This window comes from Condylura cristata, unplaced genomic scaffold (genome assembly GCF_000260355.1).
Source record: "Condylura cristata isolate star-nosed mole 26May11 unplaced genomic scaffold, ConCri1.0 scaffold00003, whole genome shotgun sequence".
NCBI classification, from domain to species: domain Eukaryota; kingdom Metazoa; phylum Chordata; class Mammalia; order Eulipotyphla; family Talpidae; genus Condylura; species Condylura cristata.
Genome location: NW_004567104.1, coordinates 40,323,426 through 40,394,781, shown reverse-complemented (window position 1 = coordinate 40,394,781; position 71,356 = coordinate 40,323,426). Strand labels below are relative to the sequence as shown.

At 41.5% G+C, this 71,356-nt stretch overlaps 3 protein-coding genes across 5 annotated transcripts in view; all 3 read left to right on the top strand.

Moving 5' to 3' along the window:
* ABHD10 (abhydrolase domain containing 10) overlaps window positions 1-4,631 on the top strand; it is an 11,891-nt gene extending 7,260 nt beyond the window's left edge. Inside the window, exon 5 of the mRNA XM_004675224.2 lies at window positions 3,929-4,631. Within this exon, the coding sequence (XP_004675281.1) occupies window positions 3,929-4,273 (345 nt within the window). The 3' untranslated portion in view covers window positions 4,274-4,631. The remainder of the gene's footprint in view (window positions 1-3,928) is intronic.
* Window positions 4,632-11,567: 6,936 nt separating this feature from the next.
* TAGLN3 (transgelin 3) lies at window positions 11,568-23,801 on the top strand. Of its 2 annotated transcripts, XM_004675222.2 has the most exons (5): window positions 11,568-11,940; window positions 12,258-12,439; window positions 13,592-13,766; window positions 21,795-21,897; window positions 23,331-23,801. In XM_004675222.2, exons 2-5 carry the CDS (start codon window positions 12,260-12,262, stop codon window positions 23,470-23,472), a joined length of 600 nt encoding a protein of 199 aa, XP_004675279.1. In that variant the 5' UTR covers window positions 11,568-11,940; window positions 12,258-12,259; the 3' UTR covers window positions 23,473-23,801. The 2 variants fall into 2 exon arrangements, with proteins under 2 accessions (XP_004675279.1, XP_004675278.1); XM_004675221.2 differs by lacking the exon at window positions 11,568-11,940 and having other exon boundaries at window positions 11,988-12,439.
* Window positions 23,802-36,039: 12,238 nt separating this feature from the next.
* Window positions 36,040-68,760, top strand: TMPRSS7 (transmembrane protease, serine 7). 2 transcript variants are annotated; one of them, XM_012729869.1, is made up of 19 exons: window positions 36,040-36,117; window positions 37,841-38,048; window positions 41,222-41,352; window positions 43,010-43,077; window positions 44,173-44,366; window positions 45,850-45,888; window positions 46,617-46,845; window positions 48,179-48,309; window positions 50,393-50,505; window positions 51,135-51,241; window positions 54,289-54,425; window positions 56,943-57,050; window positions 59,326-59,436; window positions 60,727-60,843; window positions 62,085-62,256; window positions 63,633-63,901; window positions 66,520-66,656; window positions 68,338-68,512; window positions 68,719-68,760. In XM_012729869.1, the coding sequence occupies exons 1-18, from the start codon at window positions 36,070-36,072 to the stop codon at window positions 68,506-68,508; spliced, it is 2,490 nt and encodes an 829-aa protein (XP_012585323.1). In that variant the 5' UTR covers window positions 36,040-36,069; the 3' UTR covers window positions 68,509-68,512; window positions 68,719-68,760. The 2 variants fall into 2 exon arrangements, with proteins under 2 accessions (XP_012585323.1, XP_012585317.1); XM_012729863.1 differs by lacking the exon at window positions 68,719-68,760 and having other exon boundaries at window positions 68,338-68,563.
* The last annotated feature ends 2,596 nt before the right edge of the window (window positions 68,761-71,356 follow it).

Genomic DNA, 71,356 nt, shown 5'->3' with positions numbered 1-71,356 from the left:
CTGTGTCCTCCCTTCTCCCTTCCTCTTTATTTGACTGTTCATCTACCCTTTGATACATGATGCTGACCCATCTTTTACCTCACCTGCCCATTGATATGCAATCTATGCCTCCCTTAACTATCTGGTCTCTTGTTTAAGTTCCCTTTTTTTCATAGTCCCTTAACATCACTTTGCTAAATATTTGAGCCACACTATGAAATCACACTTTGTTTTTCTTTTTTAAGCAGAATTTTCTTTGTTAACCATATTTACTTATTTGACTCATCATCATGATCTCTTTATGCTTCTTATTTTGTGGCTTATGAGAATATTATGTTATATGTTATGTTCTTATGACCATATTAGACTTTGGCTAATCAATTATGAAACATTTTTTAGCCTAAAAGCAATTTCAAATTCTGTCTCTGCAGAGCTCTGCAAGAGCTCCACACTCCTGTGAATCAGAATTAGCACACAGGAGATGAGAGTTACCATTCCTTGCTTGAAGATTTGGGTAGCATTCTTTTTTATGCCTAACTAAACCTTTTTTTTTTTTTTTAATTCATTACTAGCATGTTCTTTAGCAAAAGATGTTTACACAAGAGATTTCTGGAATAATTTAGAAGGTAACTAGTTTATTATATTTTATTACTGGATATATGTTTAAGCACTTCATCTCTCTGAAAAAAGTAAGTAATGGATAGTAGCTATTTTTGTGGGATTTTTTTTTGTTTGTTTCCCCAGTCAGTTGAGTTCTACTTGACTGTCTTTTCCCAGGAATCTGGATATCACCCATGAGACTAAGATCCAGACATACCTTAGGCACAGAATATTAAAAAAAAGAAAAGCAGTCTAGGGGAGTGGCTCAGAACAGGTATCCCAAGCCTCAGTGTTAGCATTTCCTGAGAACACGTTAGAAATGCATGTCGTTGAGCTTCACCCAAGAGCACCTGAATTGGAAACTGGGAGTTGGGTCCAGCAATCTATTTTAACACACACCAAATCCCTTCTCCTCCACAAGTGAAGTTGAGAACCACTATTGCAAAATGTGGAAGAGCAGAACAAAAAGGAGGAAAATAAAGTGAAGGAAAAAGCTTACGTGTTGAGTAGTAGAATGTTACTGAGTTTGATCTTTAGTTCTGCATTGATACCAGTGCAATATGTCATCTGTTGTAAGTGTATTCTTAGTTCACATTGTTCTCCCCAGCCTGGTAAGTAATGACATTGTCTGCATAGTCATTCCTTTTAGGATTTTCTCAGACTAAAATTACAAAGCTGGTCTTAGTTACACTTATCTGCTATTTGTTTTTCTTTTGTTTCATTTTCTTTTTCTTAGTTGTTGTTCATACATGGTTGTTCAGTGCCCTCACCTGTTACATTTTCAAACCATTGCATATTTCTGCATCTAAATCTTGGACTCGCCATTCCATCCTCTAGCTCCATAATAATTGCCAGTTTTCTTGGTAGGAAACATTTTCCGGGACATAGCAGATTAGAAAGGAGTCAGTTTTTGTTGGTGGCTGATAAAAGACAAGATCTCTATATATTTTTAAGTGTATAGGAATAGTAGGTATCTCTTAAGTAACAAAGATCCGGAGCCTATCTTGGCTAGTCTTGGATCAGGCCAGAAGTGGTTGTTAACAGAAGCGTCTTGTGCCCTTGTCATGTTGAAAGCACGGGCAAAGAGCCGGGACTCTCAGACCACTGTCTGTCCTTTCCCACACAAACATCTAGCCCTAAAAGTGTCAGGGGAGCTGAAGCCGCCCTCTGTTCAGCCCCAGAATGTGAAGACCCAGCATTTCTCATTGTCTAGGAACTTGACCCACCTCTTACTGACACTAATTATTGCATTCTCTGGACACCAGAGGGCGCCAGGCAGGATGCACAGCTGCTTAGTATCCAAGTTTCACAATCACATGGCTTTAACAGTTTTTCTTTTTGTATAAAACTTACATATATTGTATATTTTCTTTGGTTAATGCATTTTTTGTTATTCCTGAACTTTTTGTTTTGTTTTTGAGGGTTTGGGACATAAAATATGTTGCAAAGTCAAGGTTTTTTTTTTTGTTTTTTGTTTTTTCCCAAATGGACACTGTTCTATGCAAATAACAGCTAATTGGTGGGCCAGGCTTAAAAACTCAACATCCTCTGTAGCTCAATAACATAGCTTCATCTTATAACCAGTAAAACTAAGATGTAATTACTGAAATAATAGATTCGATAATGTTGTAATCTCAGCTTTAAATTTTTGGTTCACATGTTTTTATGCAGAGACCTCTAATAATATGGTCATATTTTACAGTTTTTTAGAATCTTAATAATTTCAAATCATTTGAAGACATTTAGAGGTATAGCTTTCAAGTGTGCAACCTACTCATTAAATAAATAATTAAATTGAAAATTTTAAAACTATGTTAAAGTGCCTAAAAACAGATTATATCATATATATGGTACAATTTAATTTTTTCATATTTTATATATGTAATAACAGCACTTTAAACATGGAAAAATAAGTGTCTTTATTGAAAATTTAAATACAAAAATTTTTAAATATATTCTATATTGCTTTTCTTTAATTCTATATTATTTTTCTTTAATTTTGATAACATGTCTACCAATTTTTTTCTAAGTCAAAAATGCCCTTCATGGTATATGTTGCAAGAGCCTTAAAACTGTTTACATTATTGGCACAGTTTAGCTTGCATTCTCTTATTACCCCAAATTATTACCTTTTTCAAACATGCCCCTCTCATTACTAGCATGTTAATTTATTTAGTTCAAATTCTGATAATGTTTCCAAAGAATGTACTATATACAGCTAAAGGTCTTATGTAAGTGTCCAGCAGAGTAGGAATTGCCAATTATATTGATTTTATTGGACCATCACGCAGCCTTTAAAAACCTCTATTAAAATTGTTTTAATCCCAGAAATATATAAAATATGTGTATTAAATTAACAGCTTGGGAAGCTGTATGTGTATGTATATTACATATTACATACATGTGTGTGGTTGTATGTGTAAACCAAATGCATACAGAAAAACAATGGAAGGAAATACACCAAAACTGGTGAGTATGACCACATGGTAGGATTATAGGTGATTTATTTCTTTTCATACTTTTCATATTTTCCAAGTTCTCTACATCAAGTATATGTTACTTTTATTAGAAAAATCACTTAATACCAAATATAATAGGAAATAGAAACACTTTAAGTATACAAAGTACATCCACTGTTAAATTTTAAAAGAATAAATTAGAAATCATATACCTACACAGTGTGCAGAAAGTATTTGGAAGACTTGTCATCCAAAACTACAGACAATATTTTTTCTCATTTCATATGACTCCAGAATGCAAAAACTATGTATTTGTGTACATTTAACCTAAAATTGCACATATATGATTATTCCAGAATAACTTCTGTCTTGTTTTTCATTTTCAGTTCTGTTTGATTCTTCTTTCCCTACCCACCCCCACTTGTTTCTCCTGTAAGTGCTTTTTATACTGCTAAAATCTAAATAATTTTTATTCATAAAAGTTGATTTCACATAATGTGACAAATACCTGGATGTTTGAAGGGATATTGTACTCCCCACCTTTATCCCTTTTGATTGGGGTGATACTCCCCCCACCTTTATTTACCCCTTTTGATTGGGGTGAGTGACACCTAATTTTTAAGTTGTTACATGATAGAATTAGATAAATTGAGAACATTGGACCAACAGGTAATACCTCTGAACAGCCTGCTTAACTGAAATAACAGCATTATTGCCAGGGTCTTAATGAAATACTGTGTTTAAAATACTGTTGCAGCACCTGTCACATAGTATGTAATTGTACATTTTTGTTATATTTTTTTAATTTCCTTTCCTCTTCCTCAAGTACTACTTTTCATAGATAAATAATGGTGCATGTTTAACATTGCATCCTTTTATTTTCCCAATAGGTGAAAATGGACATAGAAATGAAAGGTATGTGGACCTTTCCATCAAAATACAATGAAGGAGAAGATTACCAGATTCCGTACAGTTTCATTAAAGAAGCTGAACACCACTGCTTGTTACATAGCCCTATCCCCGTGAACTGCCCAATTAGATTGCTCCATGGCATGAAGGATGACATCATACCTTGGCATACATCCATGCAAGTTGCTAACCGAGTAGTCAGCAGAGATGTAGATGTCATCCTTAGAAAACACGGTGATCATCGAATGAAGGAAAAAGGCGACATTCATCTTCTTCTTTGCACAATTGATGACTTAATTGATACACTTTCAACTGTAGTAAATTAGAAATACATTCTTAGTTGGTATGTAAACTAATGAATGTAGGTGATTAAAAGAGGGATAACAGATGAAAGATCCCAATTCATAGAAATTTTTTTCCTCTTAGCTTTGATTTGTAAATATCACATGCGTATTTAATGATGTATTTGCACAATGATACAAATGGTAAGGAAAATACCAGCTACTGTTTGGGAAATCTCCTTTCGATCCCTGATTTTTTTTTATATATATATATCTAAATTCTTCCTATTTTTTTATTTAAGATATGTTTACCTTAGAAAGCTCGTGTTAATTGTTCCAGTTCATAATGGCATTCTCTTCTACTTAGAATTGCTAATAAAGCTTGAATTTGGTTTTTGTTTGGTATTAGTGTATATGGAGGTTTGTAAAATTACTTGTTTTTAAATACAATTCACAAAGTAAAGAAAAATGCTTTGTAATAAAATAATTAGTGAAATGTCTGAAACATAAGTAAGTTTAAAAATAAGGCTATTGCTATATATATTATATTCTGCATGTTCTATTTAGCTTGAAATTAAAGTTATCTTTTAAAGGCTTAAAACTTTAAAGTGATATAAAAGAGATAGGACATTTCTAAATTTTGTCTTATAATCATCTATTTCTTTTTTTTTTTTTAAAGATTGATTTATTTATGCATACAGAACTGGGGAAAAGCCAGAGGTGCAGGGCCAGTGAGAGGACCCACCAGAGTCAAGCTGGGGAGCAGAACAGGTAGACTGACGAAGTCTACTACTGAGGGGAGCAGCGAGTGAGACAGGAGAGGTCTGCCACACCATATGGGTCACCTCCCTGGCTGGGAATCAAACTTGTGCCACAGTAGCTGTGGATAGCTTCATAGTGCTGTGCTTTAACTCGTTGCACCACCAGGGAGGGCCCATAATCATCTATTTCAATAGAGTTTCATCTTATACAATAATGTAGCACTTTGATATTCTAAAGAGGAAATTTATTTTTATATATTTTGCCTACCTACAAAAACATTGCTTTTTAAATATGTATCTTAAATACAAAAGTCAATGGCATAAATCAAAATGAGTGTTAGTAAGAAAATGAAATGCAAATTTTAAAAAATATAACTAAAATGTACTTGTGCAGTAGTCAGCCTTGATATTACTGAGTTGGAACTCTTTGACTTTTAAATTTTCACAAGACTTCATTTGACCTTCTTAGATTATGTATGTCAAAGTAAAATTTGTACTAACTTTAGAATATGGCTATGTATGTATATAAATGTATGAGTATAGACAAGGAGCTTCTGTCAAAGATTTATTTAACTTTGGGAAGCAGCAGATTGTAAGCCTGGCTCAAATGACAATTCAAGAAACATGTATAGGTATTGAAGAGAGAATATTAAGATAATATTCCAGAACCTAAAAGAACTAGCATAGCAGGAATGATTGTTTATCCTCACAGAGACCTGCTTACAAGGTTAGCCAGATGGTAGCCAGAAACTTGGATCTTAGGAAAGTTCATTCGCACCTACAACTGATTAAAGTGACTTGTTCTACCTACTCTCAACAAACCAGGTAGTTTGTGCTGAACACTTGCTTTCTTTCTGGGAGTCTGGAATTTTCAAGGGTATTAGGCATACACATCCTAAGTGACCAGTCCCCAGTAAACCTCAGTCCTGAGTTGCAAGTTTCTCTGGTGGGCAGTCTTCCCCCGTGCTGTTACAACTTGTTGCTGGGGGAGTTAAGCACATCCTGTGTGACTACTGAGGGAAAATGCTTGGAAGTTTGTGCTTTCTGGTGTTAACCACACAGGTTGCTTTTTCTTTGCTGATTTTGCTCTGTAGCCAGTCCCAGTAGTAAATTACAACTGAGTAGTACAATGCTAGGTCCTGTGAGTCACAACAAATCATTGACTCCTGGATGGTCTTGAGAACCTTTGACTCAAAACAGTTAATGTCCTACAGGGCGATTAAACTACAATCTGAGTTACCTTCTATACTGGACAGAAATTTACAAATTTCATTTACAAATTTAAAAAATACAAATCATCTGTGTACACATGGTACCCAGTGGTAGGTTGGCTGGTGTGAGGTAATGGACCCTACTCTGTCCAAGTATGTTGGACACAAGGAGCAAAAAGATGAAAAGAAAGGGCTACTGCCATCAAGAGTTTTCTAAGGTGAAAAGTAATAAAAGTAACATTCTTAGAGATTTGCAATATACATGTAGAGATTCATAAAATACATGTCCTCATCATAGTGATTGAGGACAGAGACCAGAGCTTGGGCTTAAACCTGTCTCACCGTTTAGAAGAGAGTTTGAGCAGTTAAACTCTTAAATACATAAACCTAGACAAGGGGCAAGAAGTTAAATGAGCACAACACACCTAGGACAGTGACACCTAGAAGTCACTAGTGTTTCAGTTTTTATCTGTACTGTGTGCAGAGCCCAGTCCAGTGAGATGCTGGTGGACATGCTCTGTGGGAGCCAAGGAAATGAAGTGGCAGCAAGGGAGAAGTGGTGCTTCTCAAGCTGGACTGGCTGGACCTTCCAGGGCTCAGGATCCCACATTGCAATGTTAGTTGTATGGTATCCTTTAAACGCTCAATAATGAGGAGAAAGGTGAGGAGGAGGATCCTTCACTACCTAGAGGTAGGAAGTGCTGTTTTAAAATTTAATGTAGCTTTGAAGTAATTAACATTGCAAATTCCAAAGTATATTTTCAGTGAAGTTTAGTGTATTCTGGTACATTGTTAATTGGTGTTTTTTCCTATTTTTCCCAAAATCTTTTTTCTTCTAAAACCACCCCATGCCATGTATTCAGTGACATGGGAAATACTTGGAGAGCCAGCAGCCCCTGAAAGCTGTGCATTATTTTAAAAAGCAGAATGACCCCTCTGAACCACTCAGCACATACAGTGGAAAAGGAGAAGGCAATGCCAGTGGAGAGAAAGGCTGAGAGAGGTCACATAATAGATTTGCTTTTTCTGCATCTGTTCCGCTTGGAGGCATTTCCAGACAAATCTAAACTGTATGCTGTTTTCTGAGCCAGTAGAAGGTCTGTGTGGAGAGGAGGAAAGGAGCTTTGGGTGAAGCTGAGTTATATAAAGCAGGGAGATAGAGCAAGGAGGGCAGGACGTGCTACGTGACTACCCCTGGGCGGTGCCCAAAGGGAGTGTGTCCAGTTTTCATTAAATTGGAACCACACAGGGACAAAAGTAAACAACCAAGAACTCATTTTCTAGAGGAAGTAAAAAGGTGAGTGGAATTGGAGTCTACCTTTTTCGGATTCTCTTTAAATACAAATCTAAAGCAACTTTTTCAGCTTGAAACCTAGACATATGTTTTTTTTTCTTTGGACCAGGGGGTTGTTTGGTTCCTTTTGGGGATTTTCCTTGGAACCTTTCTTCCTTTTTTTTTTCCAACCAAATCTATCTTTTGAGGAAATGATCCTTTCTCATTTGGACTCTGGTTGACTTACAGATTTTTGCTGACAGATGAACTTCTATTTAAAAAGCTCTCAGCTTCTCAGTGAAGCCTTCCTTACTCATCTTCATCTGTTTCCAAGAAATTTGCTGCTGGGTCCTCAGTTCTCTTTCATGAATAGAATGTTTCCTCCTTTTTTGATAAAATTGGTATTTTAAAATATAAGTAGACTTTGAGAAATGTGTATACCCTCCTCAGAAGACCCCTGCAGCCAATAGTTTTGTTTGCACATGGTTTAATGCTGGCTCAGAGCATCTGTGGCCACGCCCATCAGCCCTTCCTGTGGCTCCCCACTCATGTACCTTAGGATGACAGTTTTTTCCTTGTGCTGACCCTGGCTCTTCTCACTATTTAATCACCTCACCTATGTGCCTGCTTTTTCTGTTTTGCTCTTTTTTGACTTTGTGAATACAATGCAATGTGCACATGAGTTATCTATTCCTCTGTGCTGTGCTGCTTGGTGTTGGGATGGGTGATTCTGATGGTCACCTGTACTGCTCTCTGTGGGGGCTTTGCACAGACCCAGAGAGCAGTGGCCACACCATGAGATGTATGGCACGTCGGCAGAACTTTAAACTCCTTGGCACAATGGACTAGGAACTGGACAGCACATACTTGTTTCCTTGCTGCTCGCACTAGCAAAGTTGGGTATCAAATCTAACCCTTGAGCTTCCACTCTCCCTGTTGTCAATGCTCTGGATTTCTGCCAGTTACACTGAATTTAGACTTACTGGTCTGACTAGTGCTGGATGAACTTCTTGGCCCTTTTTGGTGATCTTGGGCATGCTGAGGGGTCTGAGGGTGGCCAAGATGCCTACCAAAAGATGGTGCTTATCTCCACAGGCAGTGCCAAGGAAGAGCCCCAAGTTCCTGGTGCAGATGATTCCAGTATATTTCTCCATCCCAGATGAACTCCAAACCCATAAAACAAACTTCCAAGTGAAATGGGATAGATCGTGAACCTCCCCAAGTGCAGAAAGTCCAAACTTTATAACCTTTCCACTTTATGTATTCCCGCCCAGGGTACAAGCCAAACTTGTGAACTATTTGGCCCACCCCCTTTTCCTTCACCCAATCAGACCTGATGGTTGTCTTTCCCTGTGAAAAATCTCAAGCTCTTTTGCATGTAAGTACAGTGGCAAAGTTGGTAAATATATAACAGCTAGTTTTTGAAGGATAAATTTAAAAAAAAAAAAACACCACCACCATTTGTAGTACATGCTATCACTCATGGCCTAGTTTTACCATCATGGGTGGTTTCAAGTTATGGCTGTGACGTCACTGAATCTGAGCTGGGAAACAATGATCAGTCACACCTGATATGTGGTATTTATACAAAACAGACACAATAATCCTAAAGAGCCTCAAAAACATAGTGGTAAAATGTAGCAGAATAAATTAGGAAGCATCCATTTTGAGTATTTAACCTTTGTAATATAATTTAAGTGTACACTTAGATCATGTAACTGCTTGTAATGGCTGAGTTTAACAAGTGGCTCTCAAAATTATAGAAAATTTAATCATGGTACTTGCAAGCTCACTATTTCGTAATATGAAGGCTTCCTGACATTACAGCCTTCTTAAATTGCTTTCGCTAGCAACATTCCAGATGCCCTGCTCTGCCCCATCTACCTGGCAAATACTTCACCCCTTTCACCTAACAAACATACTCATCTCTCAAGGCTTAAATTTATTTATTTTAAGAACTTCCCCTAACCACCCCCCCACCACCACCACCTTCATCTAGATGTAATTGTTCCTGAAGTCCTTGTTGTTGTATTTTTTATCACCACCGCTGGCTGGCATTTATTGTTTAGTTTCTCTTTGCTACTAGACAGTGTTGCAACATCTCATTTTTTTTTAAAGATTTATTTATTATGCATACAGAACTGGGGTACAGGCCAGAGGCTCGGGGCGGTGAGAGGCTTCACCAGAGACAGAGTGGGGAGCAGAACAGGCAGATCGACGAAGTACACTGCTGAGGGGAGCAGCGGGTGGGTCAGGAGAGGTCTGCCACACCATGTGGTCACCTCTGGGGCAGGCGGGAATCGAACTCATGCGGAAGTGGCTTTAGCTTCTCAGTGCAGTGCTTTAACCCGCTGCGCCACCAGGGAGGGCCGCAACATCTCATTTTTTAATTTCAGATATTGAGAACTTTATAAAAGAGATATTGAAAATAAACTATATAATCTTGTATAGGTACTCAGTAAATGTAGGGTGGAGCTGATTTCTATTGTCAGTCCCCAGGAGATCAAGCATTTTGTCGCTAAAACATCCTATGGATTTCTGGACACTTCTGTGTCTTGCTGTAACCTCTTCCTTTTTGCCACTGAATCCTCTACGGAACTGTGCGTTCAATTATTATACTCAGAGCACCCCAAATACTTTCTTACAATAGGAAGAAATCTTTGAGTTTGAGTACAAAGATTTATAACACAGTCTGGGAAAGAGAATTGGATAAGAGGGAGGGAGGGAGGGAGGAAGGACATACAGGATGGGAAGCAAAGAGGGAGGGTGAGAGAAAAAGGCAAATGTACACTTTTAAGAATTGCTTCCAGTTTTTTATATCTATACAAAAAACCCACCCTCTTCCTCACAGCAAATCCAACCATGGAGAAAATAACATGCTTTATGTTTGGGCCTCTGTTCCCTTAATCCTAGGTTGAAATGAATTTTATTGCTGCCACCCAAGATGCAACTCAGTCACTTCCAAATTGCTGCTGAAGAGATTCTTTGCTCTAAACTATTCCGCTAAGTTCCAAGTTCCTGAGGGTAGGTCTGTTGTGTTTAGAACTTTGGCTGAAGATCCCATGAGTGTAAAGACCTGCATTTGTTGGCCCATTTTGCCCCTTTTTCTAAACCCACTTCTCTCTCAGCAACTCCTGATTCTCTCACACTCCTTTGTTTTTCAGAATTTTCTCCCCAGCCTTCAACTACTGACCACCAGGCAAACCACCCTCATATCTGAACTAATTACATCTTCACTAGTTCAAGCTCCAACTGGCAAGAGATTTTTCTCAATGCATCTATTATATGAGGAGTCACTTCCTGCAAAGCTCCTAATCAGTTTCCCACAGGGACAAAGATCACCATCCCATGTACTAGAATTGCTTTCTCTTATGTGCCTAAGCTTATTAGTCAATCTGTTCTACAGGCCAAGAATTACACTTTATTCTTCCCCAGTACAGTACTTGGCATAAGCCCCCCAAAAGTATTTGTTGAATGAATCAATGGAAAAATTTGGGGGTGCCTGTCTTCATGAAAAGTATACAGAGATTTGCATAATGACAAGATTCACTCTTTACCCCCTAATGGCTCACAGTCTAGAAGACAAAATGCCAAGCTCTTTAGCAGTTGTAAAAATGTCTGTCCAACTTAGGTCTGATGACAGTTCCTGAGGTCTTGTTTGCTAATTACCAAATACTCAGTTAAAATACCACTGATAACATGCCAGCTATGCTTTCATGGTCCTTAATTAAAACAAGCAGATGAAATCTTTACATCAAAATCATTCACCCTAAGAGTTCTTAGTATATTGGTCTCTGCTTAATTTATAAAACTTGCTGTTAGTTGTTTCCATGAAAAATAGCATTAAAATGCTAAATTCCTTGAATAAGTCAAACTGAGGCACAACAATTTCCCACCAGAATGGCTGTTTCTCGTTGAAATCTGGCTGGCTGCTGAATCAATTAATGGTTACAGCTCTCAGTTCCTCCCCTCCAGTCCAGCCTGACAACTGTTACTGGGTAGGGGGAAAACGGTTTGGCAGCTCCTGACAGATGGACAGCTGACAGAATGGACTCTCCCACAGGCCCCACCCCCACTCCCACCCCCACCCCCTGGCAGCTGGATGCTGGCCTTGTAGACAATCAGCTGTCTCCCTGAGGAGAAGAATTGTGCAGTCCAGAAAGCTGGCAGGGGAGGGAGGCGCGCGGGCTTGACGGACAGCCGAGAAGTCTGGCTTTTTGGACGGCCCTTAGCAACGGCCCTGATTTGACCCTCCTCAGCGAGGAGAAAATCAAATCAGTGGACCGTTCTCCCGGCTGCGATGCAGCCTCAGCTGCTAAGCGTTAAGGCGGCCTTCTTCCCAGCCTGTTAATTACATGCTCGCTCCCATCTCGGCGTTCCTGCCTTGCTTGGCAAAGTGCTCCCGAGCTGGGGGAAGAAACGACTGCCACCTAGCCCCCCTCGCTGCTTGGGAGTTTGGTCGTGATTGTGAGTCTCTGTACAGCCCCTCATTTCATTGATAGGCGGGACTGAGAGGGGCGTTCCAGCCCCCCCCCCCTCCCCCCGGGCGGGCAGGGACTTTATCCTGGAGTGACTGGCGCGTGGCTACGCTTTTCTTTGCCGTTTGTAGGTGAAACCCATGGGCTTCATTGGCTCCTCGATTTAAACCACGCCCGGCTTTCTGGCCGCTTTGCTGCTGCTGGGCCAGGCCGCCCAGCCATATCCCAGGCGCGTTTGCAGGGCGCGGGGGCTGCTGCTGCTATTGTGTGGATGCCGCGCGGCGCGTGTCCGCTCTTCTCTTGCAGAGATGGCTAACAGGGGCCCGAGCTACGGCTTAAGCCGAGAGGTGCAGGAGAAGATCGAGCAGAAATACGACGCGGACCTGGAGAACAAGCTGGTGGACTGGATCATCCTGCAGTGCGCGGAGGACATAGAGCACCCGCCCCCCGGCAGGGCCCATTTTCAGAAATGGTTAATGGACGGGACGGTAAGGCCGGCTGGCAGCGATCCTGGTGTTGGGGCGTCAGGCAGGGAACCCTCTAGAGCCTTCTCTTTTCAAGCGAGGCTGCAGGAGGAGCTGCCTCTGCCAAGCTCTTAGTCTCATGGGGAGGGAAAGGGAACGTCGGATTTCTTCAGGGTGGGAAACTCAGGGCTCCCTGAACAATACCCTAGGTATCTTCGGGGATTCCCCACAGTCCTAGCCCTGGCAGTTCCTTCTGAGCAGGCAAATTCTTATCCCATTTGCTTTTCCCACTGAGAACAGAAATAAGTATTTCATTGAGTTGCTTCCAGCCTTTTGGTGTTTGAGCTCTTGGGGGCCATCCCTCCCCTGGAGAATGAGGTGGTAACATAGTAAAACAAAGGAATGTGGGGGGGGCAGCTAATCACCTGCCCAACCTTCTTAGCAGCCATGCTCCTTGGGGGTGCTCAATGCCTGGGCAGAATGGGTGGGTTCTTAGGAAGCCAAAGGGAATCCTTATGGGTAACAGTTAAAAGAAGGATGCTCTCTGGCTCTGGAGACTGAGGGCTCTGCGGATTCAAACAAGCCCATCTCTCCCTGCAGGCTGGGATTTACTGTTATGTAACTGCTATTCCACCCTCTGTTGGGCTCCCCCAGGATTTGGGTTATATGTGTCTGGGAGGAAGCTACCCAGTCAGTTCTTTGCTATATCATTAGCACATATGGGACCAGTTGTGGAAACCTGATTCTCATTCTGCCTTTGGATAGAAGAGAGATTAGACTGTCATCATTTGACCTCTCCTAGAGCTCCTAACTCTTTCCTCTATGGAAAGCCTGTAACCATGGCCTCTTCGCCAACCATCATTCCCTATCTGTCACATTCTTTCCCTCACCCAGAAAAAAAGACTAGAGGAGCATAGAGGAACAGAAAGAAAGGGAATCCCAGACCACTGGGTTTACTGCAGTCACTAGCAACCCTGGAAAGAGGAATGGGGTCCCTTGGTTTTTGGGGTTTGATATGGAAGCATGCTTGCCTGTGTCCAAACCTGTGAGCTGTGCGCCTCGGGGTCACCAGAGGGAGTATCTAGGGCCCGGGGGAGGAAGGATTCGTTTTTCATGAAGTGACTGGTAAGTACAAAGGGAAGCACTGATTTGTTTTCTCTGCCTTGCCGCCTTCAGGTCTTGTGTAAGCTGATAAACAGTTTATATCCACCAGGACAAGAGCCCATTCCCAAGATCTCAGAGTCAAAGATGGCTTTTAAGCAGATGGAGCAAATCTCCCAGTTCCTAAAAGCAGCAGAGATATACGGTGTCAGGACCACTGACATTTTTCAGACCGTGGATCTGTGGGAAGGTAAACAGCCTGGCATGCCCCCCTCGGCCTCCCCTTTGCCCACCGCTTTGTGAAACCTGCCCAGTGTTCTTCCCTGGCTCTGACTGTGTGCATATGGGGAGCGGGGGGCAGTGCATCAGCTGTCACAGGGGTGGCACTGCTAACCTTCCCCTTTGTGGTGTTCTATTAAAAGGGTTACCCTCTTTCAAGAGAGCACACATCCGCGGCACAGCAGGGCCCTCAACAAACTAACTCATAAACAGAAGCCTCCTCAGTGGAGAGGAAGCTAATGGTTGCATGGATGTCTTTCATTCCTGCTCCCCCTCCCACTACTCTCTCTCCAAACAAATGACAGCTCCTAAGAGCAGCAGGAGCTGCTCTGACTCATCAGTTGCGAGCTAATAGACAAAGGCGCCGAGTTCCATGTTGTCATCTACCCTGAGAAATAAATAGCACTCCAACCTTTCATTAAACTATTATCTGACAGCTTGTTGACGCTACCTTCCTCATAATGTATTCTGCTCAGAGCGTACATAGCTTGCTGGCTTTCACATTTGTGAACTGACTTGATTAAGAAATACTAGGAGGCATAAAATCAAATCACAATCCTGGCCATATTGAAGAAAAGACCACTTTGGGGTCTATTCAGAATAGACCCCAATAGAATAGTCGCATGAATGGAGACACTTCCAGAGAGTGTGGGGCCCAGAGCCCCTGTGCCCACAGGTGCACGGCTGCCCCTGCAGCTGCTCCACCCCCGGCTGCTGAGGCAGAGACCAGCCAAGCCCGGCTGCCAGGCTACTGCTCAGCTCACAGCCCCTGGCTGTCATCAGCAGCCAAGTGATAGGACAGCCAGGGCAGTGACCCAGATGGCTCTGTTGACAGTGACAATGGGGTAACTTTCCTATGATCCAGAGACAGTGATATTGTAAGAGCTCTTCAGATAATGGCTGAAATAGACTCCTGGCAGAGGACTTCTGTAAAACTTGTAAAGAAACAATTACCTCTTTATTCTTCTTACTTCCCCTGTGTCAGGCAGGGGGCTGGCATTTCTTTTCTCTTCCATAGATGACTTGTTAAAATCTTAAAACATTGATCTGTTTTTCTTATGTTTTGCCATTACGTAAAAATTCACACACCCTAACTCACAGGCCAGGCCATTGGCCTTCAGGGATCCTCGTCTCCAGATCTCCACGTACTATCTCAGTTGAGGCTTAGAGTGTCAAAACTGGGATGATGTCCCCCTAATACAGGTGGCTAATACAACTAAAAGACAGCTTCTCTTTATTAGTAATATCCTATCTGCTGGCACAGCACAGGTGTTTTACTGCCCAATGCCAGTTATTTCCCTTGACAATTCTATGATGGAGGTGTTACTACTTTCTCCATTGCATAAGTAATGACGCTGGCCCCAGATGACTTGTGTACGTCACATACCCAGTAATAACCAGGACTGGAACTCAAACCTAGTCTCTCTGATGTCAGAACACGGGCCCTTCCCAGACTGCCCTGTCAGACTTTGACGAGGAGGCTTAGATTCTCTTACTGACACAAGCATGTGCTCTTGAGTCCTAACAGTTACTGAGGAGGGACACCGATAGCCCCGAAACTAAGGGATCTTGTCAACACAGTGACTCTAGTGAGGATCCCCAGGACAAAAAATATATGCAGAAGGAAAAAGCAAAGATCTGTGAGAAGAGAGGGTCTCAATTGTGCTTCCCTGGCTCTACATTACTGATGATGCTTTAACTTGATATCATTTATTTCCCAAAACACACAGGTGAGGGCAGTAGCGGGGGAGCAGGGAGTGAGCAGTGGTCTTGGGTAAACATCTTCCCCAGCCCTGTGTGTTTTGTGCCTCTTAGGGAAGAGACATGAGTGTGACTGTGGCAGCCTGAGATGGGTGAGCAGCTGGGCTCCAGGGCAGGAATAATGCTCCTAGACCAATGGAACGGACACCAAGGGGCCTCCTCCCAGGGCCAAAGGATGGGTTTTATTGGAAAGGACGAGGGGACCCACTTCCTGGTGCAGTGCAGGCATAGATGGGCTGGCAAGAGGGAGGGTAGCTAGTAATAGGCAAGCAGGAGGCCTGGGCATTTCCAAATGGCCTCGGAAGCCCCAGGACCTGGTAGCTGCCTTGGTGGAGAAAACGCTCAAGACTGAGGTTCAGGGAGATTCTGGTAAACATTGGAGGGGATACTTGCTATCCCCCCAGAAACAGTCTGACGCTCAGGCCAAAACTGGTTACTGTGCTGTGGGGCAAGATGTGCTTTGAGCAGAGAAAGGGCAGAGGCAGAGCTGGTCTTGCAGGAGGCCAGGGGTGAGACCCACAGCGTGGCCACATGGGCAGATCGAGCATGCCTGGTCCAGGCCTTGTTGCAAGAGCTGGTTGTCAGTCAGGAGCTCTGGGGATGTTAAACTGCTGTCAGGGATGCCATGAGGCCAGGTGGGGGCATGTGTGTGTACACAGCTATTGGACTAGCCATTGGTGTAGCTTAGTACTGTATTCTCTACCATTCTGTACCCTGACAGTGGTGCTGATGCTTCCTCACATTTCTGTGTAGTCACAGTCCTTCCCCGTGGTGGTGGTGGCTGTAGTGCCGTCCAGCTCTCCAAGCCTGGGAGCTTCGCTTCCTCTTATGCCCAGTCCCGCCCCATCTCTTGTCAACTCTGCTTGACATCTTCCATCTTGCCACAGCTGCCTTGGCCACTCCATGCTGTGTTTGTCACAGACAGGTCAAGCTGCAGGAGCCACACTTGCCAAGTGCCTTCTCAGTAAGACTTTGTGATTCAGAAAATCAGTGGCCCCAGTAGTGCCCACTACCCTGAGACCCCTCTTTAAATGCGAGGTGGTATATATGGAAAGGACTTACGCAACAAGAATAAAAGTCAGGGTTTTAAAATGGAACCCAGTCCCGGGTTATATAGTCCAAAAAGCACAGCCATTGCAAACATACAGGCAAGGCTAGAGAAGCTGCCCTGAGAAGAAACTGAGGGTGACCTGTTCTTTTCACTGATGGGGAAGAGGTCAGGGCAGCTTGGAGCAGTGGAAGAGGCCTGGGGAGGTGAGAGAAGAGAAGAGAAGTGAATGCTTGGCAGCTTACTTTGGGATTTTTTTTTTATGGATTTCTGAAAAGGGCAAGGGTGGGGTGTCTCAGCTATGACTCAGAGCAGAATGTACTGGAGAGAGGAGAGGAAGGAAGAAGTGTGTGTGTGTTAGTGTGTGTGTTTTCTAAATGAGAGTGAGGTAAGAGGACCAGAAAGCTATTCCTGGAAGGTGAAAAGTCGGAGCGCCCAGTTCACATCTCTGTTCTACCACTTCCAAGTTAACTTTTCTAAGCTTTGATTTTTCTCAGCTGTAAAATGGGGTAAATCAGAACTATTCCACAGGTTTGGCACAGGAGTAAGCAAGATGGTGCATTAGCTGTTCTCAGTGTGTTGCTGGGCCTCAGCAGAGTACTGTAGATGTACTGTACTCTGTCATCTCTCTGTCCTTTCTGAGACTGATAGAAAATGAGGGTGGGGAAGAGGCAGGTGGGAAGGCATATTTTTTTTTCCTTTGGAACAAATGGAGTTCATTAATGGCGTTACACAGATGCTGGTAGGGTTGACCTTTGCCCTGTCATTAGTGGTGCCTTCTCATCAATCATTCAGTAGAGAGGAACTGGCTTTTCCAGCACTTTATTGACTTCTCCCATCTCTGGGTCTTACCATCTTGATACCTTTCCTCATAATACATTGCTGTTAATTCCAGACCCAAAATAATTTGGTAGAGTCAAAAGGGGAAGAGTTTTGGAGTTGGGTTGCTGTATCCTAGCTGTGTGACCTCAGTGCAGCTGCTTAGCAACGAGGAGCCCCAGTTCCCTTCAAGATAAATAGGTCCAGTGCCTCCCTTGGAGAGTTCTTGAAAGAACCAGTGTATAAATGCCTAGCCCAGTGCCTGGCTAATAGACACTGGACAAGTGTGAGCTACTTTCCCCAGCTGTAAGTCCACCAGCAACTTCCATTTCTGGTTCCTTTCCATAACCACATAGCCAGTGTTCTAGAATGTCAGGCAGGAAATTCTGGATCTGCCACCTCTGTTCTCAGTAACCCTACTGATGATGATCTGGGACAACTGTCTTTGTTGTGCATGCCCCCACTTCCCCTGCGTGATAACTGTGAATCAGGGAGGTGTGGAGTACCTAGAAGATGCAAATATATTCTCTGGGGAGGGATCACTGTATGTGTCGTTCCTCAACAGCAGGAGCCCAAGAGATAGTTCACCCAGTTTGAGGGATATTTTGGGATGCTGTGAGGTACCTGTGGTGGCATGAGTCATCACAAATGCGTGCTGCTTGGATCCTGCATTGCTGTCAGAACAGCCCTTAGACATTTATACCACATGCAGTTGTCTTTCATGGATTTTTTTTTTCCTTCAGCACTTGTTCTCAGACTCCAGTGTACCTGGGAATCATGCAGACTTGTTAAAATACAGGTTGCTGGACATCAGCCCCCAAGTTTCTGAAAGTAGAAAGTTTGGGGTAGCACAAATGATGCTGATTCTACAGGACGGGAAGCCCCACTGAGAACCTCAATTACAGTGTTGTTTCAGCGAAAGAAGCCACAGAATATCATAAATCCCTCAGAATGAGTCCCGCCTTTTCCTCTGACATTTCTCCCTTGACTCTAACAGTATTTCCTCTACTTTAAATGGAGAACTGGAGGGGTAGAGGGATGCCTGAGTTACTACACAGGAAAACAAGAAATGGTTTCTTCACTCACTGGCTGCCTTCCTGTAAGCCTCAGAAAGGTGGGAAAAGCCAGTATTCCAAGAGTCACAAGGATGAGGCAGAGCTGATAGAAGGTGGTGCAGCACTGAAGCAGAGTTTGGACTGTAGTCATAGGCTGACTGTTGGAATCAGGGTGTCCAGTCTGACTCTACTCACCCTGTGATTCTCCCTGGCCCTTTTCTTTCTCTTCACCTTTCTCATTATTTTTCTCTCTCCAAAGACCTGTAAAAGGCATCATGAGAATAATGAAAATTTTAGAACAAAATGCTACTTGAGTGTCACGGAGCTGTCCCACAGGGGAGCCCCTGGGCTGGCATGGGGGGCCCCTGTAATGCCAAGCTCAGGCTCCGCTCCCCAGACATGGTGGCAAGTAGTGTGGGTGTGAGGCTGGCTTGCAGACACCTTATGTTGGAATAATGGCCCCAGAATCTGACTTCTTAGACTCTCGGGTAATTCTCATGATCATTCTAGTTTGGGATGACTGGGTGAAAATCAGCTTTCTCAAACTTTCCTGATGGTGGCAATCACCTGGAGTTCTTGTTAAAAACAAACTCCCAGCCCCATCTCAGGTCTGCTGAGTCAGTTTAACAGGGCAATGACCTCAAGATTCATATTTTAAAATAGTCCTTAATTTAACCCCATAAACAGTCCAAGAAGCTCTACTCTTAGGCAAGCCAAGGTTACATTTGATGGTAGCTCAAGCATTTCAGCTTTTGTTGCTTTTATACCTAACATACCTCACAGATCTTCCTTCACCTCTCTATTCCTTTAGACATTTAGGAAGTATTTTTTGCCCCCAGAGGTATCAGCCTCTGTAAACGGCCCCCTTCCACCCAGAAGTGCTTAGTCATTTGGGATTGGTGCCCTTGACCCAGAGAGGCCCAAGAACTGTCATCCCCCAAGTGTATCTCCCTGGCCTGGTACAGATGTATCCACAGCCTGATGGACTCATCCCTGATCACTGAGGGATGTGCCTGCCCAGCCAGCCTACTGTGGGGCAGGAGGGGAGACGTAGAACATGGCAGTGTGGCCTCGTGGTGCTGGCGGGCTTTGCCTCAGACACCAGAGCTAGACTTGGGCTCTGGTTTACATACTAGATGACTCACAGTACGTTAGTTATCCTCCCTGAATAAACTTTCGTATTCACACATTGAGAGGAATAATATCAATTCCATGGAGTTGATGTCATGAATAATAAAAGTATGTAGACTATAGTTTATCTCTGGCCTTGGGAACCTTTCCTGAGGGAAATTTCTCCAACTAGCTTCTGTCAAATAATGCCCCCTTTCCTGGTTTCCTCAGCCCCCATCACGCACTTGTTATCTAGTTGGAGCTCCTGGGATGGGGTAGTTCTCAGTTACCAGATACCTAACTGTGCCCCAACTTATTTCCCTCTTTCTGGCTCATATAGGAAATTCATTGTGAAGGAAGGTGGGTGTGTGGTTTAACTTGCTTCAGTACTCATGGCTCAGGGTAGTTAATCTGTGGCTGAGTTGCTGGGTGGCTCAACAGTTCACTGGTTCCTGGAAATACCACGCCCATTCTTTTAACCAGACACCACTAGACACCAGAAACAGATTTCCTGTGTGTGCTCTTTGTACAGAAAAGAGTGTTAGACCCTCACCTTCCTCAGCATTCCTGCTTCGTCATGTCTCCGGGTTCTCTCTTTTTTAAAATATTTATGTAGGCATACAGAACTGGGGTACAAGCCAGGCTGTGGGGGGGTGAGACAATTCCTCACAGACAGAGTGGAGCCCCAGGACAGGCTGATGTACTGAAACACACTGCTGAGGGGAGCAGTGGGCGGGTAGGAGAGGTCTGCTGCGCCATGTGGGTCACCCCCTTGGCCGGGGATCAAAGTCATGCTGCAGTGGCTGTCAATATCTTCATAGTGCTTTTAACCCATTGTGCCGCGAGGGAGGGCCTCTAGTTTCTCTTTAATGACACAAGTACAAACTTCCCCGCCTCTTTCCAAGTGATCCTTCAGAATATCATCACTTGAATTCTATTGGAGAAAAAGAAAAAGGATCATGTTATTCAGTGACAATTGCAGAAATATTTTTCATCATCAGAAAATCATTCTAGCAACCACCTCTGTGTTTCCTTTCTTTTAATTCTCAGTATTCCTTGTGCTCTCCCATCTCCATCACCCCAGCTGTTCCTTGAATCTGAGGGGGTGGGGGGGCCTCTGCATGGAGCACATTTCATTCTGCAACCCATTCACCAACCCGTGTTCACTCAGAATCCATGAAATGACTCTGTGGTTAATATGGGAGGCAGGGCAGAAGAGAGAGGTGAGGGAAGAGGGCCTACCGTCTCTCCTCTGAATAAATGGACATCCTCTGTGGGCCTGAATTGCTTATTAGAGTCAGAGTCCATTCTCACTTTCCATCAACCTTCCCCTGTAGTTCCGTAGCCTCCAGGGACTGAGTATAGCAGCCAGGCTGCAGAAACCACAGATGGAACCCTTGGTTTAAAGAGGCCTTTTAAGGTTTACCCTTGACTTTCACAGTCTCCTGTAGGCTGAGTCCTGCCTTGCTTTGTGACATTGTGCCTTTAGCTTTTGCGCTCCGTGCTAGTGCTTTGCATGCACTAAATCCTAGGGCTAAATCCTTCCCCGCCCCTCCGCTACTCACATATGCCAGTTACTGATTGCCTCCATTTATCGCCTTTCAAGCTGCACTACATAAAGGGCCTATCATGTTTCATTTTGAGTGCTTTCTGTTTTGGTTCGCTTTTCTTCATTTGCCAGGCCTTCAACCCAGATAGCCAAGTGAGTACTCAATGCATGCACATGGTTGATTGTAGACCCTTTTAACCCAGGTCAATATAAGTTTGACATAGTTAATCCATCCAACCAGTTTTTCTCCAGTTTGTATTTCCTTTCCAGTCTTGAGGAAAGTCTACGAAAGTTCACTGCACCAGCCAGACCACAGGAGCCCCCTCACCATAGCTTATAGAACCTTCCAGACAGAGGCCTCTGCTCAGAGCAGGGAAATACCTATGTCTGAGCTGCTGTGTTTAGAAAGTTTTATACATACAGCAAGGAGAGAGTGAGAAATCGAGTGTCAGTGGTATGTAACAGCAGTGACTAGCCAGGTGATTGTTTGTTTCTTGCCAAGAAGTTAGGCAGCTTTGAGAAGTGTTTGCTGTACCCCCGACTTGAAGGTGCTCTCTGCAGTTTCCTATCAGAGCAACCTACCCGGAGGCCAGTCTCCTCCTTCCAGACAGCTTAGTGCTGACTCAGCTTAGCTTTGATCTCCTCTTTGGCTTCCAGGGAAGGACATGGCTGCAGTGCAGAGAACCCTGATGGCTCTGGGCAGCGTGGCCGTCACCAAGGATGACGGCTGCTACCGGGGAGAGCCGTCCTGGTTTCACAGGTAAAAAATCTTCTTTCTGGGCCCCAAGGTGCTGAGGGTGATTGTAACAAGAGGGTGGGTCGAAAGCCCCCTAGCTCCTCAGAGGTATTTGCCACTCAGTGCCCCTCGGAGCAAGCAAGCCTGGCCCCTAGCTCAAGTGCTCCAGAGCAAGGAAAGACTGATGCTTCTGGGCAGACCCATGGCCATCTGGGCTCTGCCTGTTCTGCCTTTGTCCATGGTGTTTCTCTTGAGACCCAACTGGATCGGTAGCTTTTCTCAGCACTGGCGTGATATCTGAATTTGGGTTTCTTATGCATCAACTAGCCTGAATCAACTAACTTTTTACTAATTTACTTATTTTTATACTTAATGCTTGAAAAATGTTCTGATTTGCTTATTAAGCTCTCTTTTTTCCTCTCAGAAGTAGCCTGACCTCCATTTAAATTAAATGGGCATGTCAGTAAATGGTCTTTTCTTTAAGTGATTTGCTTTTGGTTATTTTTCTTGGGGAAAGGTGGAGTAATAGCCAGGGAGCTTGAGTTCCACCCAGTAGCTCAGCGGGAGATGAAAAGAGTAACCTTGTGGTAGATAATTAATGATTAGTTTCTCTAATTCCCTATTCTTCTTCTTGACAGTTATAAAAAGGTACCAGCTGGTCTCATTTTAAGTGGACCTGGTCTGAAAATATCCTAGATACTTGAAACCCCAGTTTTAACTTTATTCATGACCAACTGTGATCTCTTTGACCCAAAGATTATTTACTATGTGGTTCCTTACTGGAGTTTGCTGACTTCTGACCTAGAGTAACACATTTCCTCTCCTTAACTCACGGGCCCTTCAATTCTAAAATGGAACATAGTCGTGGGTCTGTACTGGGAAGGGTAGGTTGGGATTGATGACATGCTTTGATTTTAATTTTCACAAGGGATTCAGGTAACTGTGGGAAAAAGAATGAGAAGGAAACTCTGGGAGTGAAATCCCCTGAGAAAGCTGCTACTGATTGCTGAAATTCTAGAAGGCTCTCTGGGGTGTTCTATGGTGTAAAGAGTTCATGTCTCATGGGCAGAGTCATCTCTCAGGGTAGAGTCACAGCTCAGGGTGTGGCCACAGCTCAGAATAGGATGATACCTCGTAGTGGAACTGCAGCTCAGGTAGGGACACATACCCACATACCCAGAGCTCATAGTAAGATCACAGCTTAGGGTGTGTCTATAGGCCATAGTAGGACCAAACTTATGGTAGGCCTATAACTCAGGGTGAAAACACAGTTCAGAGTGGGGCATTACCTCAAAGTAGGACCCAGTTCATGGTAAGCTTGTAGCTCTGGGGAGGAGCCCAGTCTGTGGGAGGGCCCAATCTCCCACTAGGTGCTCCCAGTAGAATCTGTCTGCATCTCATGGGAAATGTTGAGTGTGGTCAGAATGATACTATTTTAATTCACTCCCTCTTCTCAGGAAAGCACAGCAGAATCGGAGAGGATTTTCAGAGGAGCAGCTTCGCCAGGGACAGAACGTTATAGGTCTGCAGATGGGCAGTAACAAGGGTGCCTCCCAGGCAGGCATGACTGGGTATGGGATGCCCAGGCAGATCATGTGAAACGCCACCTCCTGGCCCCCAGTAGAGAGGATGAATGTTCCACACCACAGTCTCTATGATAAAGAAATAGTTAGTCACCTTCTGACCTTCTCTTTCTCGATGCCTCCTGTCCCTGGTTTTTGCGAGTGCTGCATTTCTGCTGAGAATCCGCGTTGCCTACTGCTGCCACCTTCGGTTCCTTAGAACTATGCAAAGACTCCGCTTCCTTCCTCTTCCTGAGCTCCTGGCCTAAAAGTCTCCGTTTGTCTGATTATTTATTTATTTATTTGCCAAAAAGTTCCCTCCTCAACGTATCGAACACACCGAATAAACAAATTAGTCTTGTGTCTTCCAAGTGTCACCTTCATTCACTGTGGTCAAGACTTGGCCGGCAGGGCTGGGCTCTGCTTTGTTTGTAAGACCAGGCAGTGGAATTAAGCCTCAGCTGTAATGTAGACACAGGTTAGCTTTGAAGAAGGTCTTCCAAGGCTGTATTGTTTATCTTGGTAACTGGATTCTTTACTAATGTATTATACTAATACAATTGGATTCATAGAAAGGTTTGGAAGAGTTTGTCCACTCAGAGCCCAAAGCTGTGAGCTCAAGAACAAAGTCTTTGACCCACCTTTATTTTTGAGCAGCTAATTTGTGCTTATTATTCTGGACTCTGAGGGGAGCTAAGGAATGAACAGGTCAGACCCCACATTTTTAAGAAGCTCTCTATAGATGTTCAGCTACTATCTAATGGATTGATGCTTTATTGAATGGGATGGGATGATAAATATTTCAAGGAATGAATAGAAAACATTATAATCAGCTGAGATACAGAAGGAAGTAACCCGCCAAATCTCAGGAGACACTGGGACCAGCCAGAGTGCGGGACAGGTAAAAAGAATGCTGGTAGATTTGCCAGCACTTGGCCGTCTCCCACCCCCACGCCCCCCCAACCCCCCACCCACTTAGGCTCCCACTTCTTCATTCCTTCGTGATTACAGTCTGGAGATGAAGCTGCTGAAAAATTCACAGGCGGAGGTTTCCCTGGAGTAGCCTGAACTGAGAGAAGCAGTGACAAGTAGAGAATGAGTCTAATTTGGAATCTGCCTCAGTAGAGTCCAGGTCCCCAGACTCATCAGAAGCCATCCAAGTTAAGGCCTGAGATGCTTTCCCCACTGTGCTTTTGCAGTCATGTAGCAGCTAATCTCAAGGAAAATCAGCTCATGACAAACTACTGGAAGATCTGATAAACCTGGGCTGGAGAACCTGGAGGTTAGTATGCTTAGACAGAAAGACAAACACCTGATGGTTTCACTTGTTATGTAGAAGACAAAACAAATGCACCAAATAAGGCAGAAATAAATGTTTAAACTGTAAAACCAAATTAGTGGTTATCAGAAAGGAAGAGAATAGGATAAAAAACATCAATAGTGAACAATAAAATTAGAATTTTAGAGGTGAGCATAGTGTTTTATATACAGACACTGAGTTATAACATGTATACCTGAAACCTATATATAATGCTACATAATATATAACCTATATAATACATTTTTTAAATTTCATTTAAAAAATGAAATGTAATTACCACTGAAAATGCACCAAGTGAAAAATTCTTAACATTTTAAAGAGAAAAAATGTATTGCATAAAGAAGAAAGAATCAGATTGACAATGGACTTCTCAACAGTTAGTTTAAGGTAATATTTTCAAGGTGCTAAAGGACAAAAATGAAGCAAAAATATTAACAAAGACCCTTTTCAAAAACACAATTGGATTAAATATTCCAGAAAGAAAAGTGTGTTTCCAGGAAAATGTTCATGTAATGTGAAGCAAAGGTAAGTAAATTAGAAATTTTCATTCTTGTTTAAATAAATAAAAAGTAAAGAAAACATAATTGTCCAAAACTAAAGTTCCAGACAACACCAGTGTGTGTGACATGACTAGAGAGATTCACAGAAAAGGGATAGTTGAGAAATTAATAAGTGCCTTATCTGGAAGTGACTTAGAAACGTCAATGAGTTTAAGAAATTAGAAAAAGATAAACATTAGGTTTAACTCACTTCATGAGGATGATTTGAAAAACCAGGTAGGGTAAGAAGAGAAAATTACAGATCAGTTTCACTTGGGAATACAGATGTGAGAAATTCTAAATATAATATCTAAGTAACTACAGCAGTGCATCTTAAAAGTCTTAAAATGTTCTATTTTTTTTTAGATTATTCTTTTTTTTTTTTTAACTGGATGGGCACTTTGAGGAACTCTTAAAGATCCAGTCAGGAATACAACTTAACCCATGCTCTATTCATTGCCTTTTTCTCTTCTGACGTCCTTGAAATTGGAAGTCATTTGTACTAATCTCTATTTTATGTAGAATAATTCTGGAGACCAGAGGTAATACAACATCTGCACCATCTTTAGATAATTGATTTGGGGAGGAGGATTTAAATCTTGTTTCTTACATTTCCCAAGCAGTACTCATTTTCTATTTTACTTCCTGCTAATTTTGTCTTACACATACTTCTTATTTAATAATGTCCTAGGATAGCATTGTGTTATTTCATTTATTTATTTATTCAAAAGCTGTCCTGATATTTTGTAAAAGCTATGAATGTGCTGAAGATGAGAAAATGGACTATAAAACATTCTTTCCTATCCAACAAGAATTTATAGATTCCCTAATATATTTAGGGAATTATATTGTGGTCTGGGAGATTCAAAGAAATATGAACATGGCCTTTAATTGAATGAATTTATAGTCTAGTTGAGCAAACAATATGCCGTATAGCTCCTAATATCATTAGTTACCTGTTAAGGTCAGGTGAGGGTGATGTTCGCTCAGATCTTCTGAAGAAACAGTTCTCTGGCCTGGCATATTAGGAGAATGTTAAAAGAGACAAGACTTAGGGGACTTTGAGTTGAGCCATTACGGGCAAGTATCTACTGCTTGTACCACATGACCCACATAACTCTACTGGACTAAAACAAGGAAGTTGCTTGGATTTCAAGGTAAGGCTTTTCTATTTTGAACTTGAGCAAAGGCTATAGTTATTTGAGAAATATCTGTGGTTCACATGCCTGGGAGTCTCACTCTATCTGGGACCACAAGAAGGTCAAATAAAATGTCAAGATCTTTTAAGAAGACCATATATTTCTTTGGTCATTTTCAAATGGCCAAATTAAGGTCATCGTTTGTGCCAAAGACTTAATTTGAATGCACAAAACTTTCCATGGCAATGGTTTCAGGTTCACTGGAGAATCACACTGCTCAGTTTTCTACTTCACATATCTATTGTCTCAACCAGGAACCAAGATCAATATTCCTGAAGATGACAGAAACAAAAGATCTGCTAGTGCTGATGGCACCTCCACACACCATTGGTAGGCATGTACTGGGTACCAGTACATGCACATCCTGTTCCTGGTATTCTGATAAATCCAAGGAAGAAAGGGAAAAAAATGAATTAAGAAAACCTGATGCCAGAGAGACAAACTAGGCCAGAGTTCTTCATTTTTTATATTATTCCTTCCACCAGCAACTGTGACTGAAGCTGGGCCTTATGTCAATGGAAACACAAAGCTCACTCTTCATAGTGTCTCATTTTTTATTCCCAGGCATGCTGCCACTGTAGTTATCATGCACAGAAAGTTTTAATGACATTATAGATTGCAGCACTATTGTTGATAGTAAATTTAATTGCCATGGCTTCAAATTAGCAAAACTGCTAATTTCAACAGTCATTGAAATGGAAATAATCTGTTGAGTATGAATCTTTCACTGCTATGGCAACTGTAAAGCACAAAGACAGAATTGTAAATCATGCTAGCCTTATTGGAAGCAATGAACTCATCCTTCTTACAACCCGCTTGTATGCCTAGTTCTTTGGGGCATTTTGAATGTCCAGTTTTCCCAATTAGCAGACTAAAGGGGCAGCTTGTTTAATGAAGTAGGCTCAAAGCCATCTCTGGTTTGGTAATACTCCACCAACGTTGTACCAACGATAAATTAGAGCTTATTACATCTCCTGAGTAAAATAAAATTCTCTATTCCCAAGCATTACTTACTTGAAGCCACTTCAAGAAGGTACCCATTCTTGATAGTTTATTTACCATTTCAGCTGCATGGAATCATCTAATGATTTGATTAGATCCAGAGTAACGTCAAGTCTATTTTTTTTTTTAAGAGCAGTCTTGGTTTCACTCAAATTACAGCTCTATTTAGCATGTTATATATTTATTCTAATTACAAACTGGTGATTGAGGTAAAGTTAACTCTAGCTAGTCATTAAGCAAACCTGTGTCTCCCTGGGGTGACTACTAAACCATTCAATTCACTGCTTAGGGACTAATTGAGTTGGATTTTTCTAAGTTTCTGGTGTTAGTGTTTATCCATGTGATGTTGACATGCTTCAAGTTGTAGAAATGGAAATTTCCATATCAGAACAATTCTTTGCCATTATGTGTAAGTACCTAACAAGAAACAAAAAATAATTAAAATATTGGGTTTTCTGCAGTATATGATTAATTCAAGGTTGCCTTGTAGGTCAAGAAGTACCTGTGACATAATCAATAGTGGATGAGTCTCTGAGGTAATACTCTTTGGGAGCACACAGTGATTCTGGATGTTGATGTGTAGCTATATTATTATTTTGCTACTGCTTTATTAATAATACAAATTAATGTTCCACATGCTCTAGTTGTAAGGTATTTGCATTGAACAAACAAGCAATTTATCCTTTATTTCAAAAATAGGTCCTTCCCCTTATAGAACTTTGTAAAATATTAAAATAATTCAGGGAATGTGAAAGACCCCTTTTAAGTCCCATCATCTGAGCAAGCCATTTTTCACAATATAGTGCATATCATAAAATATTCAAATACATGTCATCAGCACAGCACTCTTAGAAAGTCTCCATCTCTTCTGTCCCTTGGCAATGAGCTAATTTCTCTTAGTTACAGCCTGTTAATAGCACTACTAACTAGAGCTTCATAGAAACTGGGAGGATAGAAAGTTTTTTAGGAATCAGGAGGATGTGACTTAGGTGATGACTCAACAAGGAAGAGGAAGCTCTTCTAAATGGAAATGGCTGAATAATTTTTTCAATGGTGATCCACGGAGAGGATGTTTCATATCCATTAAATTCTACTGTTGAATTTAGACTATTTCTTAAAAATCACTACTATAAATCAATGTATTAAGCATCCTTTTGAGCTATCTGTAAAATTATTTCATAGATGCTATATGTTCCTTTTTGATTAGTATATTTAAATTAGCTTCCATAGTAAAAGTGTACAGTCTTACTTGCAAAGTGTGTGGCCTCTCCTCCACACCCTCAGCAGCATTATCACTTCAGAAACATATTTGTGAATATTTTGAAAGCCACCATCTGCATATTATCCTGTTAATGGAACTTGGTGTTCTTCCTGCACAGCTGTGAGGAATTTTATGATTGCTGGGTCCTTGTCCTAAATCCCAGCATTTTTCACCTCTACCAGAGAGAACGTTAAATCTGTGTGCTATTCATGCTTATTAATGACTATGAAGCACACAGAATTAGGAAAGACAAAAGGGAAAAAATGTAAAATATGGTAAGAGAACAGAAATTTTAGTATTTAGAATTCAACTCGAATGTCTTAAGCAAGAGAATGAAAGAGAAATGTGAATTAATTTGGCACCCTGAAATCAAAGCTCTTATGTGGCAAGAAGCCCGTTATATAGTCTTAAAATAAATATGTCCAATTTTATGACCCTGAGCTGAAAATGTGAAGCTATTTTAATGGGCAAGGTTAAATCTTTCTATAGTTCAAATGTGTTTAGATGAATGTTGCCCTACTAACCTTCATTTTAATGAAACAGATATTGAATGACCTCTGTACAATAAATTTGAAGATACACTTCGGTTCTACCTCTTGGATCAATACCTCTTTACAAGAACAATGCATCAGTCTTATGATGGGATGAGATTGGCTCCCATGGATTATATAATGAGCTAATCTTACCGCAGAAAAATTGAAGGGAGAGATAATGACCTAAGGGAGTTTCACTTGCAAATATTTATTAAGCACTAAGTGTCAGGCACTTCATACAACCTATTTCTCTATGTATATGATAGTTCTCTGAGATGAGCATCATGTACTTTTCCAAGTAAGTAAAGTAAGGGCTAGAGAAGTAGGTGTGTCCACATTTTCAGTTAGTAAGAGAGAGAACTGGAATTTGAACATTCCAGAGTTCTGCAAATTCCAGTATACTCACTACCACCCCTTAGACACAGTGCTGTGCCGTCGGTATCCACAGGTCAAGATGTGGCTCCCACATTCAGCTAGCACTCAATCATCCCCTGGTAGGAACTCAGGGAATAGTTCACTTTTTTACTGTTCAGGAAATCACGTACCTGTACGGTTTTCTGCACCCAGTTCAAGAGATGTGTTTAATTCCATCCTGAGTTTAGAGTACCCTTGTGTAAAGAAGTAAGCAATACTTAAGGTAGCTTGTGTCATATGTGAATGTTTAGCATATGATTTCTGATCAGAATTATTCCTGCAAAGCTATGCAATATTATGGAAATCCTTACTTTTCTCGGCAATCTTTTAATTAGCTTCAGGATTAAGGAATAAAGTGAATGAGGCATTGTTCTTGGGTACAAAGTTAACTTTAAGGCACAAGAAAATCTTTCATATTCCCCTCTGTGGCAAAGGGAACAAGCTGAGGGAAACAAAGGTTTTGGCAAAGACATATTCATTAATTCACAATAAGTAGTATATATTAATTAATAATACAGTAGTCAAGATTTCTGGAGGTTGTGCTGGATATCAGGCCCCACGCTACCATTAGAGATTCTTAAAGAATAATCAGCTGATTTGGGTTTATCACAAGGGGCTTCAGAAAGCAGAATTTTGATGGGAGTAACTGAGTCTGATGAAGTCCCATGGACAGATTCCACCCTTTGCGGTTTGCTAAGAGGCTAAGGCATTTTATCAGTGATGTCCAAGAGCATGTATCTTGAGAAAGGGACTTGGTAGCTGTGGGTAGCTGTCAGATTGAGATAGCGAGGATTTCTTGTGACATTCAACTTGCAGAAGAAGTGCAAAAATACCACTTAAGATAAAACTCTTTCCAGACCATTGGAGCAAACTGGTGCACTGAGTGATCACTTAGTAGAGACATTCACTTATACGCCCTTTATGCTAGATGAGAAATCAAGAGACCAGCAGCTTCACCCTTTGTAAGTCAGATTCGCTCTGCCTGCTGGGAAAACAATCCAGTCTGCTGGAGGCTTCTGCATCCTGAGGGGAGCCAATGGGCATGCCTGTCCATGGTTAACAGTTCTCAAGTGAGATCAATAATAAAGTATCAGCCAGGAGACCAACAAATCACCAATCTCGGATATCTTGAGATTTTAGGCAAGCTTTAATCAAATAGACATGTGGGGGAAATAGAGTAAGAAATAAATTTAGTAGCTAATGCTCTAGAAACCATACAGACATCACATGTGTTAGTGGAAACAAAACCAGAACCTACAAGTGGTTTACAATGGACAAAAAAGGATCCCGCCCTCCCCCACCCAGCTTTACTTTTTGCGCTGAGCAACTTCTCTCAATTAGCAAGGCAACATTGAGGAGCCAAACCACTTTCAGCAGCAGGTTCTATTTTTGAAACACTTCTTCATGGGGGAAGGGGTAGGGGAGAGCAGGATTTGGTTTCCACATCTCTGATGTTTTTATTTGGATTTCAATGTGCTCCTAAGCATCTGAACTTGTTTGCCATTTGTAAAATTATATCAAAGCTCTTGCAGCCTCTAATAAGGGGTGGTTTAGGATAAGGAGCCAACAGCTGAATAGTGTTTCTTTCAGATTCTAGAATATGCACATAATCTGTAGGGAAATTGATTTGATAAAGCACTGAAGGCTGCAGAAGCTTGGAAAACAGTAGGTGGAGAAGAAGACAGCAGAGTGGGGCCAGGGCTTGAGCTAACAAGTACCCTGCACTGTAGATCCATTTAGCCTGGAAATACACGGTTTGAAAGGACTCAGCTACCCCTGTCCTTTTGTCTTCTCTGCCTCTTGTTTTTATTTCTTCTTTTTCTCCAGCCTCTCTGTGCCAAGATCATTTTGAGTCATCTTATTATTTCATCTTTCCTATGGTAAGTGTCCTCATTTGTTTCATCTTGTTTTCATTTTGCCAGTCTTCTCCTTTCAATCTGATTGAGTTGGTTTTCAAAAAGTTATTCTTTTATAATCTAGAGACTCCTGCATAATTTCCAAGATCAATGAAATTCAGTACAGCAGATTTATTCTTTCATTCAACATTGTTTTGATGTAGCTCTTACTGTGAGCCAGATACTTTGCTAACTCAACAGGATGCCACCTTTCTGAGTTTACCAACTTTACCCCTTAGGTTTCATCTGGTTAGGGGTATGTAATACAGTAGCTTCTGGACTAGTTTACTGGTTTATCCCAACCACTGTTTATACCGAATCAAGCACTCTATAACAGATACTTAAAACGAGCAAAGAAGTCTTTGTAATGGACCCTCTGAACAAAAGGAGAAAAAGGCATTAGTCATCCACCTCCTTATTTCCCCTGATCTAATGTAGGGTAATCTCATCTGAACATCTGATCCTTGCCGTTGATGTGACTGACCGTGGATGATGGGCTAATGATTCTTCCTGGACCATGGAGGTTATACAGTCACACTCCTCCTCAAAGAAGCAGATGGAGTCAGAGAGTCTGGTGGGTTTCATGACCCTGCAACTGCTCCAGCCCATGACTAGGCTCGAGATTTTGGGCAGTGCTGTCTATTGGAAGCAAATTCACTCTGGATAGAGAGACAATCCTTCAGTAGTCACGATAGTCTATATTGTTGGGTGGGGTGGGCTTAAACCTGTGCACCCCCCAAAAGGTAAGTTTAAGTCCTCTAACTCCCAGTACTTCAGAATATGACTATATTTGGAAATAGGCTTATAGCAGATATGATTGGTTAACATGGTCATACACAAGCAGTGCGGGCCCTTACTCAACATGGCTGGTGTGCTCACAAAGAGAGAAGAGACACAGAGGAGAGAGTCCCATGTGATTAGGGGGCAGAGACTCATGTCCTGCAGCTGAAATCCAATGAGCACCAGCTACCTGGAAACTAGGAAGAGGTAAAGAAGGATTATACTCTACATAGCTCAGAGTGACGGCGGCCTGGCTGGCATTGGATCTTAGAATCCCAGGCCTCCAGAACTGTGAGACAATGCATGTCTGTTGTTTAAAATCCATCAGTCAGTGGGTATTAGATATAGCAGGCCCAGGAAACAAATGTCCTGTGTTTGCCAAGATGCCATGGCCCAGCTACTCTCTATCCACTTCTCCAGATATGTTTTCAGGTTGCAACTTCAAGGATGATATTATATCCCCATCTTGGACAATGAGCAGATTGATGATCGCTTGCTATAAAAGCGGTGACTTCTCCAAGTTTAGCATTCCTCAACTGTGACATAAACGTACTACATCCATCTGCATCACTTTGTGTCAACTCTATGCGGACTTGGCAGGGAAATGGAACCAATGCAGTCACGCTGCTTGCTGAGCCATGGATGTTGTGTCTTCTACCACCATCTATGACAGAGTGACAGGCTAACTTATTAACTTGTAAGTTCACTTGTAAATAAGATGCAGTTCATTTTTGAAGTCTATTATATTGAAAAGCCTAATATAGGTACCTTGTCTTTAAGGAGCTTGGAGGTAGGATATACACACAAGCTAAATAACCAACAGGACAACATGAGGTGCCATGGGGGGTGTTTCAGGGATTGATCTAACATGCCTTGTCTCAAGTGCTGGCATGTATAATAAAAGTTTGGGTTTTTTTTTTTTTAAGATTATTCATACATACAGAACTGGGTATAGGTCAGGGTGCAGGGGCAGTAAGAAGATTCACCAGAGCCAGAGTGGGGAGCAGAATAGGCAGATTGACTAAGTACACTGCTGAGAGAAGCAGCAGGCAAGACAGGAGAGGTCTGCTGTGCCATATGGGTCACCTCCAGGGGATGGAACTTGCACTGAAGCTCCTGCAGCTAGCCTCCAGTGCTGCTCTTTAACCCGCTGCACCACCAGGGAGGGCTATATAATGAGTTAGGGAGTAGAAGAAAGTGCTGTGGAATGAGTGGAAAAGCTTGCAGTGGAGCAACAAAGTGGGTGTTTGGAATGTCTGGCATTTGAATAGTAATGTGTACTGAGAGCACAGGATTTGGGGAGCAGGTTGTTAATATGAGCTTCCTCTGAGATTGTGGTATTTTGCTGAGAACTCTTTGATAGCAGGGGTCTATATATTTGCCATCTCCACTAACAACTTTTTAAGGGAAGTGAATGTTTTATTTATTGTTCAACTATTAGACATCTGTCACCTAGCAGGCATGCAGTCATTGGTGAGTCAACAGATGAATGGGTGAATATATGGATGGGTAATGCTTGAAACTGTAATTTAACAGAGTAGATTGAATATATGTAACAGGAGGACAGTTTGAAGCCTGGTGCCACCATGGGGAAGAATTTGAATGTCCAGGGAGGGAGACTAGAAAGAAGACTGGGTCACCATTAGCCAAGGATAGAGGTGACTTCAGAGAGGTATTTTAAGAAGATTTATTTAACCAGGATGAGCACATACATGAAGGATGAGCCAAGAGGGAAGCCAGCTAAAGGAACACTATGATTACCCAGATCTCGGGGTTCTCTGAGATGCCCACTATCACTCCAGTTTTCACAAGATCCATGCGGTGTGACACAGCGAATTAGGATCATGCTCCTTGTGAGTCAGCGGGGACACGGGACAGGGAGCCAGGATCTCTGTCAAGTCACATTATCACAGGGCACTAAGAGGGATGGTGATTGGCTGGCTGCCTGGCCTCCTGCGCGACCTTAGGATTCCTCAGGATTCACTCCCCTCTGCAGAGAGCTCTGTGATGAGTGGGAATCAGATGGCAACTTTGCACATGGTCATTATCACAGCAGAGAGGAGGATCCCAAGAGGCAGGAATGGAATTAGCGGTTGCTGGAGGTTTGGCAAGGATGCAAATGTCACTCCCACTGCTCAGCAGCTGCCGTACCAGGACCTCAGGACCTGGCACACTGTAGAGAGACAACTTAGCCCAACTTCTAGAACTTTAGGTGCAATGGATTCATCATTGGGACAGAAGGAGGCTATAGGATTAATTCAAAAAGCAACCAGTAATTGTAGCAATAATTGTTTTAAATTCTGTAGATACAATGCAGCCTATTATGATTTACTGCTCCCTCCCATTCTTGGTGGTGTCAAACAGACACAGACAGTAGTGAAAGGTAATAAAGAGACCTTATTCAGTACCACTGCAAAAGAGGAAAGAGACTTTGGATTTGCTAAGATCAGTTCCAAACTCAGCAAAGCAAGCTGGTGATTTGTAGCTTATGAGCAGAGCAAAACTCTTGTTACAGATGAACGGGCCGGTCAAGGAGCGAGCCAGAAGAGGAAGCCAAGTTGAGAGTGGTGTCAACACCACCTGCCTGAGGTGGACTACCAAGGAGTGTCTTTGTCAGGGCCCAATGCCCCGGACTTGAAGTTATACAGGTGATATGAGCACCTTCTAGAAACAAGGAAAACACCACTTAAAGAGGGCTTCTTTTTAAAATTTCCCAATCTTATAATCAGAAAACCCAAAGCATCATTAGTCATTTCATCAGTGTTATGAATAAATAATAAAAACTGTGAAGCCAACTTGTACATGACACAATTTGTCAATCTGACTTTATAGCTAATCTTTGGTGCTTTCACCAGGCAGCTTCTCACTAATTTTCTTACTATAGGAGCTTGCATGACTTTGAGTTTGTGTCCAGATCAGGAGAGCAAAATTTTTCCTTTACAGGGTTACTGATGAGCGTTCTCTTGCCACCTGGTACCCTCAGGCAGCAAGTCAGTCAGAGTGAAGCTGTGCTCAGGTGGAAACCATGTCCTTGATTCAGGGGCAGTGCTGGCCATTCGCCTCACCTCGGGCCTAGACTTCTCTTCCCAAACTTGAGCCTGCTTCAGATAGATGTGGAGAAAAATGGGGAGGATGGTAACAGAGCTTTACTTGAAAGTAGAGGATTTACTGAGGAGAGCGAGAGGCCAGGAGAAAAGTCTCTCCCTTAGCATAGCTGCAGCTTTAAGAGCAGAATTGCAGAGCAAAGCAATTCAGGTGGGGGCTTGTGTTGTAGCAAGGGAAAAGACATGGGGAGCGCTAAGAAGTGGCACTGAGGGGCTAAATCCTACCTCTTAATGTTTAGTAGATGCAGGGAAAAAATTTGGAAACTTGCAAATAATTTTACTGTTGAACTGTGGCCTTGTGAGGCAGCAGGCCTTGCGGCTAGCCTCGGGGGTCCGACCTGGCTCATCCTAGAGTTACATTTAGAAACCGTTAGTTTGGGTACAAAGTTGATCGTTATGTCCCTTTAACCCAGACTGTATAGCAATTAAGCAGCTTCAGTTTCTAAGCCACACCTATGCAGGTAAGTTGATGCCTTGCCTCTGCAAGCTAAGCTTGAAGGCAGCCACCAGTTCTCAAGTGAGAATGAAAGGAGTTGACAGCTGTCTCTGAGATACCTCTGGATGGTCACACACAGAACACCTAAAAATGGACCAAGAAAACAGTGATGCTTCACCCAAACCCTCTGGTGTGGATGTAAGTAGAGCGTGGGAAGCTTCTCTCTTACTTGAAGGCCAGTTATTGTTGATCCTGTTAGTAAAATGAGACCATTTTTCCTTATAAAAATAAGAGGAACAATAACAAAATGCTTTATCTTCCTATGATACTTTAATGGATTTTACAAATGTGACCTTGTTTTTTTTAAAGTGCTATACTTGGCAATTGATTTGAAGTTGTTTTCCTAAAACTCTAGGAAAATTGTACTGATCTCTACACAAATTCCATTTTAAAATTTAATCAGTACCAACTGAGACTGCCTGTAATGTGTTCCACTGTTGAGACAAAGCTAGCCCTAGTCAGGCCTACGTGAGCTAGCATCTGGGTGTGCTTCTTTTCATCTTTTGCTTCTTTGTGGGAGTATTTTTAAGTAGTTTGACACCAGGTCAACTCATCCTACAAAAGAGTGTTTTTTCTCTTTAGAAACATCCTCTTCTCTCCTACAGGATGCCCAATTAAATGAGATCTTGTCTAGTTCAATTTCACCAGGAAGGAATAAACTCCATATCACTCCAGAGGTTGACAAAGGTGTTGGGCAAAAGAATGAGATAGCCATGAATAATTCAGAATGTACTTAGCCACATATTGTCCCTCTAACTGGTGGGATTAAAGAGAGAAGACATGCACTCTGAAGGGAAGAGTGAGGGACAATAAGAGAAAATGATGGAATTCTTACAAGAACTCTTGAGATTATTCCTTTGGACTTGGTGTCCTAGACTGCTGTCTCTAAAAGAATGTATGGTTAAAAGTTATTTCACCACTGGAGTTTAGTTACCCGGACATGTATAAATCTCTCCTTCCGAGAAGCTAAACTTTCACATGCACCATTAATGAATTTACAGCATCAAGTGACAGAAGAGAGAGGAGGGGGAATAAGAAACAGATAATACACTTTTCCCCTTACATATAACACTGCACATCAATACACTAAAAGCAATAATTTTCTAATTTAATAGGGGTCCTCTCATTCTTTAATTTCTTTTTACTGTTTTTTGTTTTTTTTTCAATTGAGGTAACATTGACTTACAACATTGTATATGACTCAGGGCAGATGTTCACACCCCTTCAGATGTATATTACCACTCCACACCCACCTCCAAGTCACCCATAAAACATTTTTCGTTTATGATTGAGAAACTGGTGATTAATTTATTGGCCATCTTAAAGTACACATCTGTAAGACAATGATAAACTAAGCATGTTGATTCCTATCCTACAATCCTGTTGAAAACCAGAACATCGCCCATAACTTTTTCTTCCTCCCACTCAGTCACGAATATGGAAATTAGGAGTGTCTGTGAGGAACTCACTTGCATTCTTAACTTCCAATCCTGTCTAAGCTAAAGTAGTTAGTTGTGGGAGAAAAGCTATGTAATACAACAGCTTCCTACAGCTGCCTACATTTGGGTGGACCTCCCGACCTGCAGCTCCTCTAGCCTGCGTCTCACGAGACTCAGGTCTTTCTAGCGGAATTAAAGACATGGGGAGAAACCCTGAAACCATTTTGCTAGTGTTCTATTAATGCCTGGTGTTTCTGATCATAATTGTGATTTGATGCAAGTTAATTTATAGTGCTTATGTAAGTAGTTTGATGTATTTAGATGTTTTAGCTTCCCTGACTTGATGGTTCCCTCTTAGCTCTAGCCTACTTGTAATTGATAATACAGCTTTATTTATTTACTTATTTATTTACTTTTTGCAGATATCCAACATTTCAGTTCAGGTGGTCAGTGCCCAAGGGAAGCTACCAGGGAGGCGACCACCGCGAAGGCCCATCAGCAAAGTCAGACCCAAGAAACAACCCAAGAAGAAAACTCCTTTTTGGAATGTCCAAAACAAAATCATTCTCTTCACGGTATTTTTATTTGTCCTAGCAGTCATCGCCTGGACACTTCTGTGGCTCTACATCAGTGAGTGAAAATCTGTCTTCCCCTGGGGAAGGCTTGCCTCATGAATGTTTCTGATAAGAGTTTCCTATTTCCCAGACAGTAGCCATTTCCTAAACTGTTGGTGTTTTAAGAAGAAAGGAACCAGAATTATTTTCTCTATTTCTTCTTTTACCACCACTGTTTTCCTCCGAAAGAAGAACAAGAAGATGAGAGGAGGGGGTAGGGTGAGAAGAGCTGAGGGGGAAGCTCAGGCAGATCAGAAATGTAGTGCACTTACAGCTTTTAAAAAATGAATGCAAAGCCACACTCTTTCACTTCCTTATCCACCCACCTCCTGTTTCCAGGCAACCTTACATTCTAGACCCAGAGTCTCATTCTACTCAGGCATCTTTCGCTTCTGTTTTTATTGATCTGATTGGTTATGTTGTTATCCATTAGCTGGATCCTTTTTCACCAGAGGAATAATCAAGCTTGTTCGTAAGTAGTTTTATCATACAACTCAGTAATTATGGCATTTACGCAGGTTGGGCTTCCCCTCCTATACATGTGAATATATTTGTTGCAAGCTAGGTGTGCTTTCAAGGGTGTTACAATTGAGTTGGAAAGCAAGATTTATGGGCAAAGAACTAATGAATAATGCCTTGAACAGTTCAGGTCCCTTACAGATCTACAAATTAATCACATGTAATTTGTGTGGCACAGTGTAAGACACGCATCAGTATGTACCACTACCTTCCAAAAGCTCACAGACGCATTTTCTTCTTTCAAAAAAATCACAGTTCAGTGCATAGAGGGAGTGTGAGAGAATTTTTTCCCCCTTAAGCAATTGCTTTATAATCACAGAAGAGAGGAATCCAGCATGCCCAGGACTGAACTCCCAGGAAGGTTTCATGAACTCGTTCTTGAATTTGACACATCTTAGAAGGCTAGTAAGAGCTGGCACTGTGACAGGAATGGGAATAGAGTAGAAGACAAGAGAAGAATCACTGTCCTCAAGGAACTTCCAGACTAGTGCAGGAAGTCATTTCCAAGGATGAGTAAGACAAACAACACACACGTCCCCAAGCCAGAGCAAGCTGACTTATGTCCCATCAGTTCTCTCAGGGTCCTCAACTGATAAATTTGAATCATCCTAGCATGTTTGTATAAAGTCTAGGCATGTGATTGTATAGAAGCAGAAGGGCATTTCAGGAAGATGCAAAGGGAAACTGGCATGAACAAACAAGATTTGTTTAACAAACAACAGAGGTTAGTTCTGATACTTGAAATTTGGACACGGGGGTGTCCTGCTCCCTGAACGCCAGGTGGGGCTAAGGAATTAGATAAATACAATGGTTCAAGGCTAACTGGATTTCCCTGGCATTACTGTTATCCTGGCTCTAGAGTACTTAGTGATATGGGAAGAATGTGCAATCTTCTAGACATAAGACAAAGCTTTTACTTAAACTTCATTGAGTTTGGATTAACAACAAAAATCTAAGAAGCCCTACTCTGGTAAAATCAAAAACAAAAAATAACTGTTTTACATGGGAGGTCTAATAGGGCAATGTGATCAATTCCAAGGCAATGCAACTTGAAAGAACAATCTAGAACAATCAGGCTTCCTGCCCCTTCGTGCAACTCCACCATCACGCTCTACTATATGAGGCTGTCGTGACCTGGATGGTCATACAATCATACAAAGAAGGTTACTTCCTCCTTTTTGACATAGTTTGCACCTTCTTTTTTTTTTTTTTAAAGATTTATTTATTCATACAGAACTGGGGTACAGGCCAGAGATGTGGAGGGTGAGAGGATTCACCAGAGACAGATTGGGGATCAGAACAGGCAGATCGACGAAGTACACTGCTGAGCGGAGCAGCGGGCGGGTCAGGAGAGGTCTGCTACGCCATGTGGATCTCCTCTGGGGCAGGCGGGGATCGAACTCATGCAGAAGTGGCTCAAGCTCTTTTGTGCTGCGCTCTAACCCGCTGTGCCACCAGGAAGGGCCTGCACCTTCTTTTTTAATACAGCTACCACTTGCTTAGCAACTCCATGTGCTGAGCATTGTGTTAAGAGAGACTATTCTCTCCCTTTCTTCCCTACCATTTTTCCCTCTTCCTTCCTTCCCACAAACATTTATGGGCTTCAGAGAAGCCAGGAACTTGACTTTGTTATGAGCCAAGAGACAAAGGAAGTGATTGTCAGTCTAGAAGGATAGATACTCTGACAGAAACTGTAAGTGAGCAGAGTCTCCAGCAGCCTGGGGGATGGTGCCTTACAGGAGGAAGACCTTGGTAACAAAGAGAAAAAGGAAAAAACACTCCTTCATCTTCCTTGTGCTAGTCTCAGGTGCCCAGATTAACTTGGGAAACAGTGGCCTCTCTGTCCAACCTGGACAGTTCCTGGTCAGCCCTGACATCAGCTCCCTGTCCTCATCATGCAGAGTATTTGAGCAGCTGTGACCTGACACTGGACTGAGAGCCACACTCTGGCTCATTAGCAGGATGAATTTCTCCTCTTCCCAGGGCTGAGGACCAGCCCAGCTCCCTGGGCACCAGCCATACATGTGACCTAGGAGAACTCAGCCATGGTGTATGGGGCCCTGCCCTGCCTTTCCACTGTGCCCACTTTACCTCAGAGCCTGAAGCTAAAGTTTTTTTTTTAAAGATTTATTTATTTATTCATACAGAACTGGGGTATAGGCCAGACGTGCAGGGGGTGAAAGGATTCACCAGAAACAGAGTGGGAAACAGAACAGGCAGGTCATCCAGAGTACACTGCTGAGGGGAGCAGCAGGCAGTTCAGGAGAGGTCTGCCGCACCATGTGGGTCAGCTCCTTGGCTGGGGATCGAACTTGTGCTGCAGTGGCTGTGGAGAGCTTCATAGTGCTGTGCTTTACCTGTTGTGCCACCAAGGAGAGTCCTAAAGTTAAAGTTTTCATTGCCTCCCACAGTCTTGCAATCCATGAAAATTGTTTATGTTCTTTTTGGTCCCTGAGTGGCTCTATGACATATGCAGAGTCAAAGAGGCTGATCTTTTACTTTTTGATACTGTTTTTAAGTATTTGCCAGAGCCTTAGAGAAAAAATTGTAGATTCTAAGGGACAAGGTGATAAGCTGCTGATGAGAGAGATGCGATTGCCTATATTCAGAGCTTCCCAGGCTGTGAACCAGAGCGGGAGCCTGCTAACTGTCTTTTCTCCTGCCTCCTAGGTAAGACAGAAAGCAGAGATGCCTTTTACTTTGTTGGAATGTTCCGCATCACCAACATTGAGTTTCTTCCTGAACACCAACAGAAGGAGTCCAGGGAATTCCTGTCAGTGGCCCGGACTGTGCAGCACGTGGTGAGGTCATAGGGAGAAGTGAGAAGCTGTGGAAGGTGGCATCAGGGGCGTGGGGTGGGGTTCAGAGGTCACAGTGGCACAGGTGAGCAGGGTGGATGGAGGAGCAGTCAGAGGGAAACAGGATTCAGCTCATCTTGGCTGTCAGAATTTCTTATTTATGTGTTTCTCATCCAAAAATGAATAAAAATAGTTCTCTGAACATAGGAACTAAAACAGGTGATTAAGGATTAATATAGGTGTGAGATAAAGGAATTAAAATGTTCAGAACTGAAATGACGCACATACTGATTAATTCTGTACATACTCAATTCAGTCTTGGTGCACTGACTTTTCTTCACTGGGGGAAAAAACAACTTTCTCATATAGAACTAAAATATTTTTATTGAGAAAATTTATAAAAATCAGAAAAGCATAAAAAAATTAGAAAACTATCTTTAATCTCATCGTCAGAAGTAGCACCCCTTTTATTCTGGACCACCCAGACGAAGAACAATATCAAGGAGTGGCTATTGACGGTTTCGATGTGATTTTCTCCTCTTCACATTGGGTTTTAAGTATCTATGCAAGTAAATATTATTGAAACCGTAAGTCTAAATGGCCAAAAAGTTGGCAAATCCCTTTCCCTCGGATATTTATGCGGTTTTCAACTGTAGCTGTTTGGAAAGTGCTGCAGTAAAACCGCCACATGCAGGGTGTGCCTCGCGATGACTTCTCCAGGTAGTTCCTATAAGTATACCCTGTCAGACGGCGGTGCATGTGGCCAACCAGAAGGTCTCTGCCACCTTGTGCAGGGTGAGAGGGAGGCAGGCACAGCAGGGACTTCTGCAGGGACAGGCGGGCTGCCAGGCAAATGAAGGAAGCTGAGAGAGGGCGAAGCAGAGAAGGCAAGATGGGCGCACTGCCTCTTTCCTGAAGCCCTTCTGTCGACTGAGCATGCTGCTTATCTCTTTACCTTTAATATGTATCAATTATTCCTCATATTAGCCCAGCACAAACCTTTTCAAAAAAGGAAGAAAAAGAAAATCCAAAAGTGGAGGCTCCATAGGTTTCGTTAAAGTGGTCTGTGCTGCATAGTGAATTTAAATTCCACAGTTTAGATATATGTTTTTTTCATTGTGGAGTATTATTTCTAAAATTTTTTTATTTACCCTCTCCCAAGTAATTGGGTGGGTGATTTTGCTGTTATGTGGAAAGGGGAATAGAGAAGGAGGCAAATTGGCAGCAAAGAGTCCATTTGGTAAATGCCAAGCAAGGGCAGAGAAGGTCAACTGATAGAAATAGCTCTTTTGAGATGCAGTGATGGAGTTCTGAAAGGGCTGGGTGCTTCCATGGAGACCCGGGAGAGGGGACGGGGGATGGTAGACCCGACTGTGGGCACACCTGCCACCTAGTGGCTAGAGAGGGAACTGTCCTTAAGAACAATACATTTCAAGACCTGCATTGACGTAAAATGGGAGATTCAGCCACATTGAAAATGTGCTTAAAGGGTTTTGATTGCTACAGGAAATCAGAATTTATTCGAATTCAATAAATAATGTCTGCATTTGGAGTTAGAGGTCTTTAGCTTGCTCCTGGCTTTTCTCCTCGTTAGCTTCAACCTACCGCACATCAGATACCACATGAGGAAGCCACTTCTGACACATTTTTCTTTTTTCAGGTAAACTTGGTTTACACAACTTCTGCCTTCTCCAAATTTTACAAGCAGTCTGTGGTTGCAGATGTGAGGTAATGATGGCTGCTTGCTTAGTGATTCTATGTTCACTGCTGTGAACTCTGAATGCTTGGAAGAATTAAAATATCACCCTTCTCAAGTAATTTTTGGGGGGCACTTGTGAGTCAATATCCTTTTAGCACAAGCAGATACCCAACCCTTTGTCCTGCTTCCACTCTGAATTTTTCTCTTTATTTACCAAGCTTTGCTCTCTCCCCATAACCCAGATCCTGGGCCCTGGCATTATTATCACCAGGCAAAAAGGCTAAGTTGGGGTGAGGGAGGGGGAGTACAAATTCAATGCAGCCCAGCATTTCTTAGAACATGCTCAGCCAAAAATTGGTCATGAGTGATCTGAGGGAAAAAGAATCTCATTGTTAAATAACCTGAAGGCAACTGATTGTGCACCATGAACGTATCCCACTTTTCCTTATCCCTAATAGACCGTAGAGACTCATAATCCATTTTCGTATGTTAAAGGTGCTGAGGAGTCTTATTAGAGTAAATTTTGTTTACTCCCAGCTCCCACCTTACTTACGGTATAGCACCATCTTATGTTTGTCTCATAAAACCTGACAATATTCGTGCAGCCGGTAACTCCTACTCTAGAGTTAAACTGAAAACCAAATTGGGCTTGATGCCTGGATTTGCTACTTTTACTACCTGTGTCACTTTGAATCATAGCTGGTGTTAATTTCCTCAGCTATAAAACTGAAATAATAATAATGTTCCTAGTAATAACTTTCCTCACCAATTAAAATGAGATAAGGCAGATTTAGCACAATGTCTGGACATGGGTATCAAAAATTAGAAATGCTAATTTCTTCTAATCTGGTATTATTATTGTCACCACAGAAATGTATATTCCCCATAGAGATGCAACTATGCAGTAATGGCTGTAGCTCTGTACCCAAGACAAGAAGGCATATCCATGATGCTTTGCCTTCCCAAACACCATAATTGGAGCCATGACTTCTTGACAAAGGACACTAGGTTCAGTTGGGGATGTGTGTGCTGGTCTCCCTTGGAGTCTGTCAACTGGTCATTGGTTCCCTGTGAAAGTCTGTTTCTTAGAGTTATTCTTGAACATCGTTCTTTTTTCACTGTAGCAGCAACAACAAAGGTGGACTTCTTATCCACTTTTGGATTGTCTTTGTCATGCCACATGCCAAGGGCCATATCTTCTGTGAGGACTGCGTGGCTGCCATCTTGAAGGACTCCATCCAGACAAGTATCATAAACCGGACCTCTGTGGGGAGTTTGCAGGGCCTGGCTGTGGATATGGACTCTGTGGTACTAAATGGTGATTGTTGGGTAATTTTCCTTTCAGTGTTTCTTTCTGTAGCACTGATGATACTGCCACTGCTATAGTCAACATTGTGATAAAGTGTTTTTCACAATGCCAGTGGAACAGGATTAGTTGAAGGGTAGAGCAGTCCTTTACATTGATAAAGGATCTTGCTATGTGTCATATATATATGGTGATTAAGCAGTAGCAGTGGGATCCATATATATGAAATTGGATTTATTAAGTACACTATATTTAATTTGTCTTCATGCCTCTTCAAATGAAATCTCCAAGAACCAAGGACCTGGAGAAGGAAGAATTTTGCTGAGGTTTATTTTGTCTCTTCCTTGTCCAGACAACTGCACCCATGTTATTTGGGTTTCCTGATGCTCCAAAACAGTCTGCTCCACATTCCTGTCACATGCACAATTTGTCTCATCCTCATAGTTACATGGTTTATTGTGTAAGCCAAAAACTATATAACTTTATCCTTTTTTAAAAAAAAAAAAAAAGATTTATTTGTGCATACAGAACTGGGGTAGAGGCCAGAGGTGCAGGGGCAGTGAGAGGATTCACCAGAGACAGAGTGGGGAGCAGAACAAGCAGATCGATGAAGTACACTGCTGAGGGGCTCATGGGAGTGCCAGGAGAGGTCTGCTGTGCCATGTGGTCACATCCGGGGCAGGTAGAGATAGAACTCATGCTGAAGTGGCTTTAGCTTCTTAGTGCTGTGCTTTAACCCACTGCGCCACCAGGGAGGGCCCAGCTTTATCTTTTTTGCTTAAATTTTATATTATGCTAGGCATATAGCGGGTGGTTGAAAAGAACTTGTTAAATGAATGAGTGGAAAATTCTGTATAACATATATACTATTTTGGATACAGGACTAATTACAATCATGTTTGGTTGCTTTTCAACCTTTAAGTATGTTTAAAACATGTTTCTATAAGTTACTTAAAGCATATACAAGTGAAGAGAATAGTGTAATGAACTCTCATATATATATTTTTAGCATCAGTAACTATTAGCATGTGGCTATTCTATGTGATCTCTAATTATTTAAACAATCTTTCCTATTCTCATTGTATTAGTTTAAAGCATATTCAGATATGTTGGATTTTTTTATTGGAGGAAATATATATGCATTTTTAAAGATTTATTTATTTATGCATAAAAGACTGGGGTGTAGGCCAGAGGTGTGGGGGTAAGAGGATCCACCAGAGGCACAGTGGGGAGAAGAATAGGCAGATCTACTGAAATATACTGCTGAGGGGAGCAGTGGGGGAGACAGGAGAAGTCTGCTGTGCCATATGGGTCAGCTTCCTTCCCCAGGGGTTGAACTCATGCTGCAGTGGCTGTGGGTAGCTTACTAATGATTTTAACCCCTGTGCCACCAAGGAGGCCCCTGGAAAGAATATATTTTTACTAAGAAAAATTCTACTACAATGCAGTGCTGGGACCAAGATTCTTTTTAAAATGTTTTTTTTTTTCATTGCAGCTGGACTTCGGTCAGACTATTCTTCAACCATAGGACCTGGTAAATTATGTCATGTGTATTTCCTCCCTCCTGTATTCCAAATCACTATTCTTTTTGGTGATAGTTTTCCTTTTCAAATGATGATTTTTTTTTTAAACTTCATCCTCTAGTTGCAAATGACAGAAATATACTCAAACTGGCTTAAACACACACACACACACACACACACACACACAAAACTTGGTTGACTCCTATAACTAGGATCTACATGGAGTGTGCTGGCTTCAGGCATGGTTGGGAGGGACCTTACTATAATGGAAAATATCACCAGCACACTGCATCTTTGCTTTCTCCTATTGAGGCTTCATAAAGTGTATCCTTCTAATATGGTGATGCTCATGGTCACCAGCAAATCAAAGCTTATTATTTAGCTGTTTAGAAACCACCCTGGAATAACCCCACAGTTCTTGTAGAAGCCTTGGGGCTTTCTCATTGCCTTGCATTGATGGACATGCCCCTCCCTAAAACAGCCCTTTTGACTCTGATCTGCCAATCTGGGTCTTGGATTTGTCCTTGAGCCTAGAGGTGAGTTTAATCCCAACCAAACCCTCTAGGTAGGGGAGGGACAGCTTCTCAAAGTAAAATCTAGGTGCCGTTGCCAGGAGGGAGGGAAATGGACTTTTGTCTGGTAAAGACAGCAGATGACCTCTGTGTGCCTCTTTTGTTCTTTACTCTTTTATAAAGATTCCTAGGGAAGCCATTGCTAGAACAAAGTGCTGTCTCCACAGACAGAGGTTGTTCTCAGCACTTCTCTGCTGATCAGCCTTCTCTCCGCTACCCTCTGGAGGTCTCTGCAACCTCAGGGAGGCTGATGTGTCACTTCAAGCTGGTGGCCGTCGTGGGCTATCTGATCCGTCTCTCCATTGAGTCCATCCAGATGGAAGCTGACAACTGTGTCACTGACTCCTTGACCATTTACGATTCCCTCTTGCCCATCCGGAGCACTGTCTTATATAGGTATTTAGGAAGGCATGCTGGTTGGGAGTGGAAAAATCTTTTATAACAATATGTTTTACAGTATCTGTTTCTCCTTGGATTTGTTTTAACCATGTTGATGTACATGCATGCGATCAAAGATTTATACATGCTAGATGTAGTACCCATGATATTAGCCAGAGCCAGTGAGACTCAGTGATTGGTTTTCTCGGATAGCAGATGAGAGTTAAAATCAGTGCATCAGAATCTGCAGTCAGCAGTTCTGGAATATAAGGGTTTTGGGGTTTAATTTTACTTTTATGACTCACTATCACATCTACAGTTTTAATAATGTGATAGTAGATACTCTATGTTGATTAAATAGCATTTCTGAAACAATTAGAAAATGTTTCCTTATTATGAAGATGATGCAATGTTCATCCTAGAAAATGAGGTCAGAGGAAACATTATCAATTATTTCCCAATCCCATTACCCAGAACAAATATCTGTTGTATTTTTGCATCTGTCCTTTCATTCAAATGTTTATAGTATACTTACCTACATATAGACTACCCATATATACACATATGTATATATATACACATATCCTAATATTGTTTATTGACTTGTATGAGTGCTTAATATTTTGATAACCTTCTAATGCTTAATATTGTGATAACCTAATAATAAAAACCTGTTAGATTTCATGAAGAATTTACTATTTGTTACCCAGTGTGCTGAACAGGCACATGTGTTATGTTATTGTTCTTCATAGCACTTATGGATTGCTGCTGGGTATGTATGTATTTATATTTTGGCGTGAATGCATATGTTAAAAATTCATAAGTAATATAAGGCCCTGCAGTGAAAAGTAAGTTTGTTGTTCACTCCTTTTCTTTCATCATTGACAGTGGTTTCTTTTCATCTTTCTGAGTATTTAATTGTCTTATTTAACTATCACCACAATGTTATAAGGAATATACTTATTACTGCTGCCATTTCATAGTCAGGAAACTGATGTGTAGGAAGATCTAGTGACTTCATTGCCCAAGTCTGCCAGCTAGTTAATTGGCAGAGCTGTGTTTTAAACTCAATTTTCTTTAGAGCTAAACCTGTAACTTTATATTTGATGTGCTCTCAAGGAGGGCCCAGCAATGGCGATGCATGAGAATTCCTATGTAGCTGCTGCACAGAAATTTCTGTACCTTTATCAGCCTCATCTATCTCCCTTCATGGCCAACGTGAAGTCCCAGATGGCAGTGTGACCTGGGGGGCCACATGGATGTCTGGGAAATGCGTGGAGTTAGTGGTGGAAGAAGTGCATTCTTCAGTTACTTATTAGATATGTATTTTTATTTTGTTATGTGGTTTCAGAATTTGTGAACCCACCAGAACATTGATGTCATTTGTTTCCACCAATAATCTCATGTTGGTGACATTGAAGTCTCCGCAGATATGGAGACTCTCAGGAATCCGGGCATATTTTGAAGTCATCCCAGAACAAAGTAAGTGATCCTCAATCGGAAAAAATGTCACCTCTACAAATATTTGTTCTGATGCTGCAGTCTGATCTCTTCTGAGACTGTGTGGTTGTACAAGTTGTATTGGTTCAGAGGTCCTAGGTCAGAGTCGAGTCAAAACAGAGATGTCATATTAATTTTGCTTTTTTTTTTTAAAAGATTTATTGATTTATGCATACAGAACTGGGGCACAGTCCAGAGATGCAGGTGTGGTGAGAGAATTCACCAGAAACAGAGCAGAGTCAGGATAGGCAGATCGACAAATTACACTGCTAAGAGGCACAGCTAGTGAGACAGGAGAGGTCTGCTCTACCATGGGGGTCACTTCTGGGACTAGGGATATAACCAGCACAGAAGCAGCTGCGGCTAGCTTGCAGTGCTGTGCCTCAACCCATTCCACCACCAGGGAAGGCCCCATATTAATTTTCTAACAGAATTTAATGTAAGGAACTGTTAATTCAGTTATGAAGTTGTTATTTAGGTAACTCAATAGGTATAGTAAAAGCTGTAAGGTTTCATGAATGCAATATGTAGGAGTATCGACCACCCATAATTCTGGGGCCACAAGGAAAGTGCTGGAATGATTACATTTTAGAGCTTGGAGGAGGGGTTTGTGTACTGAGCTCAGACCTCTGTGGAGGTTTGTGTTCAGCTTCTAAAGAGTTGGGACCTAGGTCTTTGACAAGGTGTTAGCTTGCTGAGGGTAGTATCTTTGAGGAAGATTTGATAAAGTGGACATTGAAGGGAAATGCTACAACCCTACTCTAGAAAGGAAGTGTCACAGCAGGAGCTAAGAAGCCTCCCAAGTTGACACTCTCAGGAAGAGGAGAAAGACAGGAAGTAGCTTCAGCCCTGTCGCGGGCTCCCACACCCTGCCCATTTAGTGCCCTACTGGTGTCTTATCAGGAAGCCAGGTGGTATAAGAGGGAAGGGTTTGAAGAGCCCCAGCGCCAGCCCCAGCATTCCAGAGCAGAGGAGGAATGGGCTGGAGTGGAGAGAAATGGCTCTTAACAAGTTCAATAGACGGTGGTTTTTCTGTGAATTTTCACTTATAATTATTTCATGTGAAAGCTACCCTAGAATTTGCTGTGAAGCAAAATCCAGAGGATTCAAAGGATTTTTCTATTGCAGACAGTGAGCAAAAGGCAACCTCCCTTCATTCTTCTGTTTTTAACTTGGATGGATGGAGTGAAACAAAACAAAATGAGCCTTCACTAAAGTCTAGTTTTTTGTAATAGCTGCTGCCCAGTAACTGGGCAGATGGTTCAGGCTGTGCCGGGTAACTTCTTAATGAGTCTTAAGGAAGCCAAGGGGATCACGGGAGATGGTGTGGGGAGGGAGGAGGACTTGGCATAAGCTGATGGTGATAGCTTTAAGTTCTGTTTGTTAGGACAGTGACTTATTTTGATAGCTTTTCTCCTTCAAATTTTATAAAATAAAATATAAAATTGATTTTTTGAACAAAACTGAGCTCTAATATTTGAGAAGTGGTTAACGCCAAAGGTTAAAAATATGACTACCTCAGAAGCAGTGCAGTGAAATTTGTCTGTTCATTCAACAAATATTTGTTGAGAATCTGTTATATTCTAGGAACAATTCTAGATCTAAAGGGAAAGTGGTAAATCAATAAAATAAACAAAACCCACTGCTTTTCAGGAATTTACATTCGAGCATAAGGAGGAGCACATCAATAAAATTGACATTTAGATGGTTTTATTTAGAAGGAACAAATGTTATGTAAACTGGATATATTTCTGCAACAACAAATCTATACTCACTTGAAAAGAATAAACTTGAAAGCTTTTAAAAATATTTTAATAGTGAGTAATAGTGTCATATGACCAGACAATGTGATTGAAAATAATTATAGAATTTGAGCAAATATGTTAGCTATCTGCTTGCAGGATACTACTTTTTTCTTTAACAAAAATAGTTTAAATTTTTTTTAAAAAAAATAGAAGCTTGTTTATCTGGAAATGTGCATTCTGTACTTAAAGAAATATTTATAGCATGTTTCCCATAATCTCACAACTGAGAATCATTGTGTGTTATTGGGTATTTTTTTCAGAGTGTGAAAACACAGTGTTGGTCAAAGAAATTACTGGCTTTGAGGGAAAAATTTCAAGCCCATATTACCCAAGCTACTACCCTCCAAAGTGCAAGTGTACCTGGAAATTTCAGGTAGCCTAATTTCACCATTATCTTAGAAAAATAGTGTTAAACAATTTTTTTAGTGGCAATTTATTTTTGAATTTTAATTCACTCTTTTTTAAGTTATAAAACATTATTTTTATGTAATATTTAAGCCTTATTGAAATATATTATCTGGAACATGAAAGTTCTCTGTAATCTCAACTGGTACTGCTTATTTGCAGATTGGGGCTTATTTTTCCAGTTTATTACTTTGTATTAAAAAAAGCAAAGGCATTCTTATGGGATCAGTCTATTTTATTATGCTAAAGCTTATTAATTTTTGATGACTATCAACATTATAATAGGAACAATAAACAATAATTGATTAGGAATATATATATATATATATATTTATATATTTCTTCTGTACAAGTAAACCCATAGTAAATTTATATTAAATATATACATCTCTCTCTAGTGCTAGACAGAAAATTTCTTCTTTTCTTCTTTTTAAAATCTTAGTCTGTTTAGTCCTAAACCTTGCTGTGATAAAATTTGGTCAGTGCATAAATGAGGTTAGTAGATCCCTTTCTCACTATACTAAGCATCAAGCCAAGGGAACGAGTTTTCAGTAAGGAAGTCTTCAAGAAAGCATGCTTCTGACTTATGTTTTCCAGACTCCCCTGTCAACTTTTGGTGTGGCACTAAAATTCCATAATTATTCAATAACCAAGAAGAGTGTGAAAGGCTGTGACCATGGATGGTGGGAAATTAATGAACACATGTAAGTGATTTTCATAGATGAGGAATCTGATGGATGGTCTTGAATTTGTTGTCCCCAAGGAGTTTGCATTTCACTATTTACAGATAGGGAAACTGAAGGACCCAGGAATTAAATAGCTCGCTCACGTTCACACAATTCACAGTGAGTAAGCCAGCACTCAATGCCTACCTGCTGGCACCAGCTCCTTGCCCACCACGGCTTATGCATTTGGGTTCTGGCCGTGCACACTATATTTTACAATAGACTGGCAAATAGTCTTTTAACTACAAAGCCATCAAGGAAAGTCATACTTAGGAGTTTGGTGGTACAAAGGTTAGAAAGATTAGCAGGTCTGTGCTGTAGGAGAGATCTGGCTGGCCTCACAGTATGCTGAAGCTGGATGTGAGTTGAGGTTGACCAGAGAGAGGCTGAGAGAAATCTAGATGCCTGGGCTTTTTCTGTCAACCTAGTAAGTCCTCATTTTTACCCCTAATTTATCCTTTACTTGCTGTTAATATTTATTTGTATCTAAAATTCTAATAGGTTTTACATTTCACATTGAAAATATAAAAGATGACCTGTTTTAGTATCTGACTAGCTTCTTAGTTTACCTGGAGATAAGAATTTTTGTAAAGTTAGCCTAAGGGAGTTACCTGCTGATTCTTTGCTCATTGTTAGTTCATCTTTCTAAAAGATTTTCCTGAACAATCTTTCATCTCTGTGGGACTCATATTACATGCCAAACAGTGTTTGGTTCTGTCTTCCTCAGAATAGGACCTATCCGATTTAAAGGCACTTTTGGCTCTGTTATTAGTATGTGACTTATACTCCTTTTGGGAGTATTTTTGAACCAAGAATCTGTTATTCAGGAAGCAAAAGAGTTGGGTTCAAATTGCAGCCTTATTACTTAGTGACTACATTTTACTAAGACAACTTATTTAACCTTGTTGATTTTTAGTCTGTGAAATGAAGTATTCCTACTTACTATGGAGGGTTTGGGGTACGCATCCAATGAAGTAATGCATACCACACACCAAAAATAGTAGCTCTTATGTGATTAATAAGATTGCTTTGGAAATGAAATCAGGTAAATAAATGTTACTGAATATGTCCCAAGGCTTTAGGAATGCTGAGTTTTGGTATTTAATTAAAGGCCTAGAAAGCAAATCTTTACAATTGTTTTTAAAAGATCAGACAGCTGTGCTTTCAAAATGGAATACTACTTCTTCCTTAAGTAACAACCCTCACCCCTCACCATGTAGTGCTGCCAAAGTAAGCCAGGGCCTCCTCTGCCCTAAATACTTTCCCTGAAGGACCAGTCCTTTACTTTTCCTTGTGGACTGACTGAAATCCTATAAGATTCTGTTGATGCTTCTTGTTCCCTGGGGAGTTACAATGCCAGCCTTTCCCATATCAATCTTTTTCATTTAAAATAGAAAATCTTAAATTAAATTAAATTAACTTCTCAACTTGCTGAGAAGTTAGCCTGAAGGTCTATGGAGAAAAAGTAAATCTGACACTGGGAAGCCTGTGACCTTGAGTTCAGAGAGCATGGTGGTGGCTATATAGGCCCGGCACAACCAGGCTAGTGCAGTATGTGAACCCTAAGGAACAAATAGCCTCCCACAAAGCTGTAGCAGAGCACAGATTGCACTAGAAAGTGCAGACATATAGTCTCAGGCAGACTATGTCCAGAGCCTGCTTGTACTTACTGGCTACTTGAACTTTAAAAACTTGCTCCACAAATTCCATCTGTTTCCTTAATTGTCAGGTGTCTGCCCCCATAAACATCTGCTGGATTTCTCCAATGTATTTTTTTTTTTTAATTTTTGCTCCATAAACAACCATCATACCCCATTGCCTACTGTTCCCCTCTAAATTCCAATCCCAGTGTGGATCACTTCCCCGTGGATTCTGCTCAATGTCTGGGGGAGACTTATCTTCACAGGAAATCTGGTTGATGTGAATGGAAAGCATGAATAAGGTCATTCTGAGGCCAGATAGCAATAGTTGTGTCTTTAAAACCCAGCATTCTCTGGCCGCAGAAGTTCCACTCACAAGCTTCTCTTTTCAGGTGCCTCTCTGATCCTGGCTCCCTCTTCTCAGGTGGCTATAAGCAACTATGTTCTCTTCCTTGTATCCCAGGAGTTAGCTCACAGGTCCTGAACTTCAGACAGTTACCAAGATTCTTCCAGAATGTATATGAATGCTTTGTTTCTTTGAACTTTAAAATCACGGGTTACATCTGAGCTCCTCTCATAGGATATTGGTGTCTGATGCATTGAAGTTTCATGGTCCCCAAGAGTTTTGGGGTCCTGGAGTGACTGACATTCACAGATTCCAGTGAGCCCTCCCCCCTCAAGACTTATTTTTGCTGTTCCCTTGAAAATTTGCAGGCTTCACTCTCGGAGAGTCTTGCCCACACAGGATAGAGACCTCTTACCAGGGACCCCATGTAATAATATCTCATGTTTCACTAACCACAGTGCTCATATAAGAACTATTGACAGGAGAGACATTTTGTCTAAGTTATGAAAAATTGAAGAGGTGAATATTGCAGGTAGAAAGCATTACTTTTTGCTAAAGACAAGCTCAATAGTATGCATCAGATTTCAATTTAGAATGAAATGATTGTGTTGTCTTTAGCGTGAAGTGTGCTAGGAATTTTTGCATGCATAATTACAACATGAGCTTGTGGATTCTACTCTTCTCTATGAGAGACATGTGGACAAAAGCAGGCAGTTGTTACCTAGTTATCTACACTGAAAAAAAGAGAAAGGACTAGGAGAATTAAACACTGTCTCTTCTGGTTAGAAATGTTCCTGAGGAAAGCAAGGAATAGCAGAGAGCATAGTACTGCTGTTGTTAGGAGAGGAGAAAATCAATCAAGTGTGTAGAAATTATTCATAGTCACTTAGCACAGAATGCATGAAAGGGACAACCACTGTTAGTGCCATCACAAGCATCTGTGCTTTTGAAACCCAAAGACCAAAGTATTAGTGACGTTCCCATCGGCAGGAATGACCTTGATAGACCTGCAAAGCCATGTGTCCCTACTCTGTCCCCAGGTACTGCGGCTCCTACATGGATCACCAGACGATTTTCCGAGTGCCCAGCCCTGTGGTCCACATTCAGTTTCAGTGCAGCTCAAAGCTTTCAGACAAACCACTTCTGGTGGAATACGGCAGTTACAACATCAGCCAACGTAAGCGGAGCCAGTGCCTTAGAAAAACTGAGGATAATCCTTTGTAACTCTAAACTTTATGACTTAAAAGGAAGAAAAAATGTTTTATTTCTATTACTTTCTATTTTTATAACAAGAGTATAAATGTGTAATATAAGCAATATATAATGATACAAATGGTAGGAGGTGGGGCTTTGGTGACATGTTACTGCTATATTTCAACATTACAGTAAATAGTGTATATTATTTCTTCTGCAATTTAAATATAGCAGAATATTTTTAAAGATACTTATATTAAAGTATATAGTATACATACTGTAATATATACTATATCTATATACTATATACTACTTATATATTATAGTATATAGTATAATATAGTATATACTATACTATTATAGTGTATAGCATACACTGTAATATATACTATATACTATATTATTATATTATAATATATTAAATATATATTATAATACTAGATTATGGTATATAGTATATATACAGTATATAGTATATATGTATACTATATTAAAGTATTATATTATTTGTACTGTATAGACTATATACTATACTATAGTATTATAATATATAGTATATATTGTAATATAAATGTATTAAAATATTCTGCTATATTTAAATTGCAGAAAAAATAATAGAGCTGTTTGTTAGCATCAATTTATATTGAAGAATTCTTTTACACATTATTGTTTAATTATGAGACAATTTTTTTGATTTGTTCTTAGTGGATCAGACACCAACAACTGTGAATCCCTTTGACCTGTGATGTATAAAAAGAGCCAGTTGATTAAGTTAGGGGCTGATAAGTTGATTAGAGTAAGTTATAGGGAGAATTTCCTGCTGAGAACTGCTGACCTGTGGCTAGGAAGTGGTCAGTAGAAAAGGCTGTGTATAGGGAATTCATGAGCTCTGGAGAGAGTAGATACTGAGCTGGTCAGGAAACTCTCAGCCATTTTTGGAGGAAGAGTCCATAAAGATAAGACTTAGGAGTCCATAAAGATAAGACTTGAGAGAATACCCCTTTTGAGCATGTTCTTCTCCCCTGCTGCAGAATAGCTGCTGCTGGGCTCAGAACAGTGTACTTTTGAACATCAAAATATTATAATTTCCAGCAAGGACACTGGTAAATAGTAAGCAATCTCATTTTATTTTTCAGACATTTATTTATTTATGCATATAGAAATGGGGTACAAACCAGAGGTGCAGTGCAGTGAGAGGATTCACCAGAGACAGAGCAGGGAGCAGAACAGACAGATCGACGAAATACACTGCTGAGGGGAGCAGCAGGCAGCTCAGGAGAGGTCTGCCTCACCATGTGGGTCACCTCTGCGGCCAGGGATCCAACTCTCACTGAAACAACTGTGGCCAGCTTGCAGTGCTGCGGCCTTACCCGTTGTGCCACCAGGGAGGGCCTACGATCTTATTTTTAATTGCTTTTTCCAGCTATGAAGATGTTCTAGGAACTCACTCTCTATGTTATGTTCTGCTAATACAGTGTTGACCTGACCACCCAGCCTTCTCTATCCCATTGTTCAAGGGAGTGACAGTTTATTAGGATTGCTAGAACAAAATATCACAAAAAATAAAATGAGATTGCTTACTATTTACCAGTGTCCTTGCTGGAAATTATAATATTTTGATATTCAAAAGTACACTGTTCTGAGCCCAGCAGCAGCTATTCTGCAGCAGTGGAGAAGAAGGACATGCTAAAAAGGGGTATTCTGGCTTATAAAAACCAGAAATTTTGCACAGTTTTGGAGTCTGGAAATTTTAGATCAGGGTGCCAACATGTTTGAGTGGGGGTTCTCTTTGGATCATGGGCTTATAGTCTCACAAGGTAGAGAGAGAGGGGGGAACTCCCTATGGTTTCTTGCAGGCATTCATCTTATCCAAGTGGATGTCACCCTTGTGACTTTACCTCTTCAAAGCTCCACCTCATAATACCATTGCAGTGAACATTACAATTCCAATATATGGATTTGGGGGGACACAAACATTAAGCTACAACAGGAGCAAAGATATGTTATTTTTATATAGCTACAAACCTGGACTTATTTAGCTACAAGGCCAGGATTACTGGGGCCAGGGTAGGCAAGGGAATGGGTCTTTGATGAGGACTCTGGTTGAAGTGGATTGAAAGAATTCTGAGTTTCGAGGTCAGTCTGGAATTTAAAAAAAGTGTATTTTTATTTCCTTGGGGAGGAACACTAAGGGTGCTGCATGCTCTAAAGTAATTTCCAGCCTTCCCTTCCCCCTAGTTTCTGATAAACTCAAAGAGCTGAGTCAAAAATGTATAGTAGAAGTTTGACTGTTCAGAGGCAATGGTGACTTCTAGCTTCTGGTAAATGAGTTTGCTTTCTTTGTTCTCCTTAGTCCAATAATGTTGTCCTTCAGCTGCCATCTAATCCTACTACTGTTCAACTGCCGACTCCTAAACAGCTTAACACTCCACATTTCTTTGATGGTGTGGGCTGCTAACCTTTCGGAACCCACCCACAGCTCTGCTTTTATTGTCTTTAGCCTGTCCCGTCGGAACCTTCAGATGCAACTCTGGCTTGTGCGTCCCTCAAGCCCAACGGTGTGATGGAGCAAATGACTGTTTTGATGAAAGTGATGAACTTTTCTGTGGTGGGTATTCAAGCTTTTACTATGACTTACTTCTGAATAAGTAACTGATCAGAACCTTTGCTGCTGCTGGGTCATATCCTGGGTCTCTATGACTATTATCTAGTGCTGTATATCTAACTGCTTCTGAACTGAGGTTTACAACAGTCATTTATTTTCTATTGCGCATTCGCAGGTCGCCTGGGTTATGTCTGATCTAGTTTGGGCTTGGTGGGTGGCTCTGCTTCAAGCAGTGTGTTCTTCTGAACTTGGTTCTTCCCAGGATGGTTTCAGGTGTACTCCTGTGGCTCTTCTGTTCATTGAGCTAGTGTTGAGCCATAGCAGTGGCAGATACAAAGGCTAGAGGAGCAAAGACACTTGATTTCTCTTAAACCATGAACTTGCAACTGGCACACCATCAGTCAAAGCCAGCAATGTGATCGATTGAGGTCATGGTCAAGGGGCAGGAAGCTTACTTTGCACACTTGGGGACCATGGAAAGATTGGGGATACAAATACTGCCACAGCCTCATTGGGACTGAGGCTCTCCAGCCAATAACTTCATCAACCCCAGCAGTTCTATTTAAAGCACAGATCCTCCATCTAGAGAGGAGCTCAGAAGTTGCAAAGAAGTACTCAGAATCTCATTTATGGAGCACAGCTATTGTGAATAAAAGTTATTTTTTAAAAGAGTATTTATCTATGCATACAGAATTAGGGTACAGGCCAGAGGTACAGGGGCCATGAGAGATTTCACCAGAGACAGAGTGGGGAGCAGAGCAGGCTGACTGATGAAGTACACCGCTGAGGGGAGCAGTGGGCGGGTCAGGAGAGGTCTGCCACGCTATGTGGGTCACCTCTGGGGCAGGGATCGAACTCGCACTGAAGTGGACCATGGCCAGTTTCACTCCAACCTGCTGTACCACTAGGAGGGCCAAAAAGTTATTTTTTCTTAACCTATATAGTTTGCATTGACAGCATATTAATAATGACTATGGGCTGGGGTGTTGGATGTTCCTATTCTGGGTGGAGAATCTTTGTCTTGGTTTTTATTGCTTTCTGTACCTCATTCCTAAATTTATCTCCAGTTTCAAGGAATGAGATGGAGAGAAAAGGTCACTGGACAATGTGGCCCCATTGGACACATTTTCTTTGAAAGATCGAGTGTTCAATTCAAATGTAATTGTGTTGGTGAGGCTATTTAATATCTTTCATATTCTTGGAGAAATATTGTAATCTATATAAGTAGATGTGAAAACAAACTATGAAAAGTAACCTATGACAACATCTTTTTTTAAATCAACACAACGAGGCAAAAGAAAACACTTAACTTATGGTTTATTGATTTAAGACCTTTTATTTCTTAAGATAATACTGATCACTGTATAGTGATTGAGGTTGCTTGTTAATAAAATTATTACTCCCTGTTATAGTGCTCCAAAATAGAAGGAGTAGTTGTTACTTTATAATAAGGATTACTTTTGGCAATTATTATTTTATTGTGCATTTTGGGTGCTTTTCTCTAGGAGTCAGAAACTTGATGAAGTATTTCAGGGTAGCAATATCTTACTTGTCACTCATAAGATATACCTCTGAAAAAATAGGATTAGATAACAAAAAATGATAACTTTCCCCCAAATCAGAAATGTCTGAAGAGCCAAGCCTTCTGAGTGCTTGCCAATCCTCTGTACTTACCGCTGATCTAAAGGCATTTCATGAAAATTGTCCAAAAAAGAAAAATATCCAAAAAATTGTGGTAGGTTTATACTGATATTTCCTAGTCCAGGGAACAGGTGACTCAGGATGCAGTCATTTTAAAGGGAATTTTCCTTACATATAGACTACAAGTCTGTTGTACGTTAAGATCCCATACTAATTAGCTCATTCAATTAACCTTTAGTGAACACCTGCTGATTGGTCAGTAAATAAGGAAGGAGATAAAATCCCAACCTCCAGACTTTGTTTAGGCAGGTAGACAAGTTCAATTTAGATTACAACTTGTGAGTTTTAGTTTCTTTCAACAATCTTATGATAATATTTAATTGTAATTAAATAAACAAATCTCCAGAGTTTAACACATTTCCAAGAAAACAAAAATCAGGTTTAACAAACTCAGGGTGTTAGGAATTGCACCAAAGCTTAAACATCTGCTTTGCCTCATGTAGATGCCAGTTTTGAAGAAAACACACCTTCTATTTTATTTAAATTATCTTAAATACTTGCACCATGGGAGCACTTCTGGTCATCAGAGAGTCCCGCTAACGTCAAGCTCCTAAGTTCCTGTCTCTTCTCATTCTAGTGACCCATAAACCTGCCTGCAATGCCAGCAACTTCAGACAGCATAGCCCTCTGGTCTGTGACGGCTTCCGGGATTGTGAGGATGGCAGGGATGAGCAGAACTGCACCGAGAGTGAGGAGGGAGCCCCTGTAACTTGTTGCCTTTCACATGAAACCATCCTAAATCAATTGAAACTCCCTTTCTGGGTTAGAACAATCACTTGACTGACTTTTTCCAGGTTTTATCCAGTTTTAGTTTTGAAAACCCCATGCATGTCTTGGAATTAGTCTCAGGCAGAACAGGACAGCCGGCCTGTCTAACTTGAGTGGAGTTGTGTGTGTGTGTGTGTGTGCGTGTGAGTACTGGAAGATTTTCATGGCTCACTTATTTTTTTTTAAATATTTATTTATTTATGCTTACAGAACTGGGGTACAGGACAGAGGTGCAGGGGTGGTGAGAGGATTCACCAGAGATAAGAGTGGGGAGCAGAGCAGGCAGATTGACTGAAATACACTGCTGCGGGGAGCAGCGGGCGCGTCAGGAGAGGTCTGCTACGCCATGTGGGTCACTCTCTGGCTGGGGATCGAACTTGTGCTGCAGTGGCTTCAGAAAGCTTCATAATGCAGTGCTTTAACCCATTCTACCGCCAGGGAGAGCCTTCGCTTACCTTTTTTTTTTTTTTTTTTTAAAGATTTATTTATTTATGCATACAGAACTGGGGTATAGGCCAGAGGTGAGGGGTGGTGAGAGGCTTCACCAGAGACAGAGCGGGGAGCAGAACAGGCAGATGACAAAGTACACTGCTGAGGGAAGCAGTGGATGGGTAAGGAGAGGTCTGCACGCCATGTGGTCACCTCCAGGGCCGGGGGTGGCTTTAGCTGAAGTGGCTTTAGCTTCTTAGTGCTGCATTTACCCGCTGTACCACCAGGGAGGGCCCTCACTTACTTTTAATGCTGCTTAAGACTGGGGTAGTAAGGACTGGATAACAAAGGACATGGCCAGATTCTGACTGGGGTGGGATATATGAACTGTAGCCACTGCGGAAACATACACCACCGGGCATGTGGACAAGGGCCCATAATCCACAACTCATCTTGGTTGTTCTAAATATGTAAGAAGACTGGGTGTAATGGTCTTTGTTTAAGAAATTCCTTTGAGAATAAGTCAATGAAATAGTGAAGAAGCTGTGGTCTACAGCCCCCCATGTGGCTTTGCAGCTCATCCCCAGTGGGAGGAAGGAGAGGCTTTGGGTTGATGCTCAGCGGGTGTGGCTGCCTGCCTGCCTCAGTGGCTCTGGGAGGTGAAGGATGGGCGGTGAGGGCTGGCTTCATTTCCCTCATCCATGCCTAAGCCATCCTTTGCAGAGTTTATTGTCACTCATTCGGCTGGGCTAGGAAAAGCCTCTTCTTTGTGGATTTGTAGGCATTCCCTGCAACAACAGAACTTTTAAGTGTGGCAATGAGATTTGCTTCAGGAAGCAAAATGCACAGTGTGACGGGATTGTGGACTGTTCAGATGGAAGTGATGAAGAAGACTGCAGTGAGTAGAAATGGGTTCCTTCTGACGCCTCAGTTCCCTCGGTTCATTCTCTTTTTGCTGTAACCCCCATGCCCCCACACACAGAGGTTGCCACAGATCCAGTGAGGAATGACAAGTATCATGAACCAAGTCTGAAATCATTTTTTTTAGATTAAAATCTCCAGAGCATATTTTGTCTTCTTTCTTGATTACAAACATGAACAGAAGCATTTATAGTGAAAACTTTCACTTTCTAATAACTCTAATCAAGGAAGAAGTTCTGTAATAAAAAACCCAAAAGGTCCTGAGTGCAGAGAATGTCTTTGTATGCTATGAGCACTATCAAGTGCTGTTTCTCTCTTAGTGATGACCTGAGAACTGTAATCTGCCGCATGGTCTTTTGTTTAAGAATTTACTTTGAGAATATGACAGTGAAATAGTGAAGAGGCTGTGGTCTACAGCCCCTCGTGTGCTTTGCAGCTCACTTCCAATGGGAGGAAGGAGAGGCTTTGGGTTGCTACTCAGCAGGTGTTACTGCCTGCCTTCCTCAGTGGCTCTATTAGCTATGTGATCTGTAATCGACCATGTGACAATATGTTAATCATGTATCCTTATCAATACTACTTACTTTGGAAAATAATTGCTCTGATAACTAGTTTTTTCAACAGATTTTCATTTGACTTGGACTTACAAATTCTCTCTTAAATGCTTCCTTTAAAATCAGCGCAACTTCAAAAACTCTCAATTCTGTTGTATTTGGAATTTATCTTTCCCTCTCTCTGCAATAACCCGAAGCCCACGGGCTGACCGTCTCTGGTGTCCCCCGCCCCTCATGCCATTACTGTGACCAGACTGTGGGTCAGCACCTCTTCAGGAAGTGCTTTCAGAAAGACCCAGGTATTCTCTCCTCCTTAGGTAAGCAGCAAATTCCAACTATTTATCTAGTGAGCCACTTCTCAGTTGAGCTCTAAACACTATCTGATTTTCCAGTTTTCTTCCAAATATCTTTTTATTTTTAAATTTGTTTATTTTTATTGACATGGCAGTTGTCTATATACCTCCGTAGCTTTGGGCTTACATTTTTCTCCCTCCACTTGTAGACATGTTTCACTCCCCTCCACCAGCTGCCCTGTGCCCTTCCCCTATCTCCTCCTCCCCACCCGGTTCCCTTAGGTCAGCAGTATGTTTGTCACTAGGTCTATGACTTGTTTTTGCTATGCTTAGCAAAGTCCATCTTTAAGTCATGTGACCTTCTCCTCAAGGCTGCAGCGGGAGTTCCTCCACCCTCCACCGCATTGTTGGGGGCACAGACACCCAGGAGGGGGGGTGGCCATGGCAAGCCAGCCTCCACTTTGTGGGATCTGCCTACTGTGGAGCTTCGGTCATCTCCAGGGAGTGGCTTCTCTCCGCAGCCCACTGTTTCCATGGAAACAGGTAAGGCATGCCAGTCCTTACCCTGAAGTAGTGCACACTGACCTTAGACCTCAAGTTGCAGGAAGAAGCTCCCTGTGGCTGACATTCAATCAATCCAACTGATGCCTTTCCTTTTTCCTTTTGTAAACATTGTGCTCAATATTTATCCATATCGGAAAAAACACACAATGAAAAGACCAAAGGTGAAGGGCTTTCTTGGGTTGACAAAATTGGGTAAGGCTTTCAAGTCAGAGGAAATACATCTATGATATGTTTGGATAGTATGGAGAAGAGTGGGCACTGGAGCATTACTGGGGTGTGGGGATCCCTGTTTGGAGTTCGAGTATAATCCCAGAATAGCCCATTAGGTTTGGCCCTAGAAGGGCTCTGGCTGCCATTACCAATGGGGAGAACAGATGTTCTGCCAGCTGACATCTACTTTGTGTTAGGTACAAAAAAGAAGTATTTTTTATTCTTAATATTTTAAAGTACAGGCCTTCAAATAATTTATAAACTTAAGAGTATTGCTTCTCCTGGAAGTTACAGGATTTATGTAAATGATTAAAGTAGAAATGCTTCCATTTGATCATTAGTCTTTATAGTCTATGAAACTGTCCCAAATAACATGTTAAAATTAACACTTCCTGGCTCCCCAGGGTCACTCATGAGGTATCAGCTCAGCAGGTTGGTAGCAACACTTTGCAGCCTTTGTCTTTATTTTTCTTCCAAAGTTTCCACATTCTCTTCACCTCATGAGAAAAAGGCTGCAGGGTGGAAATGGAAACTTCATGTGGAGACTGCAGGACCCTTGGACTTAGTGCAAGGGCAGGAGTCACATGGAGAATTCTGGAAGGAATAACGGAGTGGGGCCTGTGAATGTCATGCTTGAGCTGTTAGAGCTGTGATCTTAAGGCTCTGTTAGTTTGCAAGAAAAAATTTCACGACATTCTGGCTGACAAATAACGTTTTAATTTGACTCTATCTTGGTATTCATATCATTTGAATTTGTCAAAAGGATTCCAGACCACAGTCTTCTGGCCCTATCAGTCTCCATCAAATAATGGATCAGTGTAACTAGGAAGAATCAAACAAATGTATTCCAGTTACCGGCATCCTTGACCTGTGCGGTTCATGAAAACCAGTGGCCAGAATATTTCCAGCATTATTTTTATAAGTTATTGAGGGAATGTTCTGGAACATATCATTTGCCATCCTACTTTGCATTATTTCATTCTCGTTTTACTGAGGACAAAAGGAGGGCTCAGAGAAGTTGTGGACAGAATCAGCAAAGACGATGGGGATGGAAAAGTCAGGCCTGCCTCTCCTTAGCCTCATCTCTGTAGAGTGATTTCTAGGCTTTTTCACATCACTGACTCTGCTCATTCCACTTTCACCAGGCTGTCAGACCCCACTCCGTGGACTGCTCACCTTGGGATGTATGTGCAGGGCTATTCCAAGTTCGTCTCCCCATTGAGAAGGATTGTTGTCCATGAGTACTATAACAGCCAGACCTTTGACTATGACATTGCCTTGCTACAGCTCAGTGTCGCCTGGCCTGAGACTCTGAAACAGCTCATTCGGCCAATATGCATTCCTCCTGCTGGCCAGAAAGTGCACAGTGGGGAGAAGTGCTGGGTGACCGGCTGGGGGCGAAGGCACGAAGCAGGTATGTGCAAGAACAACAGCCGTGGCCTGCCATTTAGTGAATGTTGTACTTTGGGGTTCTTGGAGAGGGACGTGCACATGGTTTCACTGAGCCTCCTGCAGTGTTGAGAAGTAGAATGGAGGAGGGTATTACTGTTCTGTTTTAGGGTGTTGTTCCCCCAAGAGGGTCCTTCTCTTGAAGGTGTCTATGTGCAAAGCAGGACTGGAGAGATAGTATGGGGCCTTTTCAGAATTAGACATCCCCTCTGGGTGGACTAGAACTAGGCTTTTTTTATTTTGCATATATACATAGACATGTGCAATAGATGCATGTATAGTATGTGTGTGTGCATATATATCATATATGTGTATGCATGTGTAATTTTTTCCACAGAATAACATTTCACCCCTCAGGCGTGGTCACTAAAGTTCTTCCACCATGAAAGCACACATAATCCTCCAGCACAGTTATTTGTACTCTCTTCCCTGACTCTTCCTCACCCACACTTGGCTGTTTTCTCCCTTCTCTCTTCCTAGGAGTAAGGGGTTTTTTTTAGGCTTTCTGCTATGGAGAGCAATTCCTCCTTGTTTTTAGGTTCCTTTCATTCAAAGAAGCGATTTATTTTTATAAAGGGCACACCACACGGGCCCTCCCTAGGGCCCAGGGGTTAAGTCTCAGCACTATGAAATTATCTAACATGAATTCGATCCTTAGCCAAAGAGGTGACCCATATGGCACAGCAGACCTCTCCTGTCTCCTCTGCCTCTTCCCTCAGCAATGTTTTTCAGTAGATCTGACTGTTTTTGCTCCCTGCTCTGTTTCTGATGAATCCTCTCACTGTCTTGCACCTCTGGCCAAATATCAGGCTGAACTCCCATGCATGAATGGAGACATGGATCTTAAGAAAAAGGGCACACCACGCAAACACACACACTCACTTGCCTGCACAGGCACACATACACACACAGACACACACACGTGCTTGTGTGGGCACTTCTACCCTATCCTGCCAGCTCACAGATTATTATCTAGAGGACTGTGGAAGGCTGTCCCGCCAGGGCAGTGACTGAGGTTGACAGTGAGAGCCGAGAGGCAGCCTGTCCTTAGCTCCTGGACTGCAGACACAGGCCTGGGAGTCCACCAGAGGATGCCTTTTATTGGTCTTCCACCCAAAGGGGGCACCTTTGTCAATAGGTACCAATTCCAGATTGTGTCATAGAAAAGGTGCTACATTTGCTCTGACAAGATTTCCCATGATCTGGGATTTGTGGGTGATTTTAAGCATATAGTGAGGGGAGAACCCAAATCACCTCACTCCTTTGTAGTCATCTCCAGGGATTTAGGAAAGAACCCTATAATCTTGACCTTACTCTCCTCTCACTTGGGCACTAAAAATTCACAGTGGCGCTTTCTCCAAAGCTTTCTGGCTTCATCTAGTGACTGACATTACAATATATACTAGCAGCTTGAGTCTGCTGAGATCTCAGGGTTCTAACAAGGAAAAGCAACTACCCGCTTGAACATCTGACTATACCCGAATATTACAGAATAGAATGCTCTAAATGTATTCTTCTAGCCACTGCATTAAAAACAATCATACTCTAGTGCATTAATACCACCAATGGAAAAAAACTTTAATACATTTAGTGTGTGATAATTACTGTACAATAGAGAGAAAAGAAAGAAGGAACATAATTTTCAAATCAGTTACCCATCCCCTCTTGGGTAAATATCAAGCCAAAGAGTGTTGGCTCAAATCGGGGTCACTGAGGCCCAAAAGCTTGCCACAAGTCTGGGCATCTTCTGGTGGGGACCTTAGCAAAAGGGCAGAAGAGGCCAAGCAAAGGCTGTGCTTGTCAGCCTCCCTGCCGGTCTCTTACCCACATCTCTATCTTTTTTCAGGTGTCTCCTTCCATGTCACCCAAGTCCCTAACACAAGTCCAAGGACAAGAAACAAGCACAGATTTTTCACATTCCTCTCTGTTGCTTGTGACTCCTCCAGGCTTCCTTTCTCTTCCAGTCCCTTGTAGCTTCTCCTCCCTGCCATCTCCACCCTCCCTTTGGGTTGGGCAAGGAACCTGGGACCTTCCCTTTCTCTAAGGGTTTCCCTGTTACGAGAGTTTTGATGACTTCATCTTATATCACAAAAGAAAGGTACTACTCAACTGTCTTATCGTGAGGCATTGTCTTAATAAACGAGTATGCGTGTTTGAGTGTGCATGTTATTTTTCTGAGTCATCTTAGAGAGATTGAAAAGGTTATATTCACGTGATTATGTTTTTATGATTCCAAGACATGCCATATATTAGTTGTGCTGCTCCACCTGGGAGTTCCCTGGACTAGTGAATATTGTAGTAATTTCCTGCCTCACATTCCTTCATGGTCAAACATCTGGTGCGGTGTTCAGGTGATGAGATCAGGCCTTAAGTATGAGTCCTTCTCTGTTAATTCTAGCTGTGTGCCACGAGAGAGTCCTTTACTTTTAAAACTCCATTTCACCGGTAAAATAGGGACCTTAATAGAGTTAACCTCAACAAAATGCTACAAGGATAAAAGAAGATAACGTGATTAAATTGTTCGATGGGATCCTGAGTAAGTGTAGTCACTGCTGTGATTTCCACCTCCAATGTGTTTTCCAGATAACAAAGGCTCTCCTGTTCTGCAGCAGGCAGAGGTGGAGCTCATGGACCAAACACTGTGTGTGTCCACCTATGGCATCATCACTTCGAGGATGCTCTGTGCAGGGGTCATGTCAGGCCAGAGGGACGCGTGCAGAGTAAGTCATCCTGCCTTTCCTCCCTCTGACTTGCTCTGTTCCCCACAAAAGCAGTCACATTTCATCTACACAGCACCGGGAAATAACTAGGCCTGGGGGTTCCCTGGACTTAGAGTTGTGCAGGGATTTAATTTAATTTTAGAATTAAAATTGAAACCAATTTTTTAAATCTATAGAATCTGCTTTCTAGTTCCTGTGTATTTTTCTCTAACATTTAGAGACTGAGGTCAGCATTTATCATTCCCCATGGTTTTATTATAACCTCAATCAACACACACACATTGTTACAGGAATATTGCTTTTTTGTTTTAGCAGCAGCCATTTATCTTCTGAAATAACAAAGGTTTTATTCACTTTCTTTCTCCTTGACTTGTAGTCTGGGGGGTAGGGGAGGGGTGAGCGTCTACTCATGTATATGCCCTGGGCCTTCTGATAATAGTACATTTGGAGGGTACCTTCAGATTTTAGTTTATACAGTGATCATAGGATCAGCATAAAAGGAACAGGTGACTTAGCGGATGGGGAACATGGTGAGAGCTGTTCCCACGTCTTACTTCTCCCTTAGTTGTCTTACCACAAAACTCACATAATGAATTTTCTGTATTCTGAACTCCTATTTTGTAATAAGCCCTGTGCTCAATTCCTCATGTAAATTCTTCAAATTCTTTACTTATTTGCATTTTATAGAAGAGGAAATTGGGGCACAGAGAGAGTAAGCCTTTATCCAAGTTCACATAGTAAGTAGCTGGGATTTGAAACATATCTCTAATACTAGCACATCACTAAGTGTTGGGTGCTTTCTCAATATATCATTCACATAGTCTTGTTCCACACTCAACAGTGTTAACACATTAAATTAGACTTGGCTGAATTGATGTGGCAACAATTAAAATAAAAAGAGCTCATTTTTTCTACTTGCTGGAATTTACCTAATCCAGGTCAGAAATGTGGGACACAATTTGGAAGGTTTTTAAATCTTTGCCTTTGAAAACATACAGCGTACTTATCCTCCCAAATAGGAAACAAAACCCAGACATAACAATGTAAAGAAGAAATATGGTAGGAGTTATGCATAAACTTTGTGATTGGTGATTTAGCTTGGTGGAATTGAAGTATCAGAAAGAACTCTCATTTTCAGCAGATTTGCCTCTGACAGTTGCTGGTTAGTAATCCTTTGGGCTACTTCATGGAACTTGGCTAATTAGAAGTCCCTCTTTATCTCCCTCCCTCAGCACCATGAACACAATGCTGAAGTTGCACAGCCCAGGTGGGGATGACCTTCCAAGATGGCCCTGCCTTATGTGGTTGTGTGAAGGCTAAGGACCCCCAAACTGTGCTTAGCACAAAGCCTGCACTAACTAAATGCTAATACTTATGCTTATTACTATTGAGATCTGTTATTTGGGTGTGTGTGTGAGAGTCGGTTCTCCTCCAAGAATAGTCTAATGTTATTCTTTATCTGTGAATCAAGTTTCTTTTTCTAAATGCAGTCTTCTGATTTTAGGAAGAATGATTTTACAGTTATGATATTAGAAGTGTCACATTGTTTCTTGAGATTTCCCAGAACTGCATAGCAACTAGCCAAACAAAATTCATCAGAAATGGAGTTCTCAAGGCAATCCATTAGATACATTAATGACAAAGTAACTGCACTTCATACTGACATTGTCTTCTTATATAGGGAGATTCTGGTGGACCTTTATCTTGTCGAAGAAAAAGTGATGGAAGATGGATTTTGACTGGTATTGTTAGCTGGGGACATGGATGTGGAAGACCACACTTTCCTGGTGTTTACACAAGGGTGTCAAACTTTGTTCCCTGGATCCATAAATACGTCCCTTCTCTCTTGTGATCATGCAAGTTGGACTTTTGATTATATTTTATCTGTTAGAGACTTTTTAAAAGAAGTAATTATAAATAAAATAAGACTTTTTATTTCTTCTGGAAATTTTAAATTACATACGTAGGGTTTTTACTGAAATACAGAAAAATTAATGTCTATTTAATTCTTCAATATGTGGCTAGACTCATTCTTAAATGGTGTTAAATTGATTTTTATTAGGCCCTCCCTGGTGGCGCAGCGGGTTAAAAGCACAGCACTGAGAAGCTAAAGCCGCTTCCGCATGAGTTCAATTCCCGCCTGCCCCGGAGGTGACCACATGGCGTGGCAGACCTCCCCTGACCCGCCCGCTGCTCCCCTCAGCAGTGTACTTCGTCGATCTGCCTTTTCTGCTCCCCACTCTGTCTCTGGTGAAGCCTCTCGCTGCCCCTGAGCCTCTGGCCTGTGCCCCAGTTCTGTATGAACAAATAAATAAGTCTTTAAAAACAAAATTGATTTTTAATAAATGGTCATTGTTTTAGGAGTGAAAGGAACCTAAACTAATATCATGAACCATGTCTCTAAAGTAAGATGAGATACTCAGATATACATACATCATATTCTTATACAAGGTACATATATTTCTGAGACTTTAGGAAAGTGTGATTTATTGAATTAAGAAATTACCTTAAAAATCGTGCCTGTTTCTCAGTTCTCATGAAATGAAATGCACAAAAACATTTCCACAAATGTAAATAAGATAAATTGCAAGAACTGTTACTGCTTTCCAGTCCAGTTTTGTCTGACCACACCACAGTGGATGTCCTCAGACCAAACACCTGGCAATATTGTGGGTACATAAAGCTATCAACCAACAAAAAACTGACTCATTGCCACTAAAATGATAGAATGGAATGTCCCAGTAGTTGGGGATTTTAGAGACTTGTAATGCTGTTCTGCAGTTGAAAGGCAAAGAAATATTTTGTTTTCAAAGTAAAATCTTTTTGGATTCTGGGTTTGTTTGTTTTTTATATAATAAAATCCCAATAGCCAAGAAGACTTTCTTTTATTTTCAGGGCCTAGTTATTTCTGAATTGTACATACTTAGTTCATTGCTATGCATTTATTTTGTCTTGATTGAGACAGTTTGACAATTGAACTCAGAGTAATCCTTTCATTAACAGACTGGACTTGATACAACCAAATAGGTTAAAAGAGCAGAGAGAGGATGATATAATTTGTTTTCCCTGTGACAAAATCAAAGGAGTAATATACTACCTTTTAAACAATACTGTGTTAAAGTAGGGCCCAGAACAATGAAAATAGTTTTTGTCGGCCTTGGAAATTTTAATGCAACAAAAGAAGAGAGCAAGTGGTGTCAAACTCCAGAACAGATAGAAAGACTAAAGTCTTGAATATGATTTTCCTAAGGTAATGAATATTTCCTATTTTACAGAACATATTTTAATTGCCAAGAGATTGATTGCCCTATAAAAAGGATTGAATATTTTATTAATACCTTTCTGAATAGGTCATTCAAGAATTAATAAATAAGCTATTTGCAATTTGGAGGGTCAGTTGTACCACTTAATCCACAAAGAGAAGGGAAAATTAGACTGCTAGTTCTTATAACCTTAGTTTCTTTTTTTCTAGGTTCTGATCTAGGTGTATGGTGAATTATAATTTTATTTATTGTCATTTCTGAGGTGAAAAAGTGCTATTCAATAAAACACACCAAAACCTTTATATAACTTTGTGATCTCAATTCGGACATGGAGAGCTAGCTTGGTCAGTCACATTCATCAGAAGGCATTCCTCAAGCACATAGCCACTACTGCTCTTAGCTGTGCAGGTTCATGGGAGTGTGCCATGGGAGTGTGTCCTGCAGTAATGCAGGGGCGGGGAAAGGTTAAGAAACACCAGCCTTATTGGCTATATCGTGCCAATATTAGAGCCTGAATGACATAGGAATATACATTTCATTCTTGCAGAAATGTGAGTAGAGGCAAATCCCAAGACTGGTTTAGCCGGCAGAGTGAAATGGTCATCGTAAGCCAAGACAGGAGCATTTCTATGCAGCAGACAGTGGGTGAAAACTTGAACTCACACCCTGCCTTGAAAACTACAAAATGAAACATCACAAGCCAACCTATTTTTCAGTTGTTTCCTACGAGGTTAGCCTGAGTGGGTGACCCGATTGCTGTGTTCAAGGAGTACTGTGGCCAGCTATGGCTATAAAATATGCTTTCAGAAGCACAGGACTGCTTGAAGGTGTTGAGATACTTCGGTGACTGTACTTGATCATGTTACTTTATTTTTTTGGTTTATAAGATAACCATTAGGTAAATGGCTCTACAGGAAGAAAGGAGAACAAAGTATGATGACGAAAAGCAAAATTAAAAATCTCATACTTGTCAGCTATGCAAAATATACTTCATAATAAGTCACTTTTTATTTTTTGTCATTTAAATGACTCCTTGAACAAACTAAAGCAACTGAGTGAATAACAATTTCATATTATATAAAAAAGCTATATGTAAGAATAATACATTTAAAAATAAAGCAAAGAGAACTATTTATGGAAGAACAATGAATGCACTTTGAAAAGGCTACCCATATAGAAATAGCTTCTGAAGAAAGTGCAAAGGTCGAATTGGTTCCTTGTTCCCAAATCCTTAACTTTCATCTGAATTTATAGAATAAGACTGATAGGAAGAAAAAAATTCCTCAAGTAGGGGGTGGGACATTTGTGTACATTCTAGGTCAGCTCTGGAGATTAAGAAATGTGTTCCAGGTAAGACATAGGCAGTGTCAGCATCAAGAAAATGTGACAGTACATGACAAAAGTTGCTATCAACAGGTGATATCCTGATCAAGGGCT

Coding starts and splice junctions, on each gene's coding strand:
- TAGLN3 (XM_004675222.2), top strand. CDS start 12,260: ATGGCTAACAGGGGCCCGAGCTACGGCTTAAGCCGAGAGGTGCAGGAG. Junction 13,767..21,794: donor GACCGTGGATCTGTGGGAAG/GTAAACAGCCTG, acceptor TTTGGCTTCCAG/GGAAGGACATGGCTGCAGTG. Junction 21,898..23,330: donor GAGCCGTCCTGGTTTCACAG/GTAAAAAATCTT, acceptor CCCTCTTCTCAG/GAAAGCACAGCAGAATCGGA.
- TMPRSS7 (XM_012729869.1), top strand. CDS start 36,070: ATGGACCAAGAAAACAGTGATGCTTCACCCAAACCCTCTGGTGTGGAT. Junction 43,078..44,172: donor TCTGTGGTTGCAGATGTGAG/GTAATGATGGCT, acceptor TTTTCACTGTAG/CAGCAACAACAAAGGTGGAC. Junction 60,844..62,084: donor AAGTGATGAAGAAGACTGCA/GTGAGTAGAAAT, acceptor CTTCTCCTCAAG/GCTGCAGCGGGAGTTCCTCC.